The 68576-nt window shown below is 44.7% G+C and overlaps 3 protein-coding genes across 8 annotated transcripts in view; 2 read left to right on the top strand and 1 right to left on the bottom strand.

Moving 5' to 3' along the window:
- Positions 1 to 18863: 18863 nt before the first annotated feature.
- ushbp1 (Usher syndrome 1C binding protein 1) lies at positions 18864 to 49261 on the bottom strand. Of its 6 annotated transcripts, none has more exons than XM_090236266.1 (15): positions 48730 to 49261; positions 47403 to 47614; positions 47163 to 47299; positions 44497 to 44660; positions 44002 to 44211; positions 43426 to 43763; positions 43111 to 43251; positions 38775 to 38863; positions 38338 to 38491; positions 37925 to 38168; positions 30890 to 31048; positions 24666 to 24763; positions 23534 to 23656; positions 22980 to 23155; positions 18864 to 19497 (listed from the first exon to the last, which is right to left on the bottom strand). In XM_090236266.1, the coding sequence occupies exons 1-14, from the start codon at positions 48742 to 48744 to the stop codon at positions 22990 to 22992; spliced, it is 2250 nt and encodes a 749-aa protein (XP_090092392.1). In that variant the 5' UTR covers positions 48745 to 49261; the 3' UTR covers positions 18864 to 19497; positions 22980 to 22989. The 6 variants fall into 6 exon arrangements, 4 of the variants coding, with proteins under 4 accessions (XP_090092392.1, XP_090092395.1, XP_090092391.1 ...); XM_090236269.1 differs by having other exon boundaries at positions 38362 to 38491; XM_090236265.1 differs by having other exon boundaries at positions 18864 to 23155.
- A 430-nt stretch (positions 49262 to 49691) lies between these two features.
- Positions 49692 to 61140, top strand: babam1 (BRISC and BRCA1 A complex member 1). Its single transcript, XM_036978784.2, has 9 exons — positions 49692 to 49971; positions 50748 to 51179; positions 51508 to 51566; positions 51883 to 52003; positions 52171 to 52249; positions 52370 to 52394; positions 52809 to 52938; positions 55328 to 55414; positions 60223 to 61140. The coding sequence occupies exons 2-9, from the start codon at positions 50760 to 50762 to the stop codon at positions 60421 to 60423; spliced, it is 1122 nt and encodes a 373-aa protein (XP_036834679.1). The 5' UTR covers positions 49692 to 49971; positions 50748 to 50759; the 3' UTR covers positions 60424 to 61140.
- A 4034-nt stretch (positions 61141 to 65174) lies between these two features.
- The window catches only part of plvapb (plasmalemma vesicle associated protein b), a 5656-nt gene continuing 2254 nt past the window's right edge, over positions 65175 to 68576 (top strand). The window contains exons 1-4 of the mRNA XM_021604712.3: positions 65175 to 66634; positions 67047 to 67140; positions 67302 to 67723; positions 68097 to 68393. Coding sequence (XP_021460387.3) covers positions 66245 to 66634; positions 67047 to 67140; positions 67302 to 67723; positions 68097 to 68393 — 1203 coding nt within the window. The 5' untranslated portion in view covers positions 65175 to 66244. The remainder of the gene's footprint in view (positions 66635 to 67046; positions 67141 to 67301; positions 67724 to 68096; positions 68394 to 68576) is intronic.

Below are 68576 nucleotides of genomic sequence, written 5' to 3'. Positions count from 1 at the left end.
GGAACACCTGCTCTTTCCGTGATATAGACTGATCAGGTGAAAGCTAGGATCCCTTATTTAATTCACTTGTTAAATCCACTACAATCAGTGTATCTGAAAGGGGAGGAGACATGTTAAATGAGGATGTTTAAGTCTTGAGACAATTGAGACATGGATTGTGTATGTGTGCCATTCAGAGGGTGAATGGGGCAAGAAAGACAAAACAATGAAGTGTCTTTGAACAGGGTATAGGTAGTAGGTGCCAGGCACACCGGTTTGAGTCAAGAACTGCAACACTGCTGGGTTGTTCACGCTCAACAGTTTCCCGTGTGTATCAAGAATGGTCCACCACCCAAAGGACATCCAGCCAACTTGACACAACTGTGGGAAACATTGGAGTCAACATGGGCCAACGTCCCTGTGGAACGCTTTCAACACCTTGTAGAGTCCATGCCCTGACGAATTGAGGCTGTTCTGTAGGGAAAGGGGGGTTTGCAACTCAATATTAGGAGGGTGTTCCTAATCCTTTGTACACTCAGTACGTTATATTATATAATATGGTAAGGCTCAATAGTGTCCACGTTGTCTTACCGGTAGTTAACTTTCCTTCCTAATCTAGCAACTGTGGTTCAGAAATGTGTGTGTACGTGTGCGAGTGAGTGTGTGTGTGTGTTTGTGTGTGTGTGTGTGTGCACGTGTGCGAGTGAGTGTGTGTGTGTGTGTGTGTGCATGGCATGCCAACAGCATTGTCCTTTGAAGTTCTCCTGGAAAAGAGAGGAGACAATAAACAGAGGGACCCTGCAGCCAAGGAGTCAGATAACAGCCTAACAACCTGCATGTCACAGAGGCAGAGGAGCAGAGAGGAGCAGAGAGGAGCAGAGTGGAGCAGAGTAGAACAGAGAGGAGCAGAGTGGAGCAGAGAGGAGCAGAGTATAACAGAGAGGAGCAAAGAGGAGCAGAGTGGAGCAGAGAGGAGCAGAGAGGAGCAGAGTAGAGAGGAGCAGAGTAGAACAGAGAGGAGCAGAGTAGAACAGAGGAGCAGAGAGGAGCAGAGTAGAACAGAGAGGAGCAGAGAGGAGCAGAGTAGAACAGAGAGGAGCAGAGTAGAACAGAGAGGAGCAGAGTAGAACAGAGAGGAGCAGAGAGGAGCAGAGTAGAACAGAGAGGAGCAGAGTAGAACAGAGAGGAGCAGAGAGGAGCAGAGTTGAACAGAGAGGAGCAGAGTTGAACAGAGAGGAGCAGAGTTGAACAGAGAGGAGCAGAGTTGAACAGAGAGGAGCAGAGTTGAACAGAGAGGAGCAGAGAGGAGCAGAGAGGAGCAGAGTAGAACAGAGAGGAGCAGAGTAGAACAGAGAGGAGCAGAGTAGAACAGAGAGGAGCAGAGTAGAACAGAGAGGAGCAGAGTAGAACAGAGAGGAGCAGAGTAGAACAGTGTGGAGCAGAGTAGAACAGTGTGGAGCAGAGTAGAACAGTGTGGAGCAGAGTAGAACAGTGTGGAGCAGAGTAGAACAGAGAGGAGCAGAGTAGAACAGTGTGGAGCAGAGTAGAACAGTGTGGAGCAGAGTAGAACAGAGTAGAGCAGAGTAGAACAGAGAGGAGCAGAGTAGAACAGAGAGGAGCAGAGTAGAACAGAGTGGAGCAGAGTAGAACAGAGAGGAGCAGAGTAGAACTTGGCTGCATCTCAGTGCTAGGTGCGCCACTACAGACACCCTGGTTCAAATCCAGGCTGTATCACAACCGGTCGTGATTAAGAGTCCAATAGGGCGACGCAAAATTGGCCCAGCGCCGTTCGGGTTTAGCCGGTGAAGGCCATCATTGTAAATAAAATTACTTCTTAACTGAATTGCCCGGATGAAAAAAAATGTAAGAGCAGAACAGAGAGGAGCAAAGTAGAGCAGAGAGGAGCAAAGTAGAGCAGAGATGAGTTGAGCAGAGATGAGTAGAGCAGAGATGAGTAGAGCAGAGATGAGTAGAGCAGAGATGAGTAGTCGAGATGAGTAGAGAAGAGATGAGTAGAGATGAGTAGAGCAGAGTAGAGATGAGTAGAGCAGAGATGAGTAGAGTAGATAGGAGTAGAGCAGAGATGAGTAGAGATGAGATGAGTAGAGATGATTAGAGCAAAGATGAGTAGAGATGAGTAGAGTAGAGCAGAATAGAGTAGAGATGAGTAGAGCAGAGTAGAGATGAGTAGAGCAGAGATGAGTAGAGTAGAAATGAGTAGAGATGAGTAGAAATGAGTAGAGATGAGTAGAGCAGAGATGAGTAGAGTCGAGATGAGTAGAGTCGAGATGAGTAGAGCAGAGTAGAGCAGAGTAGAGATGAGTAGAGCAGAGTAGAGTAGAGATGAGTAGAGCAGAGTAGAGCAAAGTAGAGCAGAGTAGAGATGAGTAGAGCAGAGTAGAGATGAGTAGAGATGAGTAGAGCAAAGTAGAGATGAGTAGAGCAGAGATGAGTAGAGCAGAGATGATTAGAGCAGAGATGAGTAGAGCAGAGTAGAGCAGAGTAGAGATGAGTAGAGATGAGTAGAGCAGAGTAGAGCAAAGTAGAGCAGAGTAGAGATGAGTAGAGCAGAGTAGAGTAGAGATGAGTAGAGTAGAGAAGAGAAGAGTAGAGCAGAGTAGAGCAGAGTAGAGATGAGTAGAGATGAGTAGAGCAGAGTAGAGCAGAGTAGAGCAGAGTAGAGATGAGTAGAGCAAAGTAGAGATGAGTAGAGATGAGTAGAGCAGAGATGAGTAGAACAGAGAGGAGTAGAGTAGAGATTAGTTGAGTAGAGATTAGTTGAGTAGAGATTAGTTGAGTAGAGATGAGTAGAGCAGAGATGAGTAGAGCAGAGATGAGTAGAGCAGAGATGAGTAGAGCAGAGATGAGTAGAGTCAAGATGAGTAGAGCCGAGATGAGTAGAGTCGAGATGAGTAGAGTCGAGATGAGTAGAGCAGAGTAGAGCAGAGTAGAGATGAGTAGAGCAGAGTAGAGCAGAGTAGAGTAGAGATGAGTAGAGCAGAGTAGAGCAAAGTAGAGCAGAGTAGAGATGAGTAGAGCAGAGTAGAGATGAGTAGAGATGAGTAGAGCAAAGTAGAGATGAGTAGAGATGAGTAGAGCAGAGATGAGTAGAGCAGAGATGATTAGAGCAGAGATGAGTAGAGCAGAGTAGAGCAGAGTAGAGCAGAGTAGAGATGAGTAGAGCAGAGTAGAGTAGAGATGAGTAGAGATGAGTAGAGATGAGTAGAGATGAGTAGAGCAGAGTAGAGCAAAGTAGAGCAGAGTAGAGCAGAGTAGAGTAGAGATGAGTAGAGTAGAGAAGAGAAGAGTAGAGCAGAGATGAGTAGAGTCGAGATGATTAGAGCAAAGATTAGTAGAGATGAGTAGAGCAGAGAGGAGTAGAGTAGAGATGAGTAGAGCAGAGTAGAGATGAGTAGAGTCGAGATGAGAAGAGTAGAGTAGAGATGAGTAGAGAAGAGAAGAGTAGAGATGAGTAGAGAAGAGTAGAGATGAGTAGAGCAGAGTAGAGATGAGTAGAGTAGAGATGAGTAGAGATGAGTAGAGGAGAGATGAATAGAGCAGAGATGAGTAGAGCAGAATAGAGATGAGTAGAGATAAGTAGAACAGAGAGGAGTAGAGATGAGTAGAGCAGAGATGAGTAGAGCAGAATAGAGATGAGTAGAGATAAGTAGAACAGAGAGGAGTAGAGATGAGTAAAGCAGAGATGAGTAGAGCAGAATAGAGATGAGTAGAGAAGTAGAACAGAGAGGAGTAGAGATGAGTAGAGCAGAGATGAGTAGAGCAGAATAGAGATGAGTAGAGATAAGTAGAACAGAGAGGAGTAGAGATGAGTAGAGCAGAGATGAGTAGAGCAGAGCAGAGATGAGTAGAGCAGAGATGAGTAGAGCAGAGATGAGTAGAGTCGAGATGAGTAGAGAAGAGATGAGTAGAGCAGAGTAGAGCAGAGTAGAGATGAGTAGAGCAGAGATGAGTAGAGTAGAGATGAGTAGAGCAGAGATGAGTAGAGTCAAGATGATTAGAGCAAAGATGAGTAGAGATGAGTAGAGCAGAGATGAGTAGAGCAGAGATAAGTACAGTAGAGATGAGTAGAGATGAGTAGAGCATAGATGATTTGATTAGAGCAGAGATGAGTAGAGCAGAGTAGAGATGAGTAGAGTAGAGTCGAGATGAGTCGAGATGAGTCGAGATGAGTCGAGATGAGTAGAGTTGAGATGAGTAGAGTTGAGATGAGTAGAGAAGAGATGAGTAGAGATGAGTAGAGCAGAGTAGAGATGAGTAGAGCAGAGATGAGTAGAGTAGAGATGAGTAGAGCAGTGATGAGTAGAGTCGAGATGATTAGAGCAGAGATGAGTAGAGCAGAGTTGAGTAGAGATGAGTAGAGCAGAGTAGAGCAAAGTAGAGCAGAGTAGAGATGAGTAGAGCAGAGTAGAGATGAGTAGAGATGAGTAGAGATGAGTAGAGCAAAGTATAGATGAGTAGAGATGAGTAGAGCAGAGATGAGTAGAGCAGAGATGATTAGAGCAGAGATGAGTAGAGCAGAGTAGAGATGAGTAGAGATGAGTAGAGCAGAGTAGAGCAAAGTAGAGCAGAGTAGAGATGAGTAGAGCAGAGTAGAGTAGAGATGAGTAGAGTAGAGCAGAGATGAGTAGAGTCGAGATGATTAGAGCAAAGATTAGTAGAGATGAGTAGAGCAGAGATGAGTAGAGTAGAGATGAGTAGAGCAGAGTAGAGATGAGTAGAGTCGAGATGAGAAGAGTAGAGTAGAGATGAGTAGAGAAGAGAAGAGTAGAGATGAGTAGAGCAGAGTAGAGATGAGTAGAGCAGAGTAGAGATGAGTAGAGTAGAGATGAGTAGAGATGAGTAGAGGAGAGATGAATAGAGCAGAGATGAGTAGAGCAGAATAGAGATGAGTAGAGATAAGTAGAACAGAGAGGAGTAGAGATGAGTAGAGCAGAGATGAGTAGAGCAGAATAGAGATGAGTAGAGATAAGTAGAACAGAGAGGAGTAGAGATGAGTAAAGCAGAGATGAGTAGAGCAGAATAGAGATGAGTAGAGAAGTAGAACAGAGAGGAGTAGAGATGAGTAGAGCAGAATAGAGATGAGTAGAGATAAGTAGAACAGAGAGGAGTAGAGATGAGTAGAGCAGAGATGAGTAGAGCAGAGATGAGTAGAGCAGAGCAGAGATGAGTAGAGCAGAGATGAGTAGAGCAGAGATGAGTAGAGTCGAGATGAGTAGAGAAGAGATGAGTAGAGCAGAGTAGAGCAGAGTAGAGATGAGTAGAGCAGAGATGAGTAGAGTAGAGATGAGTAGAGCAGAGATGAGTATAGTCAAGATGATTAGAGCAAAGATGAGTAGAGATGAGTAGAGCAGAGATGAGTAGAGCAGAGATGAGTACAGTAGAGATGAGTAGAGATGAGTAGAGCATAGATGATTTGATTAGAGCAGAGATGAGTAGAGTTGAGTAGAGCAGAGTAGAGATGAGTAGAGTAGAGTCGAGATGAGTCGAGATGAGTCGAGATGAGTCGAGATGAGTAGAGTTGTGATGAGTAGAGTTGAGATGAGTAGAGAAGAGATGAGTAGAGATGAGTAGAGCAGAGTAGAGATGAGTAGAGCAGAGATGAGTAGAGCAGAGATGAGTAGAGTCGAGATGAGTAGAGAAGAGATGAGTAGAGTGAAGATGATTAGAGCAAAGATGAGTAGAGATGAGTAGAGCAGAGATGAGTAGAGCAGAGATGAGTAGAGTAGAGATGAGTAGAGCAGAGATGAGTAGAGTCAAGATGATTAGAGCAAAGATGAGTAGAGATGAGTAGAGCAGAGATGAGTAGAGCAGAGATGAGTACAGTAGAGATGAGTAGAGATGAGTAGAGCATAGATGATTTGATTAGAGCAGAGATGAGTAGAGTAGAGTTGAGTAGAGCGGAGTAGAGATGAGTAGAGTTGAGTCGAGATGAGTCGAGATGAGTCGAGATGAGTCGAGATGAGTCGAGATGAGTAGAGTTGAGATGAGTAGAGAAGAGATGAGTAGAACAGAGAGGAGTAGAGTAGAGATTAGTTGAGTAGAGATTAGTTGAGTAGAGATTAGTTGAGTAGAGATGAGTAGAGCAGAGATGAGTAGAGCAGAGATGAGTAGAGCAGAGATGAGTAGAGTCAAGATGAGTAGAGTCGAGATGAGTAGAGTCGAGATGAGTAGAGTCGAGATGAGTAGAGCAGAGTAGAGCAGAGTAGAGATGAGTAGAGCAGAGTAGAGCAGAGTAGAGCAGAGTAGAGTAGAGCAGAGTAGAGCAAAGTAGAGCAGAGTAGAGATGAGTAGAGCAGAGTAGAGATGAGTAGAGATGAGTAGAGCAAAGTAGAGATGAGTAGAGATGAGTAGAGCAGAGATGAGTAGAGCAGAGATGATTAGAGCAGAGATGAGTAGAGCAGAGTAGAGCAGAGTAGAGCAGAGTAGAGATGAGTAGAGATGAGTAGAGCAGAGTAGAGCAAAGTAGAGCAGAGTAGAGATGAGTAGAGCAGAGTAGAGTAGAGATGAGTAGAGTAGAGAAGAGAAGAGTAGAGCAGAGATGAGTAGAGTCGAGATGATTAGAGCAAAGATTAGTAGAGATGAGTAGAGCAGAGAGGAGTAGAGTAGAGATGAGTAGAGCAGAGTAGAGATGAGTAGAGTCGAGATGAGAAGAGTAGAGTAGAGATGAGTAGAGAAGAGAAGAGTAGAGATGAGTAGAGAAGAGTAGAGATGAGTAGAGCAGAGTAGAGATGAGTAGAGTAGAGATGAGTAGAGATGAGTAGAGGAGAGATGAATAGAGCAGAGATGAGTAGAGCAGAATAGAGATGAGTAGAGATAAGTAGAACAGAGAGGAGTAGAGATGAGTAGAGCAGAGATGAGTAGAGCAGAATAGAGATGAGTAGAGATAAGTAGAACAGAGAGGAGTAGAGATGAGTAAAGCAGAGATGAGTAGAGCAGAATAGAGATGAGTAGAGAAGTAGAACAGAGAGGAGTAGAGATGAGTAGAGCAGAGATGAGTAGAGCAGAATAGAGATGAGTAGAGATAAGTAGAACAGAGAGGAGTAGAGATGAGTAGAGCAGAGATGAGTAGAGCAGAGCAGAGATGAGTAGAGCAGAGATGAGTAGAGCAGAGATGAGTAGAGTCGAGATGAGTAGAGAAGAGATGAGTAGAGCAGAGTAGAGCAGAGTAGAGATGAGTAGAGCAGAGATGAGTAGAGTAGAGATGAGTAGAGCAGAGATGAGTAGAGTCAAGATGATTAGAGCAAAGATGAGTAGAGATGAGTAGAGCAGAGATGAGTAGAGCAGAGATAAGTACAGTAGAGATGAGTAGAGATGAGTAGAGCATAGATGATTTGATTAGAGCAGAGATGAGTAGAGCAGAGTAGAGATGAGTAGAGTAGAGTCGAGATGAGTCGAGATGAGTCGAGATGAGTCGAGATGAGTCGAGATGAGTAGAGTTGAGATGAGTAGAGTTGAGATGAGTAGAGAAGAGATGAGTAGAGATGAGTAGAGCAGAGTAGAGATGAGTAGAGCAGAGATGAGTAGAGTAGAGATGAGTAGAGCAGTGATGAGTAGAGTCGAGATGATTAGAGCAGAGATGAGTAGAGCAGAGTTGAGTAGAGATGAGTAGAGCAGAGTAGAGCAAAGTAGAGCAGAGTAGAGATGAGTAGAGCAGAGTAGAGATGAGTAGAGATGAGTAGAGATGAGTAGAGCAAAGTAGAGATGAGTAGAGCAGAGATGAGTAGAGCAGAGATGATTAGAGCAGAGATGAGTAGAGCAGAGTAGAGATGAGTAGAGATGAGTAGAGCAAAGTAGAGCAGAGTAGAGATGAGTAGAGCAGAGTAGAGTAGAGATGAGTAGAGTAGAGAAGAGTAGAGCAGAGATGAGTAGAGTCGAGATGATTAGAGCAAAGATTAGTAGAGATGAGTAGAGCAGAGATGAGTAGAGTAGAGATGAGTAGAGCAGAGTAGAGATGAGTAGAGTCGAGATGAGAAGAGTAGAGTAGAGATGAGTAGAGAAGAGAAGAGTAGAGATGAGTAGAGCAGAGTAGAGATGAGTAGAGTAGAGATGAGTAGAGATGAGTAGAGGAGAGATGAATAGAGCAGAGATGAGTAGAGCAGAATAGAGATGAGTAGAGATAAGTAGAACAGAGAGGAGTAGAGATGAGTAGAGCAGAGATGAGTAGAGCAGAATAGAGATGAGTAGAGATAAGTAGAATAGAGCAGAGTAGAGATGAGTAAAGCAGAGATGAGTAGAGCAGAATAGAGATGAGTAGAGAAGTAGAACAGAGAGGAGTAGAGATGAGTAGAGCAGAGATGAGTAGAGCAGAATAGAGATGAGTAGAGATAAGTAGAACAGAGAGGAGTAGAGATGAGTAGAGTAGAGATGAGTAGAGCAGAGATGAGTAGAGCAGAGATGAGTAGAGCAGAGCAGAGATGAGTAGAGCAGAGATGAGTAGAGCAGAGATGAGTAGAGTCGAGATGAGTAGAGAAGAGATGAGTAGAGCAGAGTAGAGCAGAGTAGAGATGAGTAGAGCAGAGATGAGTAGAGTAGAGATGAGTAGAGCAGAGATGAGTATAGTCAAGATGATTAGAGCAAAGATGAGTAGAGATGAGTAGAGCAGAGATGAGTAGAGCAGAGATGAGTACAGTAGAGATGAGTAGAGATGAGTAGAGCATAGATGATTTGATTAGAGCAGAGATGAGTAGAGTTGAGTAGAGCAGAGTAGAGATGAGTAGAGTAGAGTCGAGATGAGTCGAGATGAGTCGAGATGAGTCGAGATGAGATGAGTAGAGTTGAGATGAGTAGAGAAGAGATGAGTAGAGATGAGTAGAGCAGAGTAGAGATGAGTAGAGCAGAGATGAGTAGAGCAGAGATGAGTAGAGTCGAGATGAGTAGAGAAGAGATGAGTAGAGTGAAGATGATTAGAGCAAAGATGAGTAGAGATGAGTAGAGCAGAGATGAGTAGAGCAGAGATGAGTAGAGTAGAGATGAGTAGAGCAGAGATGAGTAGAGTCAAGATGATTAGAGCAAAGATGAGTAGAGATGAGTAGAGCAGAGATGAGTAGAGCAGAGATGAGTACAGTAGAGATGAGTAGAGATGAGTAGAGCATAGATGATTTGATTAGAGCAGAGATGAGTAGAGTAGAGTTGAGTAGAGCAGAGTAGAGATGAGTAGAGTTGAGTCGAGATGAGTCGAGATGAGTCGAGATGAGTCGAGATGAGTCGAGATGAGTAGAGTTGAGATGAGTAGAGTTGAGATGAGTAGAGAAGAGATGAGTAGAGATGAGTAGAGCAGAGTAGAGATGAGTAGAGCAGAGTAGAGATGAGTAGAGCAGAGATGAGTAGAGCAGAGAAGAGTAGAGTAGAGATGAGTAGAGCAGAGATGAGTAGAGTCGAGATGATTAGAGCAGAGATGAGTTGAGCAGAGTTGAGTAGAGCAGAGTAGAGTCGAGATGAGTAGAGTCGAGATGAGTCGAGATGAGTCGAGATTAGTAGAGTCGAGATGAGTAGAGCAGAGATGAGTAGAGCAGAGATGAGTAGAGATGAGTAGAGCATAGTAGAGATGAGTAGAGCAGAGTAGAGATGAGTAGAGTAGAGCAGAGATGAGTAGAGTCGAGATGATTAGAGCAAAGATTAGTAGAGATGAGTAGAGCAGAGTTGAGTAGAGTAGAGCAGAGTAGAGATGAGTAGAGTCGAGATGAGAAGAGTAGAGTAGAGATGAGTAGAGAAGAGAAGAGTAGAGATGAGTAGAGCAGAGTAGAGATGAGTAGAGTAGAGTAGAGATGAGTTGAGATGAGTAGAGGAGAGATGGGTAGAGCAGAGATGAGTAGAGCAGAATAGAGATGAGTAGAGATAAGTAGAACAGAGAGGAGTAGAGATGAGTAGAGCAGAGATGAGTAGAGCAGAGATGAGTAGAGCAGAGCAGAGATGAGTAGAGCAGAGATGAGTAGAGCAGAGATGAGTAGAGTCGAGATGAGTAGAGAAGAGATGAGTAGAGCAGAGTAGAGCAGAGATGAGTAGAGTAGAGATGAGTAGAGCAGAGATGAGTAGAGCAGAGATGAGTAGAGTCAAGATGATTAGAGCAAAGATGAGTAGAGATGAGTAGAGCAGAGATGAGTAGAGCAGAGATGAGTACAGTAGAGATGAGTAGAGCATAGATGATTTGAGTTGAGATGAGTAGAGTCGAGATGAGTAGAGTCGAGATGAGTAGAGCCGAGATGAGTAGAGTCGAGATGAGTAGAGAAGAGATGAGTAGAGCAGAGTAGAGCAGAGTAGAGATGAGTAGAGCAGAGTAGAGCAGAGTAGAGTAGAGCAGAGTAGAGCAGAGCAAAGTAGAGATGAGTAGAGCAGAGATGAGTAGAGCAGAGATGATTAGAGCAGAGATGAGTAGAGCAGAGTAGAGCAGAGTAGAGCAGAGTAGAGATGAGTAGAGATGAGTAGAGATGAGTAGAGATGAGTAGAGCAGAGTAGAGCAAAGTAGAGCAGAGTAGAGATGAGTAGAGCAGAGTAGAGTAGAGAAGAGAAGAGTAGAGCAGAGATGAGTAGAGTCGAGATGATTAGAGCAAAGATTAGTAGAGATGACTAGAGCAGAGATGAGTAGAGTAGAGATGAGTAGAGCAGAGTAGAGATGAGTAGAGTCGAGATGAGAAGAGTAGAGTAGAGATGAGTAGAGAAGAGAAGAGTAGAGATGAGTAGAGCAGAGTAGAGATGAGTAGAGCAGAGTAGAGATGAGTAGAGCAGAGTAGAGATGAGTAGAGTAGAGATGAGTAGAGATGAGTAGAGGAGAGATGAATAGAGCAGAGATGAGTAGAGCAGAATAGAGATGAGTAGAGATAAGTAGAACAGAGAGGAGTAGAGATGAGTAGAGCAGAATAGAGATGAGTAGAGATAAGTAGAACAGAGATGAGTAGAGCAGAGATGAGTAGAGCAGAGATGAGTACAGTAGAGATGAGTAGAGATGAGTAGAGCATAGATGATTTGATTAGAGCAGAGATGATTAGAGTAGAGTTGAGTAGAGCAGAGTAGAGATGAGTAGAGTAGAGTCGAGATGAGTCGAGATGAGTCGAGATGAGTTGAGATGAGTAGAGTTGAGATGAGTAGAGAAGAGATGAGTAGAGATGAGTAGAGCAGAGTAGAGATGAGTAGAGCAGAGATGAGTAGAGATGAGTAGAGCAGAGATGAGTAGAGTCGAGATGATTAGAGCAGAGATGAGTAGAGCAGAGTTGAGTAGAGCAGAGTAGAGTCGAGATGAGTAGAGTCGAGATGAGTCGAGATGAGTAGAGTCGAGATGAGTAGAGCAGAGATGAGTAGAGCAGAGATGAGTAGAGATGAGTAGAGCAGAGTAGAGATGAGTAGAGCAGAGTAGAGATGAGTAGAGTAGAGATGAGTAGAGTAGAGCAGAGATGAGTAGAGTCGAGATGATTAGAGCAAAGATTAGTAGAGATGAGTAGAGCAGAGATGAGTAGAGTAGAGCAGAGTAGAGATGAGTTGAGATGAGAAGAGTAGAGTAGAGATGAGTAGAGCCGAGATGAGTAGAGTCGAGATGAGTAGAGAAGAGATGAGTAGAGCAGAGTAGAGCAGAGTAGAGATGAGTAGAGCAGAGTAGAGATGAGTTGAGATGAGAAGAGTAGAGTAGAGATGAGTAGAGCCGAGATGAGTAGAGTCGAGATGAGTAGAGTCGAGATGAGTAGAGAAGAGATGAGTAGAGCAGAGTAGAGCAGAGTAGAGATGAGTAGAGCAGAGTAGAGCAGAGTAGAGTAGAGATGAGTAGAGCAGAGTAGAGCAGAGTAGAGCAAAGTAGAGCAGAGTAGAGATGAGTAGAGCAGAGTAGAGATGAGTAGAGATGAGTAGAGATGAGTAGAGCAGAGATGATTAGAGCAGAGTAGAGATGAGTAGAGTAGAGTAGAGATGAGTTGAGATGAGTAGAGGAGAGATGGGTAGAGCAGAGATGAGTAGAGCAGAATAGAGATGAGTAGAGATAAGTAGAACAGAGAGGAGTAGAGATGAGTAGAGCAGAGATGAGTAGAGCAGAATAGAGATGAGTAGAGATAAGTAGAACAGAGAGGAGTAGAGATGAGTAAAGCAGAGATGAGTAGAGCAGAATAGAGATGAGTAGAGATAAGTAGAACAGAGAGGAGTAGAGATGAGTAGAGCAGAGATGAGTAGAGCAGAGATGAGTAGAGCAGAGCAGAGATGAGTAGAGCAGAGATGAGTAGAGCAGAGATGAGTAGAGTCGAGATGAGTAGAGAAGAGATGAGTAGAGCAGAGTAGAGCAGAGATGAGTAGAGTAGAGCAGAGATGAGTAGAGTCGAGATGATTAGAGCAAAGATTAGTAGAGATGAGTAGAGCAGAGATGAGTAGAGTAGAGCAGAGTAGAGATGAGTTGAGATGAGAAGAGTAGAGTAGAGATGAGTAGAGAAGAGAAGAGTAGAGATGAGTAGAGCAGAGTAGAGATGAGTAGAGTAGAGTAGAGATGAGTTGAGATGAGTAGAGGAGAGATGGGTAGAGCAGAGATGAGTAGAGCAGAATAGAGATGAGTAGAGATAAGTAGAACAGAGAGGAGTAGAGATGAGTAGAGCAAAGATGAGTAGAGCAGAATAGAGATGAGTAGAGATAAGTAGAACAGAGAGGAGTAGAGATGAGTAAAGCAGAGATGAGTAGAGCAGAATAGAGATGAGTAGAGATAAGTAGAACAGAGAGGAGTAGAGATGAGTAGAGCAGAGATGAGTAGAGCAGAGATGAGTAGAGCAGAGATGAGTAGAGCAGAGATGAGTAGAGTCGAGATGAGTAGAGAAGAGATGAGTAGAGCAGAGTAGAGCAGAGATGAGTAGAGTAGAGATGAGTAGAGCAGAGATGAGTAGAGTCAAGATGATTAGAGCAAAGATGAGTAGAGATGAGTAGAGCAGAGATGAGTAGAGCAGAGATGAGTACAGTAGAGATGAGTAGAGCATAGATGATTTGAGTCGAGATGAGTAGAGTCGAGATGAGTAGAGTCGAGATGAGTAGAGCCGAGATGAGTAGAGTAGAGATGAGTAGAGCAGAGTAGAGCAGAGTAGAGTAGAGATGAGTAGAGCAGAGTAGAGCAAAGTAGAGCAGAGTAGAGATGAGTAGAGCAGAGTAGAGATGAGTAGAGATGAGTAGAGATGAGTAGAGATGAGTAGAGCAGAGATGATTAGAGCAGAGATGAGTAGAGCAGAGTAGAGCAGAGTAGAGATGAGTAGAGATGAGTAGAGCAGAGTAGAGCAAAGTAGAGCAGAGTAGAGATGAGTAGAGCAGAGTAGAGTAGAGAAGAGAAGAGTAGAGCAGAGATGAGTAGAGTCGAGATGATTAGAGCAAAGATTAGTAGAGATGAGTAGAGCAGAGATGAGTAGAGTAGAGATGAGTAGAGCAGAGTAGAGATGAGTAGAGTCGAGATGAGAAGAGTAGAGTAGAGATGAGTAGAGAAGAGAAGAGTAGAGATGAGTAGAGCAGAGTAGAGATGAGTAGAGCAGAGTAGAGATGAGTAGAGTAGAGATGAGTAGAGATGAGTAGAGGAGAGATGAATAGAGCAGAGATGAGTAGAGCAGAATGGAGATGAGTAGAACAGAGAGGAGTAGAGATGAGTAGAGCAGAGATGAGTAGAGCAGAATAGAGATGAGTAGAGATAAGTAGAACAGAGATGAGTAGAGCAGAGATGAGTAGAGCAGAGATGAGTACAGTAGAGATGAGTAGAGATGAGTAGAGCATAGATGATTTGATTAGAGCAGAGATGATTAGAGTAGAGTTGAGTAGAGCAGAGTAGAGATGAGTAGAGTAGAGTCGAGATGAGTCGAGATGAGTCGAGATGAGTCGAGATGAGTCGAGATGAGTAGAGTTGAGATGAGTAGAGTTGAGATGAGTAGAGAAGAGATGAGTAGAGATGAGTAGAGCAGAGTAGAGATGAGTAGAGCAGAGATGAGTAGAGTAGAGATGAGTAGAGCAGAGATGAGTAGAGTCGAGATGATTAGAGCAGAGATGAGCAGAGTTGAGTAGAGCAGAGTAGAGTCGAGATGAGTAGAGTCGAGATGAGTCGAGATGAGTCGAGATGAGTCGAGATGAGTAGAGTCGAGATGAGTAGAGCAGAGATGAGTAGAGCAGAGATGAGTAGAGATGAGTAGAGCAGAGATGAGTAGAGTCGAGATGAGTAGAGAAGAGATGAGTAGAGCAGAGTAGAGCAGAGATGAGTAGAGTAGAGCAGAGATGAGTAGAGTCGAGATGATTAGAGCAAAGATTAGTAGAGATGAGTAGAGCAGAGATGAGTAGAGTAGAGCAGAGTAGAGATGAGTAGAGTCGAGATGAGAAGAGTAGAGTAGAGATGAGTAGAGAAGAGAAGAGTAGAGATGAGTAGAGCAGAGTAGAGATGAGTAGAGTAGAGTAGAGATGAGTTGAGATGAGTAGAGGAGAGATGGGTAGAGCAGAGATGAGTAGAGCAGAATAGAGATGAGTAGAGATAAGTAGAACAGAGAGGAGTAGAGATGAGTAGAGCAGAGATGAGTAGAGCAGAATAGAGATGAGTAGAGATAAGTAGAACAGAGAGGAGTAGAGATGAGTAAAGCAGAGATGAGTAGAGCAGAATAGAGATGAGTAGAGATAAGTAGAACAGAGAGGAGTAGAGATGAGTAGAGCAGAGATGAGTAGAGCAGAGATGAGTAGAGCAGAGCAGAGATGAGTAGAGCAGAGATGAGTAGAGTCGAGATGAGTAGAGAAGAGATGAGTAGAGCAGAGTAGAGCAGAGATGAGTAGAGTAGAGATGAGTAGAGCAGAGATGAGTAGAGTCAAGATGATTAGAGCAAAGATGAGTAGAGATGAGTAGAGCAGAGATGAGTAGAGCAGAGATGAGTACAGTAGAGATGAGTAGAGCATAGATGATTTGAGTCGAGATGAGTAGAGTCGAGATGAGTAGAGCCGAGATGAGTAGAGTCGAGATGAGTAGAGAAGAGATGAGTAGAGCAGAGTAGAGCAGAGTAGAGATGAGTAGAGCAGAGTAGAGTAGAGATGAGTAGAGCAGAGTAGAGCAAAGTAGAGCAGAGTAGAGATGAGTAGAGCAGAGTAGAGATGAGTAGAGCAAAGTAGAGATGAGTAGAGCAGAGATGATTAGAGCAGAGATGAGTAGAGCAGAGTAGAGCAGAGTAGAGCAGAGAGGAGTAGAGTAGAGATGAGTAGAGCAGAGTAGAGCAGAGTAGAGTAGAGATGAGTAGAGCAGAGTGGAGCAGAGTAGAGCAGAGATGAGCAGAGTAGAGCAGAGAGGAGTAGAGTAGAGATGAGTAGAGCAGAGTAGAGAGGAGTAGAGCAGAGAGGAGTAGATCAGAATAGAGCAGAGACAAGTAGAGCAGAGAGGAGTAGAGTAGAGCAGAGAGGAGTAGATCAGAGTAGAGCAGAGAGGAGTAGAGAGCCACACGAAACCAAAAATAGGTTTTGGGTGACTGTTTGAGGGTGGAGTATGAAGTTGTGTATTGACCACTTTTTGCAAGAGAATGTGTGCATTTGCTTGTGTGTTCATGTGTGCGATTCTCTGTGTGTGTCCCTTGCTCTTTGAACTGCAGGTCAGGAATGCATCTGTTCTCTGCATGGAGTCTGCTGAGTTAGGGTCTGTACATTCTCAACACGTCCAGAAGCCCATAACAGAGTAGAACAGAGAGGAGCAGAGTAGAACAGAGAGGAGCAGAGTAGAACAGAGAGGAGCAGAGTAGAGCAGAGAGAAGCAGAGTAGAGCAGAGTAGAGCAGAGAGGAGCAGAGTAGAACAGAGAGGAGCAGAGAGGAGCAGAGTAGAACAGAGAGGAGCAGAGAGGAGTAGAGCAGAGAGGAGCAGAGAGGAGCAGAGTAGAGCAGAGTAGAACAGAGTAGAATAGAGAGGAGCAGAGAGGAGCAGAGAGGAGCAGAGAGGAGCAGAGTAGAGCAGAGAGGAGCAGAGAGGAGCAGAGTAGAGCAGAGAGGAGCAGAGAGGAGCAGAGTAGAATAGAGAGGAGCAGAGTAGAACAGAGAGGAGCAGACACACACACCTCTCTACTTCTATACCTCTATAGCTCTATACCTCTAGCTCTATACCTCTATAGCTCTATACCTCTATACCTCTATACTTCTATAGCTAACAAGATTATTATAATAGGGTCTGTGTCTCTGTTGTACCCCTCTCTCACCCACCCAGGACCTGTCTCTGTTGTACCCCTCTCTCACCCACCCAGGGCCTGTCTCTGTTGTACCCCTCTCTCACCCACCCAGGGCCTGTCTCTGTTCTACCCCTCTCTCACCCACCCAGGACCTGTCTCTGTTCTACCCCTCTCTCACCTACCCAGGGCCTGTCTCTGTTCTACCCCTCTCTCACCCACCCAGGACCTGTCTCTGTTCTACCCCTCTCTCACCTACCCAGGGCCTGTCTCTGTTCTACCCCTCTCTCACCCACCCAGGGCCTATCTCTGTTGTACCCCTCTCTCACCCACCCAGGGCCTGTCTCTGTTCTACCCCTCTCTCACCCACCCAGGGCCTGTCTCTGTTGTACCCCTCTCTCACCCACCCAGGGCATGTCTCTGTTGTACCCCTCACTCACTCACCCAGGGCCTGTCTCTGTTCCTCCCCTCTCTACCCCTCTCTCACCCACCCAGGGCCTGTCTCTGTTCTACCCCTCTCTCACCCACCCAGGGCCTGTCTCTGTTGTACCCCTCTCTCACCCACCCAGGGCCTGTCTCTGTTGTACCCCTCTCTCACCCACCCAGGGCCTGTCTCTGTTGTACCCCTCTCTCACCCACCCAGTGCCTGTCTCTGTTGTACCCCTCTCTCACCCACCCCTCTCTCTCCTTCTCTTCCTCTCCTCTCTCTCTCTCTCTCTCTCTTCTCTCTCCTTCTCTCCCTCTCCTTCTGTCTCTCTCCTTCTCTCCCTCTCCTTCTCTCTTCTCTCTCCTTCTCTCCCTCTCCTTCTGTCTCTCTCTCTTCTCTCTCCTTCTCTCCCTCTCCTTCTGTCTCTCTCCTTCTCTCCCTCTCCTTCTCTCTGTCTCTCTCCTTCTCTCTCTCTCTTCTCTAATTCTGTACTCCATCATTATCTATTTCTATTTTTCTCTTTTCTGATCGCCTCTCCTTCTCTCCTTTCCTGCTCTCCTCTCCACAGAGCCTTTGACCTCTGTAGAACCTCCTCCCTCTTCCTCTAAACAGGGCAGTGGAACCTGCCTCAGAACATCATCCACCCCCCGGCCATGACCGGGAGACCCATGTGGCGGCGCACAATTGTCCCAGCGTCGCCCGGGTTAGGGGAGGGTTTGGCCGGCAGGGATGTTCTTGTCCCATCGCGCACTAGCGACTCCTGTGGCGGGCCGGGCTCAGTGCACACTGACACGGTTGCCAGGTGTACGGCGTTTCCTCCGACACATTGGTGCGGTTGGCCTCCAGGTTAAGTGGGCGTTGTGTCAAGAAGCAGTGCAGCTTGGCTGGGTTGTGAGAGGACACATGGCTCTCGACCTTCGCCTCTCCAGAGTCTGTACGGGAGTTGCAGCGATGAGACAAGACTGTAACTGCCAATTGGAAACCACGAAATTGGAGGAGAAAAAAGGGTGTAAAATCAAAATCAAATAAAATAATGTAGAACTAAAAGAAGAAACATTACTAGTGTGTTTCCAATCAACTAAATATCTTGTTCAACAAATAACAAATGAAACTGATCTACCTCCATCTATACAGTATATGTATATGTCCATATACAGTATACAGTATATGTCCATCTATAGTGTATATTTGTTAAAAACATTTTAACACATTAAATAGCGCCATAACAGAAGACTGCTCTCTGCAGATAAGAAAACACACGTCCCCAACACGTTATTTAAAATAACATTGTACCATCTTCTAACAAGCTTTATGTTTTAAGACCAAGTATTACCACACTGAGGCAGTCACAACAGTTTGGACATCGGCGTCCATCTCCATTTCCTGTCTCCTGTTAAATCTGTTGTTCAGCTAGTTACTGTGGACGGAAGGAGCGGAAGGCAAGACGGTGGAGAACGGGTTAGCTGAGGCCAGGCAGACAGAGGCCCTGGCTAACGGGTCTAAGACATCTCCGAGTTAAACTAACTGGATTATCATCCAGCCCAGCAGACATGAACCACTCCCCTCCACGGCCTTCACCTCTCCAGACCTTAGTCCCATAATCCCCCTCTTTACAGAGAGGCTGAAGCGCTAAATGACCTTAATTAGGTTGGTTGCTCTCCGTGATGGCCTTATCTGGGACCCGACATGATCAGGGCTTAGGTTCCATCCCAAATGGCACCCTATTCCCCATATAGTGCACCACTTAGTGCCATAAGGATCTTGCCAAAAGTAGTGCACTATATAGGGAATAGGGTGCCAGTAGGGACAAACCATTTGTTCATAAAGCCCTTTAGGTCATTGAATGTAGGCTAAATCCTACTACACCCTACAAAAGCAACTTGTTGTTGTCGGCTGCACTGTGTCCAGTCCGGTGTGACTGATAAGGATGTGGCGAGACCCATTCGTGACTATTACAACGGTCGGCCATTGTGTTTCTGAACAGACATGTGTGTGTGTGTGTGATTGTGTTGTGGAGTTGCCTGGGTCACCCTATCTGTCTGGGCTCAGTGATGACGGGATCGTTTGGCTGCTGGCGATGTGGATGGTCGGGTGTCATTGCACGCGTGGGCGAGAGCACAAAGCCGACGTGATGGGTCATTTTAAATTGACAGCGGAGAGGAAATCTCTGACCCCTCTATAGTGCCAACAGCTACCAGGTGGTGTTCTGGCAGGCTGTGTCGTCATATCACTAGTCAGGGTATTGTAACATTACAGGGAGAGAACAGAGAGCGTACAGGGAGAGAGAGAGAGGGATAGCCTGAGAAATAAAGGAGCAGGGAACAGCCGGTGATCTCTTTATACGGCTTAGCAGGACAATTTATTTAAATGAGATACGGATGCAGAGAGTAAATGAGGTGACCTTCAACCCTAGGGTCATTGCCCTCTGTGTGTGTGATTGACAGCCTCTGTTATTGTGTAATAATGGCAACGGGACTTGTTCCCAGGCATCTACAGATCCGCTGTTTCCTCAATCTGTTCACAGATCATTTTTGATATACCCCTTATGCAAAGCAAACACACTTCGTATCCACATTTCCTGCATTAGATCGTTACACCAGGATTATATTAAACTTGTCCTTTTTTTAAAAATAGATTCTATATGTCTTTCAGTAGCATGATATCATTCCAAACGAAGGAGATAAGTTCATTCAATAATTCAAAACAGTCATTTGGAAACACATTTCAGTTGATGTAAATACATGATCATCAGCTGGACCCTAATCATACAGACGCTGAGTCCTGAGACTGTAGAGAAATCACACATTACTATAAGGACATAAGCACATGATGTTTACTGTAACAACGCTATAGACATGGGTGAGTGCATCAATGTCTCCTTCTATTTTCCCCCTTCTTGTGACATCTTTTGCCAGGAAAGCAGAGTCAACCAGAGGTTAGAACCTGGATTGAGACCCTTTGATGAGCTGGAGGCAAACGCACAGCAGTGAGAACGAGAGCGAGAGAGACAGAGTTAGAGACGGGGGAGAGAGGGAGAGAGAGAGGGTGGAGAGAGAGGGGGAGACAGGGAGAGAGAGACAGAGAGAGTAAGAGATTGGGGGAGAGAGGGAGAGAGAGAGAGGGATAGACAGGGGAGAGAGAGGGATAGACAGGGAGAGAGAGAAAGAGAGACAGAGAGAGAAAGCAAAATGGAATGATAATTGTATACTATGTTCTAATAGCAGCTATTATAACAATGGTCATTAAGACACAGGGAGACACAGGGAGACCCAGAGAGACCCAGAGAGACCCAGAGAGACCCAGGGAGACCCAGAGAGACCCAGAGAGACCCAGAGAGACCCAGGGAGACACAGGGAGACACAGGGAGACACAGGGAGACCCAGGGAGAGGGGAACAGGGCAGCAGATCCACCCTGATGACCCCTGCTGCCACAGAGGGCAAGCTCAGGCAAAAGTCAGGGTAGCAGGGGCTCACCTCCAACTCTGGCCCCCTTAACCCTCCATTCAGAGGTTGACACAACAGCCAGGCACCGCTGTGACCCGGTGGGTGTGACACTCAACCTTTGCCTTAACCTCCTGACCGCTGGTCACAGCTGCAGCTGGCCAGACGCCTCAGACAGGGCAGAGGGGGAGAGAGGGAGATGAATGAAGAGAGGACGGGAGAGGAGAGAAGGAGATAGTGAATGAGATGGAGGGGGGGCAAGAAGATGGAGAAAGATGAAGAGAGGGAAAAGGAGAGCGAGAGAGCATGAGAGGAAGAGGGAAGAGAGAGATATAGGTTGTGAAAAAGCACCAGAAACAAGACGAGCGGTGAGCGTAGACACATCAGACCTCATCACCTCTCCACTGTCAGATCAGAGGAGCAGGGCCAGGCTTCATAGAGTCAGGCTGTGTGGGAAAATAACCCTAGACCTCAGGGTCAAATCCTAACCAGGCTCAGATGCTTACAGCTCTCTGGATCTGAGCATGTGGATAATGCTGCCATTTTCTTGAATGAAGATAACACATCATCGTCTCTATATGGCCAGAATGGAGGCACGGCTGGCAAGAGTAGTTGCCACTAACCACAGATCAAGGATCAGATTATTTGATCATCAGTCCAATCCTTACTTGGCTTCGTACTACCATCCTGATTCCGCAAGCTTAGTAAAGTAGATTAGTAAAGTAGCTTAGTAAAGTAGATTAGTAATGTAAAGTAGCTTAGTAAAGTAGCTGTAGTAAAGTAGCTGTAGTAAAGTAGGTGTAGTAAAGTAGCTGTAGTAAAGTAGGGATGGTAAAGTAGATGTAGTAAAGTAGATTAATAATGGAAAGTAGCTTAGTAAAGTAACTGTAGTAAAGTAGGTGTAGTAAAGTAGCTGTAGTAAAGTAGCTGTAGTAAAGTAGATTAGTAATGTAAAGCAGCTTAGTAAAGTAGCTGTAGTAAAGTAGGTGTAGTAAAGTAGCTGTAGTAAAGTAGCTGTAGTAAAGTAGGGATAGTAAAGTTGTTGTAGTAAAGTAGCTGTCTTAAGTAGCGGTAGTAAATCAAATCAAATCAAATCAAATGTATTTATATAGCCCTTCGTACATCAGCTGATATCTCAAAGTGCTGTACAGAAACCCAGCCTAAAACCCCAAACAGCAAGCAATGCAGGTGTAGAAGCACGGTGGCTAGGAAAAACTCCCTAGAAAGGCCAAAACCTAAAGTAGGGATAGTAAAGTAGCTGTAGTAAAGTAGCGGTAGTAAAGTAGATGTAGTAAAGTAGGTGTAGTAAAGTAGCGGTAGTAAAGTAACAATAGTAAAGTAGATGTAGTAAAGTAGTGGTAGTAAAGTAGTGGTAGTAAAGTAGCTGTAGTAAAGTAGCTGTAGTAAAGTAGAGGTGGTAAAGTAGGTGTAGTAAAGTAGGTGTAGTAAAGTAGGTGTAGTAAAGTAGCTGTAGTAAAGTAGAGGTGGTAAAGTAGGTGTAGTAAAGTAGGTGTAGTAAAGTAGGTGTAGTAGAGTAGCTGTAGTAAAGTAGCAGTAGTAAAGTAACAATAGTAAAGTAGGTGTAGTAAAGTAGGTGTAGTAAAGTAGATGTAGTAAAGGAGAGGTGGTAAAGTAGGTGTAGTAAAGTAGCTATAGTAAAGTAGGTGTGGTAAAGTAGGTATAGTAAAGTAGCGGTAGTAAAGTAACAATAGTAAAGTAGATGTAGTAAAGTAGGTATAGTAAAGTAGCGGTAGTAAAGTAACAATAGTAAAGTAGATGTAGTAAAGTAGTGGTAGTAAAGTAGCTGTAGTAAAGTAGCTGTAGTAAAGTAGAGGTGGTAAAGTAGGTGTAGTAAAGTAGGTATAGTAAAGTAGCGGTAGTAAAGTAACAATAGTAAAGTAGATGTAGTAAAGTAGGTATAGTAAAGTAGTGGTAGTAAAGTAGCGGTAGTAAAGTAGCTGTAGTAAAGTAGCTGTAGTAAAGTAGGTATAGTAAAGTAGCGGTAGTAAAGTAACAATAGTAAAGTAGATGTAGTAAAGTAGGTATAGTAAAGTAGCGGTAGTAAAGTAACAATAGTAAAGTAGATGTAGTAAAGTAGTGGTAGTAAAGTAGCTGTAGTAAAGTAGAGGTGGTAAAGTAGGTGTAGTAAAGTAGGTGTAGTAAAGTAGGTGTAGTAAAGTAGGTGTAGTAAAGTAGCTGTAGTAAAGTAGCGGTAGTAAAGTAACAATAGTAAAGTAGGTGTAGTAAAGTAGGTGTAGTAAAGTAGAGGTGGTAAAGTAGGTGTAGTAAAGTAGCTATAGTAAAGTAGGTGTAGTAAAGTAGGTGTTGTAAAGTAGGTGTCGTAAAGTAGGTATAGTAAAGTAGGTGTAGTAAAGTAGGTGTAGTAAAGTAGTGGTAGTAAAGTAGGTGTAGTAAAGTAGAGGTGGTAAAGTAGGTGTAGTAAAGTAGGTGTAGTAAAGTAGGTGTAGTAAAGTAGATGTAGTAAAGTAGGGATAGTAAAGTAGATGTAGTAAAGTAGGGATAGTAAAGTTGTTGTAGTAAAGTAGGTGTAGTAAAGTAGATGTAGTAAAGTAGGTGTAGTAAAGTAGGTGTAGTAAAGTAACAATAGTAAAGTAGGTGTAGTAAAGTAGATGTAGTAAAGTAGCTGTAGTAAAGTAGAAGTAGTAAAGTAGGGATAGTAAAGTAGGTGTAGTAAAGTAGATGTAGTAAAGTAGGTGTAGTAAAGTAGATGTAGTAAAGTAGATGTAGTAAAGTAGGTGTAGTAAAGTAGATGTAGTAAAGTAGATGTAGTAAAGTAGGTGTAGTAAAGTAGGTGTAGTAAAGTAGATGTAGTAAAGTAGGTGTAGTAAAGTAGGGATAGTAAAACATATTTTATGTAAACTCGTGAGATCAGGATGGTAGTACGAGGCTAATCCTAACTCTCAAATCCCAAATTCATCCGAACCATTTTGGATTATAATATCTGACCCTGTACCAGAAGTTAGGACCAATGTCCCCAGAAGCTGACCTCAGCTCAGTCAGAGTACAGTCTCCTCCCTCCTGCACTCCATGGCCTCCAGCGTGGCCTTCAGGGCCCCGATCTGGGTCATGTGACGATCTGACATTGCTGACACCTGACTCTCCAGCCTCCACAGCTTCTCCCTGTACTTCCTGCGAGCGTTCCGGTACGACCCTGTGGCCTTGCTGCAAAACAGAGACAGATGGCTGTCAGAGCCACTCACTAAATTTATTGATTGATTGAATTGATTAGCTCATTAAAAGTTACAGAATGCTCTAGCTGGAGACAACATTATAAAACAGAGAAAGATGTACAGAGTCAAGCGAACCGGATTTAACTCCAGCCCCAATCTAGCTAACATCTGACTCCACTTATCAGCTGCACATCAAGACCTTGAATAACTGAATCAGGTGTTTTAGTGTAGGGATACAGCAAGAAACCTGCACACCCACTCACTCTCTGTATGTCAAAGAGATACTACAGAGAGCGAACTGGAAGTAGTCATAGAGGTAAGTAGTGGACAGGAAGTGGTCATATAAGTAGGAAGTGTGTTTCCTGGTTACCTGTGAGCTTGTGCGAGCCGAGCCATCTGCTCATCGTTGTCTCTCCTGCGAGAGGCGCTGTCGGAGAGAACCAAGTCCAGAGACTCCCTCACCGCCGACACTCTCCTCTTCAGCACCTGCTCCCTGGGAGACCACAGCACAGGGGTGACTTTCCTGTTCCACAAAGCTTCGTAGTGGATGTGGTACTTAATTTCCCTCAACATGACCACCCAGCCCCATTACTGCAAGTAAGGCAGGGTGCATTTTTTAAGTATTTGAACAAAGCCTGAGGCACAACAAAACACTCTCTCTCATTCCACACACACCCAACTTCAAGGACCCTCAGTGCCAATCTGGAAGGTATAACCCCATGTAAGCCCCAGCAGACAGCCATTAACAATTTACATCCTCAGTCTGCATTTCTGCTGATAGCGTTCCTAAGCAACAGTCTAACACCCGGCAACAGATGCCCTGAGAGATGGCTTGTATGGGCTGAGGTGATTGTGATCAGCCTCTTTGTAAGTACAAACACAAACACACACACACATACACACATACACACACACACCTTCTCATACACACACACACACACACACACACACACACCTTCTCATACACACACACACACACACACACACACACACACACACTACAGAATGCCTTTTGTTTAAGATACATGCTCAATGCAAGTAATGCTAGTACCCCATGATGATAAACATGCCTTTAGGGTATAGTCAGTTAAGGACATATTTTCTCGTTATACGTTCTACATTCAATGCAAAGTACCAATACTATATGGTCTACAAACAGATAGGCTTTCAGGGAAGGTTGTGAGATGGCGGAGAGACACAGCTAGTTTGGATCCCTGAACCCGTCTCTGGGAATTGTGTTCCTCAGAGTTCTATTTGTCCTCAGTGTTCTATTTGTCCTCAGTGTTCTGAGAATGTCCCTTAGAGAACATTCCAGAGCAGAAACATTTGGGTGATGTTACTTTAACCTTGATTCATGGAGCAATTTTTATTTGACATTGTTTGGAACATTTCTGTAACTTCACACTTGACTTCAAAGTTGTGTCATCTTAAAATGTTATCCCATAACCTGGAAACCGTATGAAAATATTCCCTTATATATATATATTTTAAGTGTTTCTGACCGTTGCAGGACAGCCTGTAGCTCTCGAAGGATGGCACGGTTTTGAGGCCCAGGGATGTCTCCATCGCTGCTTAGCTTATCCTCGTTCTCAGAAGTCCTCTGGAACACACAACAGGCAAATAGATGACAGGTAATTAGATCCTCATTAGCTCCTAGCGTGCTAAGCTGTATATCCCTCTGATGCAATGTGGTGTCATAGGTCGTCTACAATAACGGCGACAGAAACACATTGGGCCTGTGTCATTGGGCCTGTGTCATTGGGCCTGTGTCATTGGGCCTGTGTCATTGGGCCTGTGTCATTGGGCCTGTGTCAGTGGGCCTGTGTCAGTGGGCCTGTGTCATTGGGCCTGTGTCATTGGGCCTGTGTCATTGAACTCATGACTTCGGTTAAAGTTAAAGGATGTGATTAAGGGGGAATTCCCAGAGCAGGGTTTGAACCTGCTACACAACAGACGCAAAGCATTGGTAAGATGTAGTGATTCTACAGTAGACAGACAGACAGTCAGTTACATAGGGAGGGAGGGAGGGAGGGAGGGAGAGAGAGGCTACCCATCTGTTATTAATAATTTTTTGGTACGTTGTTTGTTGTTTAAACAATAGAAAACATACACATGTAAACAGCATAGAGACGCACACCAACATCAACAACATCACACCTGCCCAGACCCACCTGCTCACACCCTCATCTCCAGACCCACCTGCTCACCCCCTCCATCTCCAGACCCACCTGCTCACCCCCTCCATCTCCAGACCCACCTGCTCACACCCTCATCTCCAGACCCACCTGCTCACCCCCTCCATCTCCAGCGCCTGCATCAATCTCCGCCACATGACCTCAAACTACACAATTTTGTGTCTCTGTCGCCCACAAACTGTCAACATTTAGATAATAAAGCATGTGACCTTTCCGTTGTGTTAACGATGGAGGACTGGTTGATTTCCACTTAAGTATACGTGTTTTCCCAAGATGATTGACGAGAAATTCAGATTTTAAATCATCTCCGTATGTCTAATAAATCGCTGTGTTTATTTCATGAAAACAACTCGAAATATATATGTTTTATACTGTATTTCCCTGAGCCTCCTTTTGAAATGCTCGGTCTGATTTTGTGGGTGTTGGTACATTTTCACAACTCTTAGTACAAAACTCATAACAGATCATTAAAAGGGCAGTTATTTCAAGACCATAAGCTGATTTTCAATTGACTAAGTACAACACACACAATCATAAAGTTGCATTTCTATCAAACGTTTCATCTAGAAATACACAGTTCACATTACAAGACATATGAAGTAATTATTTTAAGTCATTTCCTTTCGCAAAGCTCACATTACTCTTTATATAATTGTCTTGTCATTTGTTAAAATGCATTTTACTATGACTTTATAATAATTTATGAATAATTTATGCCTATAGATTTTAAACTAGTTTGTCTACCACAGATTGAGAACTACATAATGAAAATGTATGTTTATAAAGTATAAAGATATTAAGTATGATACATGCTGTAATGTGTTATTATGATATTGACGAGATGAGATACACTGTACGTTACAAATGGCCTGTACAATAAACATGTATCCAACATGAAGTTGCTGGTGTCTTCTTGATAGAGGGTTTCACACCGCTTTAATAAAATTGCATTGGCCAATACTGTACTGTAACACCATAATATCTGTCATTTACATAGCAGACGTCACACTTTATCCAAAGTGATGACAATACATTGTCCTATTTGACCCCAGTGGGAATCGAAACCACAACTTTGGCGTTTCTACTGCTATGCTCTTACTAATTGAGCCAGACAGGTCCACGACAATATACAAGTACAATACAATATGGTAAAATATAAATATAGGATTACTATAGATGTGAAAGGATCATGTTTTCCATCCCCAATGAGCCACCCTCCTTCTGGCCATTGATGAGGCACGCGATGATGACATCAATTCAGACCAATATCAAGCTTGGATTCGCCAAGATAACCCTTCCACTAACTGTACCCCTGTTAGCTAACCCTTCCACTAACTGTAACCCTGTTAGCTAACCCTTCCACTAACTGTAACCCTGTTAGCTAACCCTTCCACTAACTGTAACCCTGTTAGCTAACCCTTCCACTAACTGTAACCCTGTTAGCTAACTGTAACCCTGTTAGCTAACCCTTCCACTAACTGTAACCCTGTTAGCTAACCCTTCCACTAACTGTAACCCTGTTAGCTAACTGTAACCCTGTTAGCTAACCCTTCCATTAACTGTAACCCTGTTAGCTAACCCTTCCCCTGACTGTAACCCTGTTAGCTAACCCTTCCACTAACTGTAACCCTGTTAGCTAATCCTTCCCCTAACCTTAACCCTGTTAGCTAACCCTTCCACTAACTGTAACCCTGTTAGCTAACTGTAACCCTGTTAGCTAACCCTTCCCCTAACTGTAACCCTGTTAGCTAACTGTAACCCTGTTAGCTAACCCTTCCACTAACTGTAACCCTGTTAGCTAACCCTTCCACTAACTGTAACCCTGTTAGCTAACCCTTCCACTAACGGTAACCCTTCCACTAACTGTAACCCTGTTAGCTAACCCTTCCACTAACTGTAACCCTGTTAGCTAACCCTTCCACTAACTGTAACCCTGTTAGCTAACCCTTCCACTAACTGTAACCCTGTTAGCTAACCCTTCCACTAACTGTAACCCTGTTAGCTAACCCTTCCACTAACTGTAACCCTGTTAGCTAACCCTTCCACTATCTGTAACCCTGTTAGCTAACCCTTCCACTAACTGTAACCCTGTTAGCTAACCCTTCCACTAACGGTAACCCTTCCACTAACTGTAACCCTGTTAGCTAACCCTTCCACTAACTGTAACCCTGTTAGCTAACCCTTCCACTATCTGTAACCCTGTTAGCTAACCCTTCCACTAACTGTAACCCTGTTAGCTAACCCTTCCACTAACTGTAACCCTGTTAGCTAACCCTTCCCCTAACTGTAACCCTGTTAGCTAACCCTTCCACTAACTGTAACCCTGTTAGCTAACCCTTCCCCTAACTGTAACCCTGTTAGCTAACCCTTCCACTAACTATAACCCTGTTAGCTAACCCTTCCACTAACTGTAACCCTGTTAGCTAACCCTTCCACTAACTGTAACCCTGTTAGCTAACCCTTCCCCTAACTGTAACCCTGTTAGCTAACCCTTCCACTAACTGTAACCCTGTTAGCTAACCCTTCCACTAACTATAACCCTGTTAGCTAACCCTTCCACTAACTGTAACCCTGTTAGCTAACCCTTCCACTATCTGTAACCCTGTTAGCTAACCCTTCCACTAACTGTAACCCTGTTAGCTAACCCTTCCACTAACTGTAACCCTGTTAGCTAACCCTTCCCCTAACTGTAACCCTGTTAGCTAACCCTTCCACTAACTGTAACCCTGTTAGCTAACCCTTCCCCTAACTGTAACCCTGTTAGCTAACCCTTCCACTAACTATAACCCTGTTAGCTAACCCTTCCACTAACTGTAACCCTGTTAGCTAACCCTTCCACTAACTGTAACCCTGTTAGCTAACCCTTCCCCTAACTGTAACCCTGTTAGCTAACCCTTCCACTAACTGTAACCCTGTTAGCTAACCCTTCCACTAACTGTAACCCTGTTAGCTAACCCTTCCACTAACTGTAACCCTGTTAGCTAACCCTTCCACTAACTGTAACCCTGTTAGCTAACCCTTCCACTAACTGTAACCCTGTTAGCTAACCCTTCCACTAACTGTAACCATTTTAGATAATCCTTCCCCTAACTGTAACCCTGTTAGCTAACCCTTCCACTAACTGTAACCCTGTTAGCTAACCCTTCCACTAACTGTAACCCTGTTAGCTAACCCTTCCACTAACTGTAACCCTGTTAGCTAACCCTTCCACTAACTGTAACCCTGTTAGCTAACCCTTCCACTAACTGTAACCCTGTTAGCTAACCCTTCCACTAACTGTAACCATTTTAGATAATCCTTCCACTAACTGTAACCCTGTTAGCTAACCCTTCCACTAACTGTAACCCTGTTAGCTAACCCTTCCACTAACTGTAACCCTGTTAGCTAACCCTTCCACTAACTGTAACCCTGTTAGCTAACCCTTCCACTAACTGTAACCATTTTAGATAACCCTTCCACTAACTGTAACCCTGTTAGCTAACCCTTCCCCTAACGGTAACCCTTCCACTAACTGTAACCCTGTTAGCTAACCCTTCCACTAACTGTAACCCTGTTAGCTAACCCTTCCACTAACTGTAACCATTTTAGATAATCCTTCCCCTTTTATTTATTTTAATATTTTTTTTTTCACCTTTATTTAACCAGGTAGGCTAGTTGAGAACAAGTTCTCATTTACAACTGCAACCTGGCCAAGATAAAGCAAAGCAGTGTGACACAAACAACAACACAGAGTTACACATGGAATAAACAAGCGTACAGTCAATAACACAATAGGAAAAAAAAGTCTATATACAGTGTGTGCAAATGGCATGAGGCAATAAAAGGCAATAAATAGGCCATAGTAACGCTTGGCATTCAGGCCAAAGAGTTCAATCTTGGTTTCATCAGATGAGAGAATATTGTTTCTCATGGTCTGAGAGTCCTTTAGGTGCCTTTTGGCAATCTCCAAGCGGGCTGTCATGTGCTTTTTACTGAGGAGGAGCTTCAGGCCGGCCACTCACCATAAATGCCTAATTTGTGGATTGCTGCAGAGATGGTTGTCCTTCTGGAAGGTTCTCCCATCTCCACTGAGAAACTCTAGAGCTCTGTCAGAGTGACCATCTGGTTCTTGTCCAAGGCCCTTCTCCTCCGATTGCTCAGTTTGACCAGGCAGTCAGCTCTAGGAAGAGTCTTGGTGGTTCCAAACTTCTTCCATTTAAGAATGATGGAGGTCACTGTGTTCTTGGGAAACTGCCATGCTGCAGAAATGTTTTGGTACCCTTCCCCCAGATCTGTGCCTCGACACAATCCTGTCTCAGAGCTCTACGGACAATTCCTTCGACCTCATGGCTTGGTTTTTGCTCTGACATGCACTGTCAACTGTAGGACATATAGACAGGTGTGTGCCTTTCCAATAAATGTAATTTACCACAGGTGGACTCCAATCAAGTTGTAGAAACATCTCAAGGATGATCAATGGAAACAGGATGCACCTGAGCTCAATTTAGAGTCTCATATCAAAGGATCTGAATAATTATGTAAATAAGGTAGTTCTGTTCTTTGGTTTTAATACATTTACAAACATTTCTAAAAACCTGTTTTCGCTTTGTCATTATGGGGTATTGTGATGTCATTATGGGGTATTGTGATGTCATTATGGGGTATTGTGATGTCATTATGGGGTATTGTGATGTCATTATGGGGTATTGTAATGTCATTATGGGGTATTGTGTGTAGATTGCTGAGGATGTATTTTTATTGAATCAATTTCAGAATTAGGCTGTAATGTAAAAAAGTGTGGAAAAAGTCAAGGGTCTGAATACTTTCCAAAGGCACTGTACATACAGATTAATACAAAATGCTCTGAGACCAGGTTGGTATTACCAGTTTGACGTTTTGTACTAAGAGATTTGAAAATGCCCCACACACTTGCGAAAACATCACCAAAGTTATTGAAAAAAAAACATGAAATATATTTACATACACAGCCCTGATTGGTGGATAGGATCGTCTAGAGACTCAAGCACCTTCTCGGCTTACCCCTTCAAAGTAGGAGGATACATATGCAAGTAAAAGATCATCAAGGTCATTGATCAGAAGAATCAGATCAGATTGTGATGTGATGTCATGCTACCTGCTGTTCTGTCCTGTCCTCTATCTCTTCAGTGAGGCTCTCAGATGGTTAAGTTAGGGTTGGGGTTGCTATCTGCTGTTCTGTCCTGTCCTGTCCTCTATCTCTTCAGTGAGGCTCTCAGATGGTTAAGTTAAAGTTAGGGTTAGGGTTGCTATCTGCTGTTCTGTCCTGTCCTGTCCTCTATCTCTTCAGTGAGGCTCTCAGGTGGTTAGGTTAAGTTAGGGTTGGGGTTGCTATCTGCTGTTCGGTCCCCGTCCTTTTTCTCCTCAGCGAGAATCTCAGATGGTTAGGTTAGATTCAAGTTAAGGTTAGGGATAGGTTAGGGTTGTTACCTGCTGTTCTGTCCTCCTGTCCTCTATCTCCTCAGCGAGGCTCTCAGATGGTTAGGTTAGATTCAAGTTAAGGTTAGGGTTGTTACCTGCTGTTCTGTCCTCCTGTCCTCTATCTCCTCAGCGAGGCTCTCAGAGATCAGGGCTCCAGCTGCATCCTGGGCCTTCTGGGCCATTAGACTCCAGTCCAGACACCTCCGCTCCTTCTCCGTCAGACGGATTAAACCTCGCAGCTCCGACATCTCCTCCTGTATAATATATAATATATAGATCATATAATAATGTATTCCCTTCAGCAGACGCTGTTATCCAAAGCGTCTTGTCTTACAGTCAGTCAGTCATACATGTTTTACCTATGGGGGGGGGTCCCGGAATAGAACCCACTATTGTGACAATGCAAGCGTCACACTCTACCAACTGAGATAAAGAGGTTCACAAAGACAAGACATGACCACATAGTCAATCTCAGACATGTCCTGAAGAACACACTAGTCGTTAGTAAATGATTCCTTTAGGGTCAAGTGTTACGGTGCGTGAATGAGGACCCAAAAGCGAATCAACTTAAACAGAGCTTCTTTAATTACCAAACATAGGTAGGCTCAGATGGACCGGCAGATTCCGACAGGACAGGACAAGGTTACAGCAAACATGACGACAGTCTGGTTCAGGCATGAATGACACAAACAAACAAGAATCCGACAAGGACAGGAGCAGAAACAGAGAGAGATATTGGGACCTAATCAGAGGGAAAAAAGGGAACAGGTGGGGAACGGGGTGAATGGGTAGTTAGAGGAGACAAGGGACAGCTGGGGGAAAGCGGGGGAGAAAAGGTAACCTAACACGACCAGCAGAGGGAGACAGGGTGAAGGGAAAGGACAGAGACAAGACAACATGACAGTACATGACAGTACCCCCCCACTCACCGAGCGCCTCCTGGCGCACTCGAGGAGGAAACCTGGCGGCAACGGAGGAAATCATCAATCAGCGCACGGTCCAGCACGTCCCGAGAGGGAACCCAACTCCTCTCCTCAGGACCGTACCCCTCCCAGTCAACTAGGTACTGATGACCACGGCCCCGAGGACGCATGTCCAAGATTTTACGGACCCTGTAGATAGGTGCGCCCTCGACAAGGATGGGGGGGGGGGGGGGAAGACGAGCGGGGGCGCGAAGAACGGGCTTAACACAGGAGACATGGAAGACCGGGTGGACGCGACGAAGATATCGCGGAAGAAGAAGTCGCACTGCGACAGGATTAATGACCTGAGAGATACGGAATGGACCAATGAACCGCGGGGTCAACTTGCGAGAAGCCGTCTTAAGGGGAAGGTTCTGAGTGGAGAGCCAAACTCTCTGACCGCGACAATATCTAGGGCTCTTAGTTCTACGCTTATTAGCAGCTCTCACAGTCTGCGCCCTATAACGGCAAAGTGCAGACCTGACCCTCTTCCAGGTGCGCTCGCAACGTTGGACAAAAGCCTGAGCGGAGGGGACGCTGGACTCGGCGAACTGAGATGAGAACAACGGAGGCTGGTACCCGAGGCTACTCTGAAAAGGAGATAGCCCGGTCGCAGACGAAGGAAGCGAGTTGTGGGCGTATTCTGCCCAGGGGAGCTGTTCTGACCAAGACGCAGGGTTGCGAAAAGAAAGACTGCGTAAGATGCGACCAATAGTCTGATTGGCCCGTTCTGCTTGACCGTTAGACTGGGGGTGAAAGCCGGAAGAGAGACTGACGGAAGCCCCAATCAAACGGCAAAACTCCCTCCAAAATTGAGACGTGAATTGCGGACCTCTGTCCGAAACGACGTCTGACGGAAGGCCATGAATTCTGAAAACATTCTCGATGATGATTTGTGCCGTCTCTTTAGCAGAAGGAAGCTTAGCAAGGGGAATGAAATGAGCCGCCTTAGAGAACCTATCGACAACCGTAAGAATAACAGTCTTCCCCGCTGACGAAGGCAGTCCGGTGACAAAATCTAAGGCGATGTGAGACCACGGTCGAGAGGGAATAGGAAGCGGCCTGAGACGGCCGGCAGGAGGAGAGTTACCGGACTTAGTCTGCGCGCAGACCGAGCAAGCAGCCACGAAACGACGCGTGTCATGCTCCCGGGTGGGCCACCAGAAACGCTGGCGAATGGAAGCAAGCGTACCCCGAACGCCAGGGTGGCCGGCTAACTTGGCAGAGTGAGCCCACTGAAGAACGGCCAGACGAGTAGGAACGGGAACGAAAAGAAGGTTCCTAGGACAAGCGCGCGGCGACGGAGTTTGAGTGAGTGCTTGCTTTACCTGCCTCTCAATTCCCCAGACAGTCAACCCGACAACACGCCCCTCAGGGAGAATCCCCTCGGGGTCAGTGGAGGCTACTGAAGAACTGAAGAGACGAGACAAAGCATCAGGCTTGGTGTTCTTAGAGCCCGGACGATAAGAAATCACGAACTCGAAACGAGCGAAAAACAGCGCCCAACGCGCCTGACGCGCATTAAGTCGTTTGGCAGAACGGATGTACTCAAGGTTCCTATGGTCAGTCCAAACGACAAAAGGAACGGTCGCCCCCTCCAACCACTGTCGCCATTCGCCTAGGGCTAACCGGATGGCGAGCAGTTCGCGGTTACCCACATCATAGTTACGTTCCGACGGCGACAGGCGATGAGAAAAATACGCGCATGGGTGGACCTTGTCGTCAGAGAGGGAGCGCTGAGAAAGGATGGCTCCCACTCCCACCTCTGACGCGTCAACCTCGACAACGAACTGTCTAGAGACGTCAGGTGTAACAAGGATAGGGGCGGATGTAAAACGATTCTTGAGGAGATCAAAAGCTCCCTGGGCGGAAACGGACCACTTAAAGCACGTCTTGACAGAAGTAAGGGCTGTGAGAGGAGCTGCCACCTGACCGAAATTACGGATGAAACGACGATAGAAGTTCGCGAAGCCGAGAAAGCGCTGCAGCTCGACGCGTGACTTAGGGACGGGCCAATCAATGACAGCTTGGACCTTAGCGGGATCCATCTTAATGCCTTCAGCGGAAATAACAGAACCGAGAAATGTGACGGAGGAGGCATGAAAAGTGCACTTCTCAGCCTTCACAAAAAGACAATTCTCTAAAAGGCGCTGGAGGACACGTCGAACGTGCTGAACATGAATCTGGAGTGACGGTGAAAAAATCAGGATATCGTCAAGGTAAACAAAAACAAAGATGTTCAGCATGTCTCTCAGGACATCATTGACTAATGCCTGAAAGACAGCTGGAGCGTTAGCGAGGCCGAAAGGAAGAACCCGGTATTCAAAGTGCCCTAACGGAGTGTTAAACGCCGTCTTCCACTCGTCCCCCTCCCTGATGCGCACAAGATGGTAAGCGTTACGAAGGTCCAACTTAGTGAAAAACCTGGCTCCCTGCAGGATCTCGAAGGCTGAAGACATAAGAGGAAGCGGATAACGATTCTTCACTGTTATGTCATTCAGCCCTCGATAATCTATGCAGGGGCGCAGAGACCCGTCCTTCTTCTTGACAAAAAAAAACCCCGCTCCGGCGGGAGAGGAGGAGGGGACTATGGTACCGGCGTCAAGAGCTACAGACAAATAATCCTCGAGAGCCTTACGTTCGGGAGCCGACAGAGAGTATAGTCTACCCCGGGGGGGGGGGTGGTTCCCGGAAGGAGATCAATACTACAATCATACGACCGGTGTGGAGGAAGAGAGGTGGCCCTGGACCGACTGAACACCGTGCGCAGATCGTGATATTCCTCCGGCACCCCTGTCAAATCACCAGGCTCCTCCTGTGAAGAAGAGACAGAGGAAACAGGAGGGATAGCAGACATTAAACATTTCACATGACAAGAGACGTTCCAGGAGAGGATAGAATTACTAGACCAATTAATGGAAGGATTATGACAAACTAGCCAGGGATGGCCCAAAACAACAGGTGTAAAAGGTGAACGAAAAATTAAAAAAGAAATGGTTTCACTATGATTACCAGAAACAGTGAGGGTTAAAGGTAGCGTCTCACGCTGAATCCTGGGGAGAGGACTACCATCCAGGGCGAACAAGGCCGTGGGCTCCTTTAACTGTCTGAGAGGAATGTCATGTTCCCGAGCCCAGGTCTCGTCCATAAAACAGCCCTCCGCCCCAGAGTCTATTAAGGCACTGCAGGAAGCTGACGAACCGGTCCAGCGTAGATGGACCGACAAGGTAGTGCAGGATCTTGAAGGAGAGACAGGAGTAGTAGCGCTCACCAGTAGCCCTCCGCTTACTGACGAGCTCTGGCCTTTTACTGGACATGAAGTGACAAAATGACCAGCGGAACCGCAATAGAGACAGAGGCGGTCGGTGATTCTCCGCTCCCTCTCCTCAGTCGAGATGCGGATACCTCCCAGCTGCATGGGCTCAGCACCCGAGCCGGCAGAGGAAGATGGTAGTGATGCGGAGAGGGAGGCGACGGAGAGCGCGAGCTCCTTTCCACGAGCTCGGCGACGAAGATCAACCCGTCGCTCAATGCGAATAGCGAGTTCAATCAAGGAATCCACGCTGGAAGGAACCTCCCGGGAGAGAATCTCATCCTTTACCTCTGCGCGGAAACCCTCCAGAAGACGAGCGAGCAAGGCCGGCTCGTTCCAGCCACTGGAGACAGCAAGAGTGCGAAACTCAATAGAGTAGTCTGTTATGGATCGATTGCCTTGACATAGGGAAGACAGGGCCCTGGAAGCCTCCTCCCCAAAAACAGATCGATCAAAAACCCGTATCATCTCCTCCTTAAAGTCTTGATACTGGTTAGTACACTCAGCCCTTGCCTCCCAGATTGCCGTGCCCCACTCACGAGCCCGTCCAATAAGGAGAGATATGACGTAGGCGACACGAGCAGTGCTCCTGGAGTAAGTGTTGGGCTGGAGAGAAAACACAATATCACACTGGGTGAGGAACGAGCGGCATTCAGTGGGCTCCCCAGAGTAACACGGCGGGTTATTGATTCTGGGCTCCGGAGATTCGAAAGCCCTGGAAGTGGCCGGTGGATCGAGGCGGAGATGGTGAACCTGTTCTGTGAGGTTGGAGACTTGGGTGGCCAGGGTCTCAACGGCATGTCGAGCAGCAGACAATTCCTGCTTGTGTCTGCCTAGCATCGCTCCCTGGATCTCGACGGCTGAGTGGAGAGGATCCGAAGTCGCTGGGTCCATTCTTGGTCGGATTCTTCTGTTACGGTGCGTGAATGAGGACCCAAAAGCGAATCAACTTAAACAGAGCTTCTTTAATTACCAAACATAGGTAGGCTCAGATGGACCGGCAGATTCCGACAGGACAGGACAAGGTTACAGCAAACATGACGACAGTCTGGTTCAGGCATGAATGACACAAACAAACAAGAATCCGACAAGGACAGGAGCAGAAACAGAGAGAGATATTGGGACCTAATCAGAGGGAAAAAAGGGAACAGGTGGGGAACGGGGTGAATGGGTAGTTAGAGGAGACAAGGGACAGCTGGGGGAAAGCGGGGGAGAAAAGGTAACCTAACACGACCAGCAGAGGGAGACAGGGTGAAGGGAAAGGACAGAGACAAGACAACATGACAGTACATGACATCAAGACTATAAATATAGCTTCTTTTTTTTTTGTGCATCAGAGGAAGCTTCCAAAGGGCTCACAGCATTTTAAAAATGTTAAGACAAGCACTAATGTAGACTCAATCGGTCCGTCCAGAAATATCTGTCTAGAAATAGCTGTCTGGAAATATCTGCCTCTTTAAATAGTTTGGCCTCTCCTGGCTATATGCAAATGAGGATGAATTTAGCAGCCTTCTGAATTTAAACAACTCAATTATTATTTTGAAATGATTATTCTGATTCCACACTATGGTTCTGGGCTATGCTCATTACACTATGATTATTCTGATTCCACACTATGGTTCTGGGCTATGCTCATTACACTATGATTATTCTGATTCCACACTATGGTTCTGGGCTATGCTCATTACACTATGATTATTCTGATTCCACACTATGGTTCTGGGCTATGCTCATTACACTATGATTATTCTGATTCCACACTATGGTTCTGGGCTATGCTCATTACACTATGATTATTCTGATTCCACACTATGGTTCTGGGCTATGCTCATTACACTATGATTATTCTGATTCCACACTATGGTTCTGGGCTATGCTCATTACACTATGATTATTCTGATTCCACACTATGGTTCTGGGCTATGCTCATTACACTATGATTATTCTGATTCCACACTATGGTTCTGGGCTATGCTCATTACACTATGATTATTCTGATTCCACACTATGGTTCTGGGCTATGCTCATTACACAATGATTATTCTGATTCCACACTATGGTTCTGGGCTATGCTCATTACACTATGATTATTCTGATTCCACACTATGGTTCTGGGCTATGCTCATTACACTATGATTATTCTGATTCCACACTATGGTTCTGGGCTATGCTCATTACACTATGATTATTCTGATTCCGCACTATGGTTCTGGGCTATGCTCATTACACTATGATTATTCTGATTCCACACTATGGTTCTGGGCTATGCTCATTACACTATGATTATTCTGATTCCACACTATGGTTCTGGGCTATGCTCATTACACGATGATTATTCTGATTCCACACTATGGTTCTGGGCTATGCTCATTACACTATGATTATTCTGATTCCACACTATGGTTCTGGGCTATGCTCATTACACTATGATTATTCTGATTCCACACTATGGTTCTGGGATATGCTCATTACACTATGATTATTCTGATTCCACACTATGGTTCTGGGCTATGCTCATTACACTATGATTATTATGTTGATATCTTCATCTCTGTGTAGTTGCTTATTGTAAAACAAAAAAGACAGTCAATCTTTCTTTCTTTGGTCAAAACTATACACAGACATGTATATATCAAAGTTATTGTTATACTGTTGGATAATCAAAGTTATTTTTATACTGTTGGATAATCAAAGTTATTTTTATACTGTTGGATAATCAAAGTTATTGTTATACTGTTGAAATATACTACAGAAATAGTATGTCCATAATTCTAGTATTCAGATTAATATTTCATGAATTGAATGTAAAGCCGAAACAGTACAGTAGAGTATATAGTACAATATATATCACCCACCCTGACAGTGACCAGGTCATAGAGCAGAACAGCCTTCTCTCTCTTGGTGCTCTGGGGGTTGGAGGTGTCCTGGCCCCCTTGTCCTCCACGGGTCCCTCTAAGCCCAGCCAGGGTGCCTGTATCTGGGCTGAGATTCCCCTCTCCCCCAGGCCCTGGCTTAGGGACACACACTGCTGCCCTGTCCTGCTTCAACCGCTCGATACGCTCCCGAATGTCCGCCTCGCACCCCTCTACCTCGGACCCCCTGTGGTGAAAGTAGGTTGTGTTTTATCAGACAATGTTTTGATGTTGTTTCAGTTTTAAATGTTTGTCAATGTTATTGCATGAAGCCAAAGGGAGATGTCCACATGTTGTGGACAAAACAGTTTTTCTATTATAGTCAGAAGATGCTATTTGATCTGCCACAGACAGACCTGGCTGTATAATAGAGATGGAACCTGGTCTGGATGTGTGTTTCTGTCTCATCAGCACCCCCTGGTGTTGAGAAGGAGGTTGACAACTCCTCAGTTCTTAGACTCCTAAGGGACGGCCTGGGACTGTTGGGCTGCTGACTCTCCATGACCGGGCCTGGGAAGAGGAATGAACTGTTATGAGTGTGTGTGTGTGTGTGTGTGTGTGTGTGTGTGTGTGTGTGTGTGTGTGTGTGCAAACTGCGAATGTGTTTGTGTCTTTTCCATAAAGAGTAGTTGAGGCGTGTGTGTGTGTGTGTGTGTGTGTGTGCAAACTGCGAATGTGTTTGTGTCTTTTCCATAAAGAGTAGTTGAGGCGTGTGTGTGTGTGTGTGTGTGTGTGTGTGTGTGTGTGTGTGTGTGTGTGTGTGTGTGTGTGTGTGTGTGTGTGATTTAGCCACCTGCTATGTGTCTCCAGTGTGGTATGACCTGCTGTCTCCTGCCCTCGTACACAGACAGTAACTCACTGTAGGCCTCCTCACACTCCTCACTGTCGATCAAACAGGGAAAACGTTTCATATACAGCAGCAGGACAACACTCTCAGAGCACATGGTCATAGAGGAACAGGTGTCACCACGGAATGTATGTACATTTAATACACGTGTAGGTTACAGGGCTACATGACTTCATCCCCAGGCTCAATTGCTACCACATATTCATGTTCGATAGAGAAAGAGCCGGCCGGTCGGACGAGATTAAGTGCTACGACGTAGCGTAACGACTCCAAACACAATCATCAAGTTCGCTGACGACACGACCGGCGGTAGGACTGATCACCGATGACGAAGAGGCAGCCTACAGGGAGGAGGTCAGAGACCTGGCAGTGTGGTGTCAGTACAACAACCTCTCCATCAACGTCAGCAAGACTAAGGAGCTGATGGTGGACTACAGGAAACGGAGGGGCGAGCACACCCCCATTAACATCATCCATTAACATCATCCATTAACATCATCCTCATCCACATCGATGGTGCTGTGATGGAGCGGGTCTTACAGATTCCTCGGTGCCCACATCACTGAGAAATGAACAATGCCCACACAGTTGTGAAGAGGGCACGACAACGCCTTGTTCCCCTCGGGAGGCGGAAAAGATTTGACATGGGCCCTCAGATCCTCAAACACATAGACAGCTGCACCAATGAGAACATCTTGACTAGCTGCATACCCACTTGGTAGGACAACTGCAAGGCGCTACAGAGGTTACAGCCCCGCCCATCACTGGGGCCGAGCTCCCTGCCATCCAGGATCTATATACCAGGCGGTGTCACACACTGACACACACTGGACTCGACCCACACACTGACACACACTGGACTCGACCCACACACTGGACTCTACCCACACACTGGACTCTACCCACACACTGACACACACTGGACTCGACCCACACACTGACACACACTGGACTCTACCCACACACTGACACACACTGGACTCTACCCACACACTGACACACACTGGACTCTACCCACACACTGACACACACTGGACTCTACCCACACACTGACACATACTTACACTGGCACCTCAACACACACATAATGACTACAAACGCATGCACATCACGTACACGCATCTATACTGACGCCACACACACACAATCACACATACACACACTCACACACACTTTCACCCTCACCACATACACTGCTGCTACTGTTTATTATCTATCTTGTTGCCTAGTCATGTACATAGCTACCTCAATTACCTCCCCTCCCCCTGCACATGGACTCAATTTTTCTACTTCCTGTGTGTAGCCATGTTGTTGTCTACTCCCTGTATATAGCCATGTTATTGTCTACTCCCTGTATATAGCCATGTTATTTTCTACTTCCTGTATATAGCCATGTTATTGTCTACTTCCTGTGTGTAGCCATGTTATTTTCTACTCCCTGTATATAGCCATGTCATTGTCTACTCCCTGTATATAGCCATGTTATTTTCTACTTCCTGTATATAGCCATGTTATTGTCTACTTCCTGTATATAGCCATGTTATTTTTTACTCCCTGTATATAGCCATGTTATTGTCTACTCCCTGTATATAGCCATGTTATTGTCTACTTCCTGTATATAGCCATGTTATTTTCTACCATGTTATTTTCTACTTCCTGTATATAGTCGTGTTATTTTCTACCATGTTATTGTCTACTTCCTGTATATAGCCATGTTATTTTCTACTTCCTGTATATAGCCATGTTATTTTCTACCATGTTATTTTCTACTTCCTGTATATAGTCATGTTATTTTCTACCATGTTATTGTCTACTTCCTGTATATAGCCATGTTATTTTCTACTCCCTGTATATAGCCATGTTATTGTCTACTTCCTGTATATAGCCATGTTATATTCTACTCCCTGTATATAGCCATGTTATTGTCTACTTCCTGTATATAGCCATGTTATTTTCTACCATGTTATTTTCTACTTCCTGTATATAGTCATGTTATTTTCTACCATGTTATTGTCTACTTCCTGTATATAGCCATGTTATTGTCTACTTCCTGTATATAGCCATGTTATTTTCTACCATGTTATTTTCTACTTCCTGTATATAGTCATGTTATTTTCTACCATGTTATTGTCTACTTCCTGTATATAGCCATGTTATTTTCTACTTCCTGTATATAGCCATGTTATTTTCTACCATGTTATTTTCTACTTCCTGTATATAGCCATGTTATTTTCTACCATGTTATTTTCTACTTCCTGTATATAGTCATGTTATTTTCTACCATGTTATTTTCTACTCCCTGTATATAGCCATGTTATTGTCTACTCCCTGTATATAGCCATGTTATTGTCTACTCCCTGTACATAGCCATGTTATTGACTACTTCCTGTATATAGCCATGTTATTGTCTACTCCCTGTATATAGCCATGTTATTGACCACTCCCTGTATATAGCCATGTTATTGTCTACTCCCTGTATATAGCCATGTTATATTCTACTCCTTGTATATAGCCATGTTATTTTCTACTCCCTGTATATAGTCATGTTATTGACTACTCCCTGTATTGGATTGCTAATGGAAACATGCAGAATGAGCTAGAGGTTATGCTGTTCTGTGTGTTGGCCATGTTATTGACTACTCCCTGTATATAGTCATGTTATTGTCTACTCCCTGTATATAGCCATGTTATTTTCTACTTCCTGTATATAGCCATGTTATTGTCTACTTCCTGTATATAGCCATGTTATTTTCTACTCCCTGTATATAGCCATGTTATTGTCTACTTCCTGTATATAGCCATGTTATTTTCTACTCCCTGTATATAGCCATGTTATTGTCTACTCCCTGTATATAGCCATGTTATTTTCTACTTCCTGTATATAGCCATGTTATTGACTACTCCCTGTATATAGCCATGTTATTGACTACTCCCTGTATATAGTCATGTTATTGTCTACTCCCTGTATATAGCCATGTTATTTTCTACTTCCTGTATATAGCCATGTTATTGTCTACTTCCTGTATATAGCCATGTTATTTTCTACTCCCTGTATATAGTCATGTTATTTTCTACTCCCTGTATATAGCCATGTTATTGTCTACTCCCTGTATATAGCCATGTTATTTTCTACTTCCTGTATATAGCCATGTTATTTTCTACCATGTTATTTTCTACTCCCTGTATATAGCCATGTTATTGTCTACTTCCTGTATATAGCCATGTTATTGTCTACTCCCTGTATATAGCCATGTTATTGTCTACTCCCTGTATATAGCCATGTTATTTTCTACTCCCTGTATATAGCCATGTTATTGTCTACTCCCTGTATATAGCCATGTTATTTTCTACTTCCTGTATATAGCCATGTTATTGTCTACTTCCTGTGTGTAGCCATGTTATTTTCTACTCCCTGTATATAGCCATGTTATTGTCTACTCCCTGTATATAGCCATGTTATTTTCTACTTCCTTTATATAGCCATGTTATTTTCTACTCCCTGTATATAGCCATGTTATTGTCTAGTCCCTGTATATAGCTATGTTATTGTCTACTTCCTGTATATAGCCATGTTATTGTCTACTCCCTGTATATAGCCATGTTATTTTCTACTTCCTGTATATAGCCATGTTATTGTCTACTTCCTGTGTGTAGCCATGTTATTTTCTACTCCCTGTATATAGCCATGTTATTGTCTACTCCCTGTATATAGCCATGTTATTTTCTACTTCCTGTATATAGCCATGTTATTTTCTACTCCCTGTATATAGTCATGTTATTTTCTACTCCCTGTATATAGCCATGTTATTGTCTACTCCCTGTATATAGCCATGTTATTGTCTACTCCCTGTATATAGCCATGTTATTGTCTACTCCCTGTATATAGCCATGTTATTGACTACTTCCTGTATATAGCCATGTTATTGTCTACTTCCTTTGTGTAGCCATGTTATTTTCTACTCCCTGTATATAGCCATGTTATTGTCTACTCCCTGTATATAGCCATGTTATTGTCTACTCCCTGTATATAGCCATGTTATTGTCTACTCCCTGTATATAGCCATGTTATTGTCTACTTCCTGTATATAGTCATGTTATTTTCTAACATGTTATTGTCTACTTCCTGTATATAGCCATGTTATTTTCTACTTCCTGTATATAGTCATGTTATTTTCTACCATGTTATTTTCTACTCCCTGTATATAGTCATGTTATTTTCTACTTCCTGTATATAGCCATGTTATTGTCTACTCCCTGTATATAGCCATGTGTGTGTCTGTACCAGTATTGGAGAGCCATCTGCAGGGCTGTGCTGTCAGCTTCGTGTCTACTGAGCGTCATACTGATCAGCTCAGACTCTCCCTTTCTCTTGTCCAGAGCTGCAGTCAGACGCTCGTTCCGGGCCTTCAGCCTTTCTATACACCTGTGGGGGTTAACGAGGGAGGTCAAGGCCACGACACACAACACAACACACACCACACAACAACACACAACACACCACACAACACACCACTTGGGAAACACTGACCCACACCAGCAGATCTGGGATCTATTCCATGTTGTAAATCTGTAATTTAACCCTCTCAGTTGTACGTACCTCTGTAGTCTGTCTGTCTCACCCTCCAGGCTGACGCTGGGGCTGGGGCTACGACAGGGGCTGCCTTGTGGGACACTCCCAGGCCAGGGGGAGGGTGATGGAGAGGCCGAGGAGGATATGTCCCCCCCAGTAGAGAGGGCCGGGAAGATCCCCATGGCAATGGGTCTTCTGAGGAACAGAGGTGACCCGGGGAAGGGAGGAGAGCCAAGGAATGAAGGGGAACCAGGGGAACCAGGGGAGGCCCAGCCAGGACTCAGAACCACACCACTGGAGCTCCCTGAGGAGCTGTAGGGAGGAGAGAGGCTGCCTGATCGCCACGCCTTATGGAGGCCCAGTAACTGGCACCAGACCCATAGACAAAGAGAGTTTAGCCATTCGCCAGCAGACAGACATAGTTTGACCATTGTGGTTTCAGCCAAAGCATTATGATGCTAGATCAGAAAGACACAGTAAACTGTATGGTCATAGCTCTCCTTAGCTCTGATTGGCTAGTTTGTGGAGTTTTCACCAAACTAATTACACAAATCCTTTTAGATCTAGGATTATTGAGATGTAGCCTGTTGCACTTCCACCTACCCTCTCATGTAGACTGTTCCTCTCAACCTCTATGTCTCCCACCGTGACCTTTGCCCCCTCTAGTTCTTCCTGTCTGCTCTGTAGGCTGCTGCGCAGGTCACAGTTCCGCTGGTGAAGTGCCAGGACGTCCTTCTGGTATTGCTGACGCTCCTCGGGGGGCAGACCAGACGGGTACGAGATCCCAAACTCTCTCTCCATCTCCTCTAAGACCTGAGGAGAGGTTTGAGGTCACACATAACTTAATTAGTTAGGCATGATTCCAGGGTAATTAGGTTTTGAGGCCCACGTGGTAATTAGCCTACATAGGTCACTCAACTGGTAGTTACTGCACTGTACCCTGTGTTTCGAAAATATCCTGTTAGTGTGTAAAAAATAAAGTTACAAGTTTAAATATAATTCACATTGATAAAGAGTTATTCCAACTAGCTTGTTACATGGTAATAAAAAATGATGTCACATCATTCCTTGTCACCTGACATTGTGACCGTGTCTCACCTGTGTGACTTGTACCCAGCCGTCCCTGGCGGCTGTGAGGTGTTCCATCTGTCCGTCCTGGCCACAGGCAGTGTGAGAGGCAGCCCAGGCCCTCCTGGTGTTAATGGAACCCTCCAGAACAGACATGACTCCCTGGAGTTCTGACCATACTTCACCACTACCCTCTGCAGGACAACACAGAGCAGAACACGCTATTACGATCATCACTAAAGATCTGTACACCATTCTATTCATTATAAATGTTGTGAAAGGATGTGGTTAACGTATTGATTGTCTACTCTTTGTAGTCAACTGCTAACATTTGGATATTGGTAATCCCGTCCCCAGGCAGCTCTGCAGTAGAAAACAGCCTGGGGATGATGTTAGGATATGGGTAAACTGAGCCTGGGGATGAGGTTAAGATATGGGTAAACTGAGCCTGGGGATGAGGTTATGATATGGGTAAACTGAGCCTGGGGATGAGGTTAGGATATGGGTAAACTGAGCCTGGGGATGAGGTTATGATATGGGTAAACTGAGCCTGGGGATGAGGTTATGATATGGGTAAACTGAGCCTGGGGATGAGGTTATGATATGGGTAAACTGAGCCTGGGGATGAGGTTATGATATGGGTCAACTGAGCCTGGGGATGAGGTTAGGATATGGGTAAACTGAGCCTGGGGATGAGGTTAGGATATGGGTAAACTGAGCCTGGGGATGAGGTTAGGATATGGGTAAACTGAGCCTGGGGATGAGGTTAGGATATGGGTAAACAGAGCCTGGGGATGAGGTTATGATATGGGTAATCTGAGCCTGGGGATGAGGTTATGATATGGGTAATCTGAGCCTGGGGATGAGGTTATGATATGGGTAAACAGCCTGGGGATGAGGTTATGATATGGGTAAACTGAGCCTGGGGATGAGGTTATGATATGGGTAAACTGAGCCTGGGGATGAGGTTATGATATGGGTAAACTGAGCCTGGGGATGAGGTTATGATATGGGTCAACTGAGCCTGGGGATGAGGTTAGGATATGGGTAAACTGAGCCTGGGGATGAGGTTAGGATATGGGTAAACTGAGCCTGGGGATGAGGTTAGGATATGGGTAAACTGAGCCTGGGGATGAGGTTAGGATATGGGTAAACAGAGCCTGGGGATGAGGTTATGATATGGGTAATCTGAGCCTGGGGATGAGGTTATGATATGGGTAATCTGAGCCTGGGGATGAGGTTATGATATGGGTAAACAGCCTGGGGATGAGGTTATGATATGGGTAAACTGAGCCTGGGGATGAGGTTATGATATGGGTAAACTGAGCCTGGGGATGAGGTTATGATATGGGTAAACTGAGCCTGGGGATGAGGTTATGATATGGGTAAACTGAGCCTGGGGATGAGGTAATGATATGGGTAAACTGAGCCTGGGGATGAGGTTAGGATATGGGTAAACTGAGCCTGGGGATGAGGTTATGATATGGGTAAACAGCCTGGGGATGAGGTTATGATATGGGTAAACAGCCTGGGGATGAGGTTATGATATGGGTAAACTGAGCCTGGGGATGAGGTTAGGATATGGGTAAACAGCCTGGGGATGAGGTTATGATATGGGTAAACTGAGCCTGGGGATGAGGTTAGGATATGGGTAAACAGAGCCTGGGGATGAGGTTATGATATGGGTAATCTGAGCCTGGGGATGAGGTTATGATATGGGTAAACTGAGCCTGGGGATGAGGTTATGATATGGGTAAACTGAGCCTGGGGATGAGGTTAGGATATGGGTAAACAGAGCCTGGGGATGAGGTTATGATATGGGTAATCTGAGCCTGGGGATGAGGTTATGATATGGGTAATCTAAGCCTGGGGATGAGGCTATGATATGGGTAATCTGAGCCTGGGGATGAGGTTATGATATGGGTAAACTGAGCCTGGGGATGAGGTTAGGATATGGGTAAACTGAACCTGGAGATGAGGTTAGGATATGGGTAAACTGAGCCTGGGGATGAAGTTAGAATATGGGTAAACTGAGCCTGTGGATGAGGTTAGGATATGGGTAAACTGAGCCTGGGGATGAAGTTAGAATATGGGTAAACTGAGCCTGTAGATGAGGTTAGGATATGGGTAAACTGAGCCTGGGGATGAGGTTATGATATGGGTAAACTGAGTCTGGGGATGAAGTTATGATATGGGTAAACTGAGCCTGGGGATGAAGTTAGAATATGGGTAAACTGAGCCTGTGGATGAGGTTAGGATATGGTTAAACTGAGCCTGGGGATGAAGTTAGAATATGGGTAAACTGAGCCTGTGGATGAGGTTATGATATGGGTAATCTGAGCCTGTGGAAGAGGTTAGGATATGGGTAAACTGAGCCTGGGGATGAAGTTAGAATATGGGTAAGCTGAAACAAGAATGAACGCTTTCTACTGTATCTAAACAAGCATTCAGAAGATCATGACCAAGAAACAAAAACAGGCGGATTATCAAGAAAATGAAAACCTCCCAAATGATAGAGGCTGTTCTTTTCTTTGGACACACAAATAGATTATGTTTGGTCTGGCACAGTAGCCAGAACTACAACCATCATCCCTTTCTGTTCATTGCCACAAAGCACAGCACACACACACAGAGAGAGATGGATGGATGTGTGGGTATTGTGAATTGTGAAGTCATGCCATGGAGCCTATGCCAACCTCTGTTGGTTACTGGGGCTTTAGATGCGGTGCCAGTGTGTTTCTCTGGGTTGCAGAGGGATGGAGGGGGGCTGGACAGGGAGGCTGGAGCCGGAGGGAGGATGACTGGCTCCTGTGGTTTAAGGTCATCTGGATCACTGAAGAGGAAAGAAGTACATCTTTCTATGAACCAGCAGCTCAGGGCAAGTCTAGTGATATTTTACAGCTCCATGAAGAATGTTCTCTTTCTCTAACACACACCTTGGTGCTTGTAATGCGCCCATTTTCCTGTTGAGTTCAGCAATGATGCTGAGTAGAGTTCCGACCTCCGCCTCACACTGAGCCAGCTCTGCCTGGGAAGGCTCAGAGTTCACCTCGGTGTCAGGGGTCATTGTGGTTACCAGGGTAACCGGGGTCATCTCCTCACCCTCTGACTGTATGTCCAGGGTATCAGATCTCCCTCGTTTGAACTCCTGTGTGGAAATAATGGACATTTTTTCTGACAACATTTTGTTTCATAAAATATATTGGACCTGAGTCAATTCAATTATATATTTTTTTACTGTAAACAAACACTAAGGATTTGATATGACCTTTGTTCTTTACTGTAAACAAACACTAAGGATTTGATATGACCTTAGTTTTTTACTGTAAACAAACACTAAGGATTTGATATGACCTTAGTTTTTTACTGTAAACAAACACTAAGGATTTGATATGACCTTTGTACTTTACTGTAAACAAACACTAAGGATTTGATATGACCTTAGTTTTTTTACTGTAAACAAACACTAAGGATTTGATATGACCTTAGTTTTTTTACTGTAAACAAACACTAAGGATTTGATATGACCCTTCCCTAGAACTCTCCATTAAATGACTGACAGCTGCTGTGCTCGTGACATGGAGGTTATTGTTGTTCTCTTTGGACAACCATTGTTTTGAGAAGCGGAAGTGTAGGAAACAGAAGCATCCTGCAAAACCACTTCCCGCTCAGAAATATGTAGCCCAAAAAAACACGTATAAGTCATGCCCAACTGAAAACAACCTCTCACTCTTTTTCAACTTCTTGCCTTAATTCTGATAGTGTATAAAATGTACAAATCAACCTACTTGAACTGTTAAAACACAGTTGTCTTTTAAGCAACGTATAAGGGACATTAGTGACTGTGGTACCTGTACAACACACAGTAAGCAGTGGACAGAAGGATGTGTAAAGTTAGAGTTTGAACCACAGATGATACTCAAGCTCTCAAAGACAATCACACAACCAGATAGATACACAGACAGACTTCAAAGTAATAAAAATAAGCTGGTGCCTGCATTATCTGACACACCAAAGTGTCCAATGAAAGACATCAATGGTGTGAGTTCATTGCAAAATGTGGGTTACTGTACAGGTACACGTAGCCTTGATGGTAAAGAAAAAAGCACTCTAATATGACTGTTAGGAAGGCTACCCCTCAAATGTTTTCGTGCCAGCAGTCAGCAGCTTTGAACGTGTGTTAGGCTTGGTTTGGTACAAGATCAAATTGACAACCCCCCCCCCCCCCCCCCTCAGTTAACAAAGAGGACATGATAGACTTACCTCCATGGCTTCCATGTGTCAGAAGCTCACTGTGATTCTCCTGCTTCTATCTGTTGTCCACTAACTGCCATTAAACACTGGAGAACTGAGCTAACCTCTGTGGTGCTGCTGCAGCCAGAGACTGCTATCCTGTTGCCTGTAGTTTTGTATAATTATACCTTCCAATGGTTCCTCCGTTTCTCTCTGTTGTAAAACTTCTGACTGCCTGTGTGCTGCCTACCCTGCTCGACTGGGAGCCCCCCCCCCCCCATCTCTCTCTCTCTTTCAGACACTCACCATTTCTCTCTCTCTTTCTATTTATCTATTTCTGTATCTCTCTATCTGTGTGAAGCCTCTGGTGTATTGGTATTTTAGTTTTAGGAGTTCAGTGACATCACTCTGTCTGTTCCAGCTCCAGGAAATCACAATACATAGATAAAGGCGTTTTGGCATCTAGTAGCAAATGGGGGGGGGGGGGGGGGGGGGGAGTCAGATAGTGATCCCAACCCAACCCTTGTTCTCCCTCGCATTGGAACTCTTCCTGTCTGTCTCTGATTGTGTACTGTGTTTTTATCTCAGTTGAGGTGCCCACTTTCAGAAGCTAAGCATAAGCATTTGAGTGACGAAATGGTTGGTAATCCTTCTTAATGCGCGTCCAAGTCCACTTCATGTTTATGAACACTCCCGTGTTTAATTGCTCAATTGTAATTATTTCGTCACTATGGTCTATTTATTGCCTTACCTCCCTAATCTTACTACATTTGCACACACTGTATATAGATATTTCTATTGTGTTATTGACTGTACGTTTGTTTATTCCATGTGTAACTCTGTGTTGTTGTTTGTGTCGCACTGCTTTGCTTTATCTTGGCCAGGTCGCAGTTGTAAATGAGAACTTGTTCTCAACTAGCCTACCTGGTTAAATAAAAAATTTGAACTAATAAACTTCAAGTTGCTTCATTATTTACTTGAATTGTGTCATCACATAAAATGGGAAGTTACTTGTTTGCTGAAAATAAGTGGACCCATTGACATAATATTAGCAACAATGTATCTGATTACATACAGTATTGTATGATTTTACAGGACATTTCATATTTGGACTACAATAACCTCAATTCCCCGCTGCCGGAATTCCTGATTGACATTCTTCCGGTCAGGAAGATGGCCGTACACAACAAATAGTTTGCGAAATATGAACTATATTTCATTCGTTTTCTTCGTTTTATAGACGTATAACCTAGGTATTTCCTGGAAAAAAATGTAAGTTGGCGTTTTAAATCTAACTATGTTTACGCATATCTATGCTTTAGTTTCGATGCTGAGATTGCTAACGTTAGCTAGCCAGCCAGCTGCCTGAGCCGGTGTCTTGTTTGTGTTCATTTACATTGCTAGTTCCAGTATTTAGCTAGCTGGTTTGCTAGCTATGGATTCATCTTGATTCATCCCCTGTATGTGTTCAATATGCAGCCTCTCGCGCTGTTTTTGATATTAGGCTCACATTTTGCCCTGTCCGGGGAAGTGAAAAGTGAACTATTTGTGAAAAGTGAACTATGTGATTAACTGTTGCTGTCGAGAGGCTGGCTGCTGCCTCACTGACTGCCTGCTCCTGGTATCTTTTTATTTCATTTTCTGGATGGATTAATTTGGCCCCCTGACAGCCGAGAGGATTTCTGAGAAAGGGTTGTGGACGTCTAGACTAGAGGATGCGCCCTGGTTCCCGAAACTCGCACTAGGGATACAGGCCAAATATATCACCTCTCCCCCCCAGCACCAAATCCAGTAGCAGGCCAGCCAATGCATCACACGGATTGATGTCTAAATAGGTTCCTTGGGACGTCACCCCATTGAAGTTTAAAACGACATTTAAAACGATTAGAGTAGGGGTTAGGCTTTAGGGACGTCTCAAGGATCCCTTAGAGCACTAATCCACACGGTTGCATCACACGTGTCATTCATTGTGTCCATATTTTAAGCTCATCTGTTTCCATCAAATAACCTTTAAAATAAACGAATAACTGAAATATATATCCCCGCAGCAACCAGTATCCATGGAGACCCCACAGCCCGGCCCAGCAGACGGAGAGGAGCGATCAGTGGAGCTGCGGCCCAGAACACGCTCAAACCCGGAGGGTGCAGAGGACAGGCGCAGTAGCACTGGTAGCCTAGGCAACAGCAACCCCAGCACCCCGCAGCCCGCAGTGGGAAGCCGAGTGGAGGGAGAAGGGGAGGCCTCGACCAGCGACAGTCCTCCTAGCTCCACCACCACCACAGTCTCTGCCACCACAGCCCAGACCGTAGCCCCTATAGTGGCAGCTACGGTCAATGCCATAGTAGGCCTGCCCACCCCCACGCCAGTGGCCAAGGACAGGCCCAAACCCACCCAGGCTCCTCCCCCTCTGACGCCCCCCATCCCTCCCACAGCAGAGTTCCAGCTACGAGCACCCCGCGTCAACTGTCCAGAGAAAGTGGTGCGTGATCCTGTATTGTTGATGACTAAAAACGGAATGAAATCGAAGGGATGTCATTGCGAGAGATATTGGGCTAATGAAGTTCACTCCTGGGATTTAGGCTAGATGAAAGGACGTGCGAAGCGATGTCATTGTGAGAGATATTGGGCTAATGAAGTTCACTCCTGGGATTTAGGCTAGATGAAAGGACGTGCGAAGGGATGTCATTGTGAGAGATATTGGGCTGATGAAGTTCACTCCTGGGATTTAGGCTAGATGTAAGGACGTGCGAAGGGATGGGCTCAGACCGTGTTGTTCTAAGATTGTAATCCTATATGTTTTATGACAGATCATCTGTTTGGATCTCTCTGAAGAGATGTCATCACAAAAACTGGAGTCCTTCAATGGGTGAGTTCTACTTCTGGTCTTGTTGGCATATTTTTTATTTAACCTTTATTTAACCAGGCAAGTCAGTTAAGAACAAATTCTTATTTACAATGACGGCCTAGGAACAGTGGGTTAACTACCTTGTTCAGGGGCAGAACGACAGATTTGTACCTTGTCAGCTCGGGGATTCGATCAAGCAACTTGTCAGGTTACTAGTCCAACACTTTGACCACTAGGCTACCCGCCATCCCATATCTTTTATCTGCTTGACGACACGTGAAATGGCCACTCTCTGACTATGTCCAAAGTTCTGAAAACCTTTCCCCTCTCCCTTCAGATCCAAGACCAACGCTCTCAATATTTCCCAGAAGATGATTGAGATGTTTGTGAGAACAAAACACAAGATTGACAAGCGCCATGAGTTTGCCCTGGTGGTTGTTAATGATGATGCCTTGTGGGTGAGTGTTGTTGGCCCATTCACTTTAAGTAAATGTATTTTTCCTGAAGGCCACAACCAAACCGTTATTATTATGCTCAGTTATCACATGGTACTGTATTTGCAATTTGAGTCTAATTCTATTCCATAATTTCCATATGCATGTGTGTGTTGCTCTCTCTCTCTTAGCTGTCAGGTTTCACCTCTGACCCCAGGGAGCTGTGCAGCTGTCTCTATGACCTGGACACCAACGTGTGTGAAACCTTCAGTATCCTTCCTTTGTCACAACAACAACAAGCCATTCAGCCTGTAGTGTAGTCTAGTGTGGTATTGTATTACTGTTGGGGCTAAACATCCTGGAAGTTGTCTCCTTAATATCCTTCACCAGATCTAGAGGATCTTCTTAGTGTTATGTAAGTTACATCACTTCCTCCTTTAATCACTTCTCTCCTTTTCCCTTCTGCTGTGGTTCTAACGGTTGTCCTGTATCGTCTGCTGTGGTCGTAACTGCTGTCCTGTACCCTCTGCTGTGGTTGTAACTGCTGTCCTGTATCCTCTGCTGTGGTCGTAACTGCTGTCCTGTATCCTCTGCTGTGGTCGTAACTGCTGTCCTGTATCCTCTGCTGTGGCTGTAACTGCTGTCCTGTACCCTCTGCTGTGGTTGTAACTGCTGTCCTGTATCCTCTGCTGTGGTCGTAACTGCTGTCCTGTATCCTCTGCTGTGGTCGTAACTCTTGTCCTGTATCCTCTGCTGTGGCTGTAACTGCTGTCCTGTATCCTCTGCTGTTGTCGTAACTGCTGTCCTGTATCCTCTGCTGTCCTTGTAGCCGTCAGAAGATAGATCTTCCTCTCATGGACAACATCCAGACCATCCCCCCTCCGTTTGTAGTCAGGACTCTCCTCATCTACAGTAGACACGCTGGACAGCTGCAGTTCAGCCCCTCAGACGCTGTCAATGTAAGGGACAATACTGGACCACCACTGTAACAACCTACTACTGTCTACTGTTAACTCTACTACTATACCACCACTGTAACAACCTACTACTGTCTACTGTTAACTCTACTACTATACCAACACTATCAACCTACTACTGTCTACTGTTAACTCTACTACTATACCACCACTATCAACCTACTACTGTTAACTCTACTACTATACCACCACTATCAACCTACTACTGTCTACTGTTAACTCTACTACTATACCAACACTATCAACCTACTACTGTTAACTCGACTACTATACCAACACTATCAACCTACTACTGTCTACTGTTAACTCTACTACTATACCAACACTATCAACCTACTACTGTTAACTCTACTACTATACCAACACTATCAACCTACTACTGTTAACTCTACTACTATACCAACACTATCAACCTACTACTGTTAACTCTACTACTATACCACCACTATCAACCTACTACTGTCTACTGTTAACTCTACTACTATACCAACACTATCAACCTACTACTGTCTACTGTTAACTCTACTACTATACCACCACTGTAACAACCTACTACTGTCTACTGTTAACCCTACTACTATACCACCACTGTAACAACCTACTACTGTCTACTGTTAACTCTACTACTATACCACCACTGTAACAACCTACTACTGTCTACTGTTAACCCTACTACTATACCACCACTATCAACCTACTACTGTCTACTGTTAACTCTACTACTATACCAACACTATCAACCTACTACTGTCTACTGTTAACTCTACTACTATACCAACACTATCAACCTACTACTGTTAACTCTACTACTATACCAACACTATCAACCTACTACTGTTAACTCTACTACTATACCAACACTATCAACCTACTACTGTCTACTGTTAACTCTACTACTATACCAACACTATCAACCTACTACTGTCTACTGTTAACTCTACTACTATACCAACACTATCAACCTACTACTGTTAACTCTACTACTATACCACCACTATCAACCTACTACTGTCTACTGTTAACTCTACTACTATACCAACACTATCAACCTACTACTGTTAACTCTACTACTATACCAACACTATCAACCTACTACTGTTAACTCTACTACTATACCAACACTATCAACCTACTACTGTTAACTCTACTACTATACCAACACTATCAACCTACTACTGTCTACTGTTAACTCTACTACTATACCAACACTATCGACCTACTACTGTTAACTCTACTACTATACCAACACTATCAACCTACTACTGTCTACTGTTAACTCTACTACTATACCAACACTATCAACCTACTACTGTCTACTGTTAACTCTACTACTATACCACCACTATCAACCTACTACTGTTAACTCTACTACTATACCACCACTATCAACCTACTACTGTCTACTGTTAACTCTACTACTATACCAACACTATCAACCTACTACTGTTAACTCCACTACTATACCAACACTATCAACCTACTACTGTCTACTGTTAACTCTACTACTATACCAACACTATCAACCTACTACTGTCTACTGTTAACTCTACTACTATACCAACACTATCAACCTACTACTGTCTACTGTTAACTCTACTACTATACCAACACTATCAACCTACTACTGTTAACTCTACTACTATACCAACACTATCAACCTACTACTGTTAACTCTACTACTATACCACCACTATCAACCTACTACTGTCTACTGTTAACTCTACTACTATACCAACACTATCAACCTACTACTGTTAACTCTACTACTATACCAACTATCAACCTACTACTGTCTACTGTTAACTCTACTACTATACCAACACTATCAACCTACTACTGTTAACTCTACTACTATACCAACACTATCAACCTACTACTGTATACTGTTAACTCTACTACTATACCAACACTATCAACCTACTACTGTTAACTCCACTACTATACCAACACTATCAACCTACTACTGTTAACTCTACTACTATACCAACACTATCAACCTACTACTGTCTACTGTTAACTCTACTACTATACCAACACTATCAACCTACTACTGTCTACTGTTAACTCTACTACTATACCAACACTATCAACCTACTACTGTTAACTCTACTACTATACCAAATATCAACCTACTACTGTCTACTGTTAACTCTACTACTATACCAACACTATCAACCTACTACTGTTAACTCTACTACTATACCACCACTGTGTCCATCACCTTATCAGACGTCTACTGCTCTGACTTCACTGAATACTATTTTGTACAGCTGTGTATCACGTGTCTTATATCTGTGGTGAGACCTAGCTCTTTCAGTGTTTGTGGTATTATTTGAACAGATACACTAACTATCCTTGTCTCATCCTGCAGAGCATGCTGCTGTCTCCCTACTTCTTCTTTGATGTGGTTTACCTTCACAACGGGGCTGAGGAGCAGGGGGATGAGGCCAGCTGGAGGGTGAGTGGTCGAGGAGATGGGAGGGATTCAAGGAGAACAACGGCACAGACATTCATCCAAGCTCTGAAATGTTACTATGTGAGATTGTGAAGCCTGCTGAAAAAACACAATTCCATCTTTTAGTGGCACCTTACAGCTCATGTACACTACATGACCAAAAGTAAATGGACACCCTTCCTCACAATAGTGTTTACGGCCACAAATACACTACATGACCAAAAGTAAATGGACACCTGCTCGTTGAACATCTTATTCCAAAATCATGGGCATTAATATGGAGTTGGTCCCCATTTGCTGCTGTAACAGCCTCCACTCTTCTGGGAAGGCTTTCCACTAGATGTTGGAACATTGCTGCTATAACAGCCTCCACTCTTCTGGGAAGGCTTTCCACTAGATGTTGGAACATTGCTGCTATAACAGCCTCCACTCTTCTGGGAAGGCTTTCCACTAGATGTTGGAACATTGCTGCTGTAACAGCCTCCACTCTTCTGGGAAGGCTTTCCACTAGATGTTGGAACATTGCTGTTATAACAGCCTCCACTCTTCTGGGAAGGCTTTCCACTAGATGTTGGAACATTGCTGCTATAACAGCCTCCACTCTTCTGGGAAGGCTTTCCACTAGATGTTGGAACATTGCTGCGGGGACTTGCTTCGATTCAGCCACAAGAGCATTAGTGAGGTTGGGCACTGATGTTGGAGCAATTAGGTCTGGCTCGCAGTCGGCGTTCCAATTCATCCCAAAGGTGTTCGATGGGGTTGAGGTCAGGGCTCTGTGCAGGCCAGTCAAGTTCTTCCACATAGATATCAACAAACCTTTTATGTATGGATCTCGCTTTGTGCACGGGGGCATTGTCATGCTAAAACAGGAAAGGGCCTTCCCCAAACTGTTGCCACAATGTTGGAAGCACAGAATCATCTAGAATGTCATTGTATGATGTAGCGTTAAGATTTCCCTTCACTGGACCAAAGGGACCTAATCCGAACCATGTAAAACAGCCCCAGACATTATTAATCCTCCACCAAACTTTACAGTTGGCAGTGCTATGCATTCGGGCAGGTAGGTTTCTCCTGGCATCCACCAAACCCAGATTCGTCTGTTGGACTGCCAGATGTTGAAGCGTGATTCATCAAACCAAACCAAGCGACCAAAAAAACCAAGCGACCATCAAACCAAGCGACCAAAAATTAGTCGCTTGGGCCGAACACAACAGGTGTAGTAGACCTTACAGTAAAATGCTGAATACAACAGGTGTAGTAGACCTTACAGTAAAATGCTGAATACAACAGGTGTAGTAGACCTTACAGTAAAATGCTGATTAGAACAGCTGTAGGTAGACCTTACAGTGAAATGCTGAATACAACAGGTGTAGTAGACCTTACAATGAAATGCTGAATACAACAGGTGTAGTAGACCTTACAGTGAAATGCTGAATACAACAGGTGTAGTAGACCTTACAGTGAAATGCTGAATACAACAGGTGTAGTAGACCTCACAGTGAAATGCTGAATACAACAGGTGTAGTAGACCTTACAGTGAAATGCTGGATACAACAGGTGTAGTAGACCTTACAGTAAAATGCTGAATACAACAGGTGTAGTAGACCTTATAGTAAAATGCTGAATACAACAGGTGTAGTAGACCTTACAGTGAAATGCTGAATACAACAGGTGTAGTAGACCTTACAGTGAAATGCTGAATACATCAGGTGTAGTAGACCTTACAGTGAAATGCCGAATACAACAGGTGTAGTAGACCTTACAGTGAAATCCTGAATACAACAGGTGTAGTAGACCTTACAGTGAAATGCTGAATACAACAGGTGTAGTAGACCTTACAGTGAAATGCTGAATACAACAGGTGTAGTAGACCTTACAGTGAAATGCTGAATACAACAGGTGTAGTAGACCTTACAGTGAAATGCTGAATACAACAGGTGTAGTAGACCTTACAGTAAAATGCTGAATACAACAGGTGTAGGTAGACCTTACAGTAAAATGCTGAATACAACAGGTGTAGTAGACCTTACAGTAAAATGCTGAATACAACAGGTGTAGTAGACCTTACAGTGAAATGCTGAATACAACAAGTGTAGTAGACCTCACAGTGAAATGCTGAATACAACAGGTGTAGTAGACCTTAGTGAAATGCTGAATACAACAGGTGTAGTAGACCTTACAGTAAAATGCTGAATACAACAGGTGTAGTAGACCTTACAGTAAAATGCTTAATTACGTGCTCCTAACCAACAATGCAGTTTCAAATAAATAAAAAGGTAATTGAGGTATATGTACATGTAGGTAGAGTTATTTAAAGTGACTATGCATAGATGATAATAACAGAGAGTAGCAGTGGTGTTAAAAAGGGGGGGGGGGGTGCAAATTGTTTGGGTAGCCATTTGATGAGATGCTCAGGAGTCTTATGGCTTGAGGGTTTAGAAGCCTCTTGTACCTAGACTTGGCCCTCCGGTACTGCTTGCTGTGCGGTAGCAGAGTGAACAGTCTATGACTGGGGTGGCTGGGGTCTTTAACAATTTTTAGGGCCTTCCTTTGACACCGCCTGGTGTAGAGGTCCTGGATGGCAGGAAGTTTTGCCCCAGTGATGTACTGGGCCGTACGCACTACCCTCTGTAGTGCCTTGCGGTCGGAGGCCAAGCAGTTGCCATACCAGGCAGTGATGCAATCAGTGATGCTCTCGATGGTGCAGTTGTAGAACCTTTTGAGGATCTGAGGACCCATGCAAAATCTTTTCAGTTTCCTGAGGGGGGATAGGTTTTGTCGTGCCCTCTTCACGACTGTCTTGATGTGCTTGGACCATGTTAGGTTGTTGGTGATGTGGACACCAAGGAACTTGAAGCTCTCAACCTGCTCCACTACAGTATCGTCGATGAGAATGGGAGCGTGCTCGGTCCTCTTTTTCCTGTAGTCCACAATCATCTCCTTTGTCTTGATCACAATGAAGGATTCATCATTCCAGAGAACGTGTTTCCACTGTTCCAGAGTCCAATGGCGGCAAGCTTCACACCACTAGTCGACGCGTGGCATTGTGCATGGTGATCTTAGGGTTGTGTGCGGCTGCTCAGCCATGGAAACCCATTTCATTAAGCTCCCGACGAACAGTTCTTGTGCTGACATTCCTTCCAGGGGCAGTTTGGAACTTGGCAGTGAGTGTTGCAACCGAGGACAGACGGTTTTTCAGCACTCGGCGGTTCTGTTCTCTGAGCTTGTGTGGCCTACCACTTTGCGGCTGAGCCGTTGTTGCTCCTAGACGTTTCCACTTCACAATAACAGCACTTAGAGTTGACCGGGGCAGTTAAAGCAGGGCAGAAATCCTATGACGGTGCCATGTTGGAAGTCACTGAGCTTCTCAGTAAGGCCATTCTACTGCCAATGTTTGTCTATGGAGATTGCATGGCTGTGTGCTCGATTTTATACACCTGTCAACAACGGGTGTGGCTGAAATAGCCAAATCCACACATTTTAAGGGGTGTCCACATACTTTTGTATATACAGTGCATTCGGAAAGTATTCAGACCCCTTGACTTTGACTTTACAGCAGTTTTCTGAAATTGATTTAAATGTTTTTTTTCCTCATCAATCTACACACAATACCCCATAATGACATCACAATACCCCATAATGACATCACAATACCCCATAATGACATCACAATACCCCATAATGACATCACAATACCCCATAATGACATCACAATACCCCATAATGACATCACAATACCCCATAATGACATCACAATACCCCATAATGACAAAGCAAAAACATTTTTTTTTTTACATTTTTGCAAATATATAAATAAATAAATAACATTGCTGCACAGCTATTTCCAGGTCCATGTTTGATCCAGTTCTAGTCCGGGCACTGGCTGGGCCACTCATGGAAATTCAGAGAATTGTCCTGAAGCCATTCTTGCTTTGTCTTGGCTGTGTGCTTAGGGTCATGAGCGCTCTGGAGCAGGTTTTCATCAAGGATCTCTGTACTTTCATCCTTTTATTTTTCCCTCGATCCCGACTAGTCTCCCAGTCCCTGCCTCTGAAAAACCTCCCCAGAGCATGATGCTGCCACCAACATGCTTCACCGTAGGGATGGTGCCAGGTTTCCTCCAGATGTGACACTTGGCATTCAGACCAAAAAGTTCAATCTTGTTTCTCATGGTCTGAAAGTCCTTTAGGTGCCTTTTGGCAAACTCCAAGTGGGCTGTCGTGCCTTTTACTGAGGAGTGGCTTCCGTCTGGCCACTCTACCATAAAGGCCTGATTGGTGGAGTGCTGCAGAAATGGTTGTCGTTCTGGAAGGTTCTCCCATCTCCACAGAGGAACTCTGGAGCCCTGACCAAGGGCCTTCTCCCCCGATTGCTCAATTTGGCTGGGTGGCCAGCTAAAAGAGTCTTGGTGGTTCCAAACTTCATCCATTTGAGAATGACGGGGGACACTGGGTTTTGTGGGGCCTTCAATGCTGCAGAAATGTTTTGGTACCCTTCCCCCAGATTGTGCCTCAACACAATCACCTGAGCTCAATTTTGAGTCTCATAGCAAAGGGTCTGTATACTTATCTATGTATGTATGTATGTATGTATGTGTGTGTATATATATATATATATATATATAACGTAAACATTTTATTTATTTTTTTCATCCATTTTAGAATAAGGCTGTAACGTAACAAAATGGAAAAAGTCAAGGGGTCTGAATACTTTCCGAATTCACTTCCTGTTCTATCACTGAAACGTGAAAAACTGTTCCACCTAGAGGAGATATCGTTTCACTTTAACTGTAATTTCTTATCTCTCTGTAGGACATCTACACATCGTTCTGTAACCTGGACTCTAAAGGCACCTGTTACCACTTCGAGGTATCTCTGTGTGGGCCGGCCATCGAGCTCCACAACTGCATGGCCAAGCTGCTGTCCCACCCCCTCCAGAGACCCTTCCAGAGCCATGCCTCCTACAGCCTGATAGAGGGAGATGACCCCCAGGACGTAGAGGCCACCGTCTAACTGGAGGTGCCTGGTAGAGCGACGGACCCCCAGGGGAGGCCAGTGTTTAACTTGGGGGTCTTCAGAGTACCCTGGTCCTGGAGAGTTACAGGGTCTGCAGGCTTTTGCTATTTTGACACTGAATCAAGAGGTGTGTTAGTAGTGCAGGGTTGGAGCAAAAGCCTGCCGAGTCAAGTGTGTTAGTGCCCGGCGCTGGACTAAGCGTTTGCACACGCTGTAGCTCTCCAGAACCAGGCTTGGAGAACACTGCTCTAACTGGACAAAGAGATGGGTTGCTAGGAGATGGGTTGCTAGGAGATGGGTTGCTAGGAGATAACAATGGGGAAATTAAGAAGCATGTGTGTATGTATTCCATTTTGTTTTAAACCTGATCTGGGGACAGTGTTTTCCCTACAAGTCTTAAAGAGTGAAATCCATGGTGGCACTTCTAGGCCTACACAATAGATGTCACCCATTTCCATGGCTGGCTTGTGGAAAACCTACATTGAAATAACTAAATATAGCTATATACACTGTCAGGAGCAAGGTTGTTGTCATGGGCTGTTTGGGAAAGGTTGTAAACTGATTCGTTTTCTTGTTTTTCCATCCGTACACCCTCTGATGGGTACGTTTGCCTTGTCAGATCGGCTGTCTATATTCCCACTTATGTTGCTTGTCTTGTCAATTGTACTTGCGTTGATCTGTATCTGATGATTAAAAGATAAATGTTCGGTTAAATCTACATGTTGTTTTTGTGTCCCAGACCCAGTATGTCTTTTCACCACTAGGTGGCAGTATATATATATGTGTCCTTTAGAAAGTTTAGTCAAGCAATGGTTGACAGCCCCCGTACTCGTGGGGCTACGGTCTCTTTTTAATGTTTCACTGGTAATATACTGCTTTGTAGGGGCATCTATTGAGATTAGAGACCCAGGTATAATTAAATATTTGATTTAAAAAGCGAGGATAAACATCCCTCGAGGACCACAGTCTTTATCTTAGAGTTATGGAGACAAAAGCAGCTTAGACTGTTTTTGTTTCAGAGATGTCAGTCCCTCTGACCTGTATCTCATAACGCTTCAAAAAATATATGTTTTTACAAGCATCTATCTTGAGAGGTTATGGCAAAAACATCAACAGCCTCTCTAAAACGGATTAAAGAACAGAAATAAAATATGTCAGTAGCCACCCGCTCGGCACAACCTGGTTCAATCACTGTCATTTGTCAACGTATTGTGAAGTGGAATCAGGGCCTAAAACTAACTTTTTTTGTATACCAGGCACTGGCAGAGGTAGATTAAAATGTATCTACCAGACACTATAATCTACCAGACACTATAATCTACCAGTCACTATAATCTACCAGACACTATAATCTACCAGACACTATAATCTACCAGACACTATAATCTACCAGACACTAATCTACCAGACACTATAATCTACCAGACACTATATTCTACCAGTCACTATAATCTACCAGACACTATAATCTACCAGACACTATAATCTACCAGACACTATAATCTACCAGTCACTATAATCTACCAGACACTATAATCTACCAGTCACTATAATCTACCAGACACTATAATCTACCAGACACTAATCTACCAGACACTATAATCTACCAGACACTATATTCTACCAGTCACTATAATCTACCAGACACTATAATCTACCAGACACTATAATCTACCAGACACTAATCTACCAGACACTAATCTACCAGACACTATAATCTACCAGACACTATAATCTACCAGACACTATAATCTACCAGACACTATAATCTACCAGTCACTATAATCTACCAGACACTATAATCTACCAGACACTATAATCTACCAGACACTATAATCTACCAGTCACTATAATCTACCAGTCACTATAATCTACCAGTCACTATAATCTACCAGACACTATAATCTACCAGACACTATAATCTACCAGACACTAATCTACCAGACACTATAATCTACCAGACACTATAATCTACCAGACACTATAATCTACCAGTCACTATAATCTACCAGACACTATAATCTACCAGACACTATAATCTACCAGTCACTATAATCTACCAGACACTATAATCTACCAGACACTATAATCTACCAGACACTAATCTACCAGACACTATAATCTACCAGTCAAAATATGTTTCCACCATAATTAATTCCAAAAAATAAATGAGCACGCTTAGCAATATTTCTAAAATATGAAATGTATTACTAGTAAGAAGTAATGTGCTATATTGCTCGATTTAATTTAATATTCTGTGACCTGAGTCTTCTAACCAAAATGTCCCATACAAAATGTTTCGGCTGCTGCATTGAGCCAGCGGCATACCACCCTGCATCTCACTGCTGGCTGGCCTCTGAAGGTAAGCAGGGTTAGTCCTGGATGGGAGACCAGATGCTGCTGGAAGTGATGTTGGATGGCCAACAGGAGGCACTATTTCTTTCCTCTGGTCTAAAACAAATTTCCCAATGCCCCAGGGCAGTACTTTGGGACATTGCCCTGTGTAGGGTGCTGTCTTTCGGATTAGACGTTAAACAGGTGTCCTGACTCTGTGGTCACTAAAGATTGCGTTGCACTTATTGTAAGAGTAGGGGTGTTAACCCCAGTGTCCTGGCTAAATTCCCAAATCTGGCCTTCATACAGTCACCTAATCATCCCCAGGTTACAATTGTCTCATTCATCTCCTCTCCCCTGTAACTATTCCCCAGGTTGTTGCTGTAAATGAGAATGTGTTCTCAGTCAACTTTACCTGGTTAAATAAAACATGTTACCTTGGTAACAGGGCCACTTGGGTCGTCCAGTGAGTCTCACTAGTAGAGGTCTCTTTCTGCTAGCAGTGGAAGCAAACTCAAACATTGAAAAGCAACCTAGCTTGAGAACAAATCTATGTAAATAACCAAGAAACACAAGAACAAAGTCTCACTTTAGTAGACTTTCGAGTATATTAGACCAAGTTTAATGACTGTACGCAATGCTTCTAAAAACAAATCGTTCGGCACTTCACTCACAGTGTTCACAGCAGCCCCCCAGACACAGACATTCTCTTCAATCATCTTGAAATAACATATACTTAAACACTGGAAATCAACCAAAAGTCAAATGCTTTATTATCTATTATTAAATGTTGAAATTAAATGTTGAAAGTGCATGGGCAACAGAGAGAAACACAATTGCGCAGTTTGAGGCCATTTGGCAGAGAGGAGATGGGGGTTGTGAGCAGGTGGGTCTGGGCATGTAGATGTGCATCTGTATGTTGTAGTTGGTATGTTTTATATTGTAAAATATGTTAACAATCGTACAAAAATATATAACAAAACAGAAATTCCAGTAACTTCTGATTAATTAAAAGAAAATCCCATTTCGGAGTAAAACGCAGTGCTATCATGCTAAACAACCCAAATGCCAAATTCCTGATCACATTCCATCCACAAATGAATGAACAATGTGATCCACACATGCAGATGCTATTTCCTGTTCCCCAGGCAGCACGCAGACACAGGGGCAGCTATGATAGAGGAGTTAACAGAACAACAATAAGGAACTGTCCTCCTCTCAGGGATCACAAAATAACAACTATTCCCCACAGTGCTGCACGGGCCACGTCCACATTTGGTGTCTGGGAGGGGTGAGAGAGGTCTGACTGTGAGAAGCCTGGGCTGGTGTCTGGGAGGGGTGAGAGAGGTCACTGTGAGAAGCCTAGGCTGGTGTCTGGGAGGGGTGAGAGAGGTCACTGTGAGAAGCCTGGGCTGGTGTCTGGGAGGCGTGAGTGAGGTTTGACTGTGAGAAGCCTGGGCTGGTGTCTGGGAGGGGTGAGAGAGGTCTGACTGAGAAGCCTGGGCTGGTGTCTGGGAGGGGTGAGAGAGGTCTGACTGTGAGAAGCCTGGGCTGGTGTCTGGGAAGGGTGAGAGAGGTCTGACTGTGAGAAGCCTGGGCTGGTGTCTGGGAGGGGTGAGAGAGGTCTGACTGTGAGAAGCCTGGGCTGGTGTCTGGGAGGGGTGAGAGAGGTCTGACTGTGAGAAGCCTGGGCTGGTGTCTGGGAGGGGTGAGAGAGGTCTGACTGTGAGAAGCCTGGGCTGGTGTCTGGGAAGGGTGAGAGAGGTCTGACTGTGAGAAGCCTGGGCTGGTGTCTGGGAGGGGTGAGAGAGGTCTGACTGTGAGAAGCCTGGGCTGGTGTCTGGGAAGGGTGAGAGAGGTCTGACTGTGAGAAGCCTGGGCTGGTGTCTGGGAGGGGTGAGAGAGGTCTGACTGAGAAGCCTGGGCTGGTGTCTGGGAGGGGTGAGAGAGGTCTGACTGTGAGAAGCCTGGGCTGGTGTCTGGGAGGGGTGAGAGAGGTCTTGCTGTGAGAAGCCTGGGCTGGTGTCTGGGAGGGGTGAGAGAGGTCTGACTGTGAGAAGCCTGGGCTGGTGTCTGGGAGGGGTGAGAGAGATCACTGTGAGAAGCCTGGGCTGGTGTTTGGGAGGGGTGAGAAAGGTCTGACTGTGAGAAGCCTGGGCTGGTGTCTGGGAGGGGTGAGAGAGGTCTGACTGTGAGAAGCCTGGGCTGGTGTCTGGGAGGGGTGAGAGAGGTCTGACTGTGAGAAGCCTGGGCTGGTGTCTGGGAGGGGTGAGAGAGGTCACTGTGAGAAGCCTGGGCTGGTGTCTGGGAGGGGTGAGAGAGGTCTGACTGTGAGAAGCCTGGGCTGGTGTCTGGGAGGGGTGAGAGAGGTCTGACTGAGAAGCCTGGGCTGGTGTCTGGGAGGGGTGAGAGAGGTCTGACTGTGAGAAGCCTGGGCTGGTGTCTGGGAGGGGTGAGAGAGGTCTGACTGTGAGAAGCCTGGGCTGGTGTCTGGGAGGGGTGAGAGAGGTCCCTGTGAGAAGCCTGGGCTGGTGTCTGGGAGGGGTGAGAGAGGTCACTGTGAGAAGCCTGGGCTGGTGTCTGGGAGGGGTGAGAGAGGTCTGACTGTGAGAAGCCTGGGCTGGTGTCTGGGAGGGGTGAGAGAGGTCTGACTGTGAGAAGCCTGGGCTGGTGTCTGGGAGGGGTGAGAGAGGTCTGACTGTGAGAAGCCTGGGCTGGTGTCTGGGAGGGGTGAGAGAGGAAGAATACACAGAGCCTGCTCTGGTGTCTAGGACGCAAAGTATCTCCCAACATGATATCTCAACCTCATTTCTAATATTTCTTTTGTAATGCTTTTTATTTTCAAATGAAACGACTGGTATCTCAGCTCCTGTTGGGTTGACATAAAACAATTAGATAGATGTTCACACTAACATACCAAGATAGATGGATCAGTCCTTCAGCCATGCCTCATCTGCAAATATCTCATGACATTACTATATGGATTTGATATGTCTTTGTACATTGTCGTTTTTTATTTCAATATATTTGATATGTTATTCTGTAATGATAGTCTCTGACAGTTGTAGGAGGGCTGTGCAGTGCTAGCAATGTGAAAGTGATGTCAGCCCAGACGTCCCTGCTGACCCGCAGGGCAGGGTGAAGTTATGATAACCTCTGGAGCGGTGCGCTGGCTGGGCCGGGCTACCCAGGGGCCAGGGGAGGGCCAGGAAGGAGTCACAGTGTAGGAAGTGTGCCTCCGCGTTTATAAACATGGTCGTCAGGGTCACCCTTTACATAGATACAGGACTACTGACAAAGAGAATTTGACTCTGGTTCGTTTTAAACATTAGCAACCTAAGAGTTTACTCAGTTTGAGGCTTCAGCACTTTTTGAGAGAGCACCAAGAGAGCTTTTTGAAGGAGGGAAATTCCCCTGAGAAACCAAAGAGACCTCCATTGACTTTTCAATACCCTCTTCTTGACCACACCGACATCCAGCAGCGATGTACAGTGGCAACAGCTACTCACAGGCCAAGTTTGGTCTGGAGGCCAAGGACATCCACAAGGCAAAGGGAAAGAGCTGCGGCTATTACATGAGGGTGGTCTTCTTCTTCTCCTCTCTGATCCAGTCCCTCATCATCGTGAGCCTGGTGCTGTTCCTGGTCTACGGCCAGCCAGAGAAGTCTGCTGAAGAGAGGAGGGTAGTGGAGCTGGAGCAGAGTTTGAACAGGATCAGCGAGAACAACATTAACCTGAGGAAGGATAAAGCTGACCTGGGAGCTGCGCTGGGGGCCAGGAAGGCTGAGAAGACAGCCCTGGAGGGAGAGGTGGCCATGCTAAAGAAAGCAGCGAATGCCTCCGGGGAGCAGATCAGAGCCCTCATACTGAAAGCGGTGAGGAGATGAGACTGTAACATTATGATGTAATATAAATAGATACTAGCTCATGTTTTGTTCATTTTGATTTTGTGAGCTGATGTACAGCACTAGAAGCATTTAGTGTGCAGGAATTATTTTGGCATTAGATCTGAGAAATAATTACTATACAGAGACAATTATACATTTATGAATTTCTTTTTTAACTGTTTCTGCTGCAAATTATATCAGTTTTCTCTTGTGAAATTTATTTATGTTTTATCTCAGAGGTTAGATAAAAAGGTTAGATAAAAACAAATGTTTTTACATGACTTTAATGCAAGAATATCTGCACACTAACATTTCTCCCAAAAAGTGACAGTTTATTTCAATTAGAGGAGCACAGCTAACATTTATGAAGAATAAACCTGACACTTTCTGTCCTCCACAGAGCCAGTGTGAAACAGACAAGAGGAAAATAGAGATGAGCCGTGCTACCCATGTCCGGGGACCCACCACCCCTTTCATCTTCGCCACTCCTAACAGTACGTTACTACTTCCCCTTTGTCCCTCAGGCTTAGGCAGAGCGTTCTCTTCTAATACTGGGATAGAGACCTGACACAGTGACACAGTACATTGACCCAAACATTTCAATCTAATAACAACAAGTCACAACAATTTCTGCTGTAATATCTTTTCTCCTCAGCTGAGGTAAAAACCCTCCAGTCTCTGAACTCCCAGCAGGCAGCAATGATCAAACTGATCGAAGCCAACTTCACCCAGACCAACCAGTACATCCGCATCGAGAGGGACAATGCCATCAAGGACCGTGACGCCCACAACCTTGAGACCATCTCTTTGCGTAGGGAGAACAACAACCTGAAGGAACACCTGAAACTCTACACCCAGAAGTGTAAAGAGGACTTTGCCAAGTCTCTGGAGGGGATCCAAATGGTGACCAGTAACTTCCTGGTGCGCATCGACAACCTGTTCCCCCACTCCATGACCTTTCACCTGACCTGTGAGAAGCAGACAGAGCAGATGGAGAACATCAGGGCCAGATGCTCCAACCTGTCTAAGGAGGTTGAGGACAAGTTCCAGAGATACCTGGACAACGTGGGGAACAAGGTATGTAGAAGAACCAGACCTGGGTCAAATATTTATGTAACATACTTTGAAAGTATTGGTATGTTCAATTTAGCATGGAGTTTACAGGTTAGCCAGTGTTCCCAGTCTGTTTCTGCTCTACCCAACTGCCTACAGTATCAATCAATTAATCAATACAAGTATATTTGCATATCGCTTTCTACAAACAAACATCCAGCAACCTGGCTCTGTAGAGCATCTTAATTAAGCCAACACCTAGCGACCTTTTCAAGAGGTTCGGACCTCTTAGTATAACAGTTAAGGTGTTGGCTTGACACGTCTCTGGACCCCTGGTTCAAGTCCCTGTTGGGGATACCCCAAGAATTTGATACAATATGTTATCCTCTTCATCCAGGTGGCAAACATCCAGGCCCTGTCCAGTCGCCTGGAGGTCCAGAACAGCCATCTGACCCTTGACCTCCAGCAGTGTGTCCAAAACCGCAGCGCGACGGCGGCGGAGGGCAGCAGGCTGCTGTTAGAGATCCGGGAGAACCACGACAGGCAGGTAGAGACCCTGCTGAAGGAACAGAACCGGCTGAGGGAGGAGAAGAGCCTGCAGGGAGAGAGACTGATTCTGAGGGAGGCTGAGGTCAAAACACTCAACGGGAATGTCGAGTCACTCACCACCGCTCTAACCAACTGCAACCCTAAGGTAAGAGAATAATAATTGCGCACACTACCAGAACTGTAAATCACTTTAGATAGCAAGCAGATCCAACCAAAGAAGCTTGTTATCAGTGGGGACCCTATGGTATTGAGTGAACTACATTACCAGCCCACTACAACCCTACGTTAACAGTTGAGCAATGTAACCCAAGGAAACACAGCCTTCAAT

Source organism: Oncorhynchus mykiss, chromosome 5 (genome assembly GCF_057628025.1).
Source record: "Oncorhynchus mykiss isolate SJ-2025 chromosome 5, ASM5762802v1, whole genome shotgun sequence".
Classification (NCBI taxonomy): Eukaryota; Metazoa; Chordata; class Actinopteri; order Salmoniformes; family Salmonidae; genus Oncorhynchus; species Oncorhynchus mykiss.
Note: the sequence above shows the minus strand (reverse complement) of the source record. Positions and strands in the feature narration are given on the sequence as shown.

What these genes read in the sequence shown, in the direction of transcription:
- babam1 (XM_036978784.2), top strand. Translation starts at nt 50,760, where the DNA reads ATGGAGACCCCACAGCCCGGCCCAGCAGACGGAGAGGAGCGATCAGTG. An exon ending in GCCCCTCAGACGCTGTCAAT is followed by an intron (nt 52,939 to 55,327) that starts GTAAGGGACAAT and finishes CTCATCCTGCAG; the next exon opens with AGCATGCTGCTGTCTCCCTA. An exon ending in GGGATGAGGCCAGCTGGAGG is followed by an intron (nt 55,415 to 60,222) that starts GTGAGTGGTCGA and finishes ATCTCTCTGTAG; the next exon opens with GACATCTACACATCGTTCTG.
- ushbp1 (XM_090236265.1), bottom strand. An exon ending in GAGACAGACAGACTACAGAG is followed by an intron (nt 43,252 to 43,425) that starts GTACGTACAACT and finishes TAACCCCCACAG; the next exon opens with GTGTATAGAAAGGCTGAAGG. An exon ending in ATGACCTGGTCACTGTCAGG is followed by an intron (nt 31,049 to 37,924) that starts GTGGGTGATATA and finishes TATATTATACAG; the next exon opens with GAGGAGATGTCGGAGCTGCG.